We start from the raw sequence: 72,089 nt of genomic DNA, 5'->3' as shown, positions 1-72,089 counted from the left end.
AAAAAAAAAAAAAAAAAATTTGTAACTGTGTGAGGTAACAGAGGTGTTAGCTAACCTTATATGGTAATCGTTTCATAATGTAAACATAAATCAAATCATCATATGGTACACCTTAGACACACCTTATATGTTAATTTTATCTATAAAGCCGGAAAAGGGAAGAAGTAGGTCCATAAAAGTGATGACCACTGTAAAGCACCCCCACCTCCCTGGAATGCAATTGTGATTTCAAACCACCAACAAATGGAAAGGGGTTGCCATTCACAGGTGGGAGAATGTGCACCGAACTGCGAGTCAGAAGTCTGACTCTTTCCGGTGGAGACATCAGCAAAGAAACACCTACATTTCTCCGGTCCCACATTAGCTCAGGTCCCTTGTATGTGACGAGCATTTGGGCGTCAGAGAGCTCTTTTTCCTCTGAGACAGGATTTTTCCAGCTTTAGAATTTGAAGCCTTTATGAATACTTATGGATGGAAAGAAGGCCATCACTTCTAAAAGCTCAACAGTATTTCTTAAGTTTGAAAATAAACGCAGGATGCTGGGGTGGCTCAGTTGGTTAGGCGTCTGACTTCAGCTCAGGTCATAATCTCACGGTTCTTGAGTTCGAGCCCCACATCCTCTGCCCCCCTCTCTCTCTCTGCCCTTCTGCTGCTCACACTCACTCACTGTCAAAAATAAATAAACATGAAAGAAAGAAAGAAAGAAAGAAAGAAAGAAAGAAGAAAGAAAGAGAGAAGAGAGAAGAAAGAGAGAAGAAAGAAAGAAGAAAGAAGAAAGAGAGAAGAAAGGGAGAAGAAAGAAAGAGAAAGAAGAAAGAAGAAAGAGAGAAGAAAGAAAGAAGAAAGAGAGAAGAAAGAAAGAAGAAAGAAAGAAAGAAAGAGAAAAAAGAAGATGCCTGGGTGGCTCAGTTGGTTAAGCATCCAACTTTGGCTCAGGTCATGATCTCTCAGTCCAGGAGTTCAAGCCTCGTGTTGGGCCCTGTGCTGAAAGCCTGGAGCCTGCTTCATATTCTGTCTCTCTCTCTCTCTCTGTCTTCCCCTGCTCATTCTCTCTCTCTCAAAAAATAAACATTAATTTTTTTTTAAATTACTCTGTGCCTCGGTTTCTTCATCTGTAAAATAGGGACAATAATAGCATTTTCCCCACACAAAGTCGTCAAGAGTGAATAAGTTCATATGCAAAGATTCAAAACATTGTCAGATGCATGGTAAGGGTCTGATGATAGATATTAGTCATTTATCATTTTCTTCCCCTCATTCTACCTTCCCCTCCCCCTCCTTCTCTTCCTTCTTCTTTCTTCTTCTTCCTCTTCCTCCTCTTTCTCTTCTCCTTTTCCTTCTCCTCCTTCTTCATTATCATATGTTCCTTCTTAATTACTGAAAGATAAGAGAAAAAGTATTACTAGTCATATTGTTTATCTTTTTCAATAAAAAATAAAATCGCTTTCATTTTCCAGTTGTATAAATAACACGTGTTCATTGTTTTCAAAACTCGAAAAGTGGAGGAAGGAGTAAGGAACAATTTAGGAAAAGAAAAAATTCTGAGACTGACTACCTGAAGATAACCACCATTTATATTTTGATGACAATCTTTTCATCTCTCTCCCTCTGGGTATACACACATGCAAACTTTCAAAGATGGGATTATATTATGCAAGTTGTTTCACCATGGAAACTTCACTTTGTTTTTCATCTTTTTTCCCCCTTAGCTCCCATTCCCAGGTTTTCACCCTCCCACAATTTTCTCTGTGCTCACCTAACCATACACATGTAGGCATTCATATAAATAAGGCTTTTTAAATGTTTGTTCTATAGGTACAGAGTAATCACACGTATATATACATGTACACATCCATACATATAAATATATGATATATGTACTCTATAGCCATCTACTCACATCTTTATTTTTCTGTCTTTATAACAACAAAAACCACTAGCTCTTGGACACATAATATGTGCCAGGCACTCCTCTAGATATTTACATTGCTATACCAACTGACGTAGCTCTGATACATAATGTTTAAAAGCAACATGACCCTCCTTGGAAACTGAATTTCCACGTATTAAATCAATCACCTATTAATGTGTATTCATGGTGTTTTGAATATTTTCCGCTAAACAAAGATACAGCAGGGAATCCTTAAAAATATCCTCGGAGTGGAATTTTTAGAGTGAAGGACATACGTCCTTTTTCATTTTAACTATATTGGTTTACCCCCTGCACTGAAGAGTGACAGAGTGGTCATGTGCCATTGTGTCAGGTGTTCCTGTGACCTTCTGCAGAAATGAATTCCTGAATGCCATCGCATCATGCAAAAGTACAGTGAATGGCCACTCAGAAAAGGAGATGACGCCTTCCAGCCCCAGCAAAGCCCCAGGCCACCGTAGCCAGGGCTCTGCACAGGAGGACCTCACTCATAGCCCTGCATGTCTCCCCTGCCCCTTCCCCCACACACACAACCCAAACTCAACTAGGTCCCACCCTGCAGAGTTCAGAACTCAGGCTCAGGCAGAACGAATTAGTCACACTTGATTCAGTGATGATGATGAAATCCTAAAAAAAAGTCCTGTGAATGTAGATAGAAAGGCTGCAGATTCCGCCCTGAACAATTCAGTGATGTCCAGAGCTTCCAAGATGCATCTTCTAGACAACGCATTCAGTTTCCCCCAGGACTCCAGCAAACGAAAGCAGAGGACATTCATGGCCAGCCAGACACTTTACCCAGGGCAGAGGTAGATGGCTGATTCCAAGGGACTCCTAGCAGATATGAGAGTGTAGGAGTAGCTCACCCTGCTGAGAGAATGGAGAACAAGCTGGCAAGAGCAGAGGAGGAGCCCTTCAACAATGGCTCCTACAAGATCACAGAAAAGAAGAACCTTCCACCTCAGAAGGGACTACTCCAATAGCTATGCACTCCCCAAGGAGGCTGAGTGAGCCACAGAGGTAGGAGCCTGACTGCCCCAGACAGAAACCCCCAAACCTACCTCCTAACCCAAAAGATGAAGACGATGCTTAACCCACTTACCTCCAACATGTCCCAGATACTTGACTAGACGGATCTGCTTTCTGTAGAGTTAAGCAAAACTAAGAAGCTGGTGATTCCACCTTCTTGGAGATGAAGTCTAAATCCCAGGCACCCTCTTGCCCCCAAAGACCAATCATGGCAACTGAGTTCCAACACACTATAGATCAGAACTTGTTGCATGGTGTTCCCGTTGTTTATTGCTGTACTTAAAGCAACAATAACTTAATAGTTTAAAACAGCAACTGCCATTTTGCTCATGAATGTGTGATTTGGACAAGGTGGTGGGGGGTGCAGCTCATCTCTGCTTCATGTAGCACCAGCTGGAGCAGCCCCCTGGGGCTGAGTGTCCACTTTCAAGATGGCTGTCCCACTTGGCTGGCAAGTTAACATTAGCTGTCAGCTGGGAGCTCAGCCGGAGTTGGCATCCTGGGGTTTTGGTATCTTTCCACACAGGCCTCTCTACAGGTCTTGAGCTTCCTTACAAGAAGGCATCTGGGTCTAAGAGTGAGCGTTTGGAGAAGTCTGGGCAGAAGCCAAAGGTTTTCCTATTATCTAGTCTTGGGAGCTCCAGAATATCCCCTCACTGCATTCTTTTGGATAAGCCAATTACTACTGGAATTAGCAGCCACCTCTCAATGTGTAGAGTATCAAAGAACTTACTGCCACCTCAGATCTACCCCTGGTGGTGGTCTGCATCTGGCTCTATAACTCTTCCTAGAGGCAGCTTCCGGTACATGTAAGCTATGTGTCATTGTGCCCTGTCAGTCGAATGCCATGCTCACTCCATTAGGAGAGAGCACTGGGGGATGACAGGAATGTAGACAAAATTTGAAACCCATGTTCACCAATTCATAATCTGAGCTGTGTCTACCCCCGTCCTCATACCCTTACAAGTCCATACAAACATTATGTTCACCTACGTGCCTTTGAGAGGCCTAATGCCTAAAAGGTAAGAGAAACACTCTAACTCAAACTGCATACATCATATCAGAAAGTTGGAAAAACTAGTGGATTCATGCAAAGTTTCATAAAATCCTTGCAGAATTTGTTTTCTAACTTAAATATTGCTACAGTAGAAACAGTCTGGGAATTGTCCTATCCCGCCAACTGCACTTCAGTTTCACTAGCTGAAGGATATAAACTTTCCTCTCGCCCACAGCAGCCACTGTAAATCTGCACAGGATCTGAAATTAGAAAACTTCACGCGCGGGTGCCTGGGAGGCTCAGTCAGTTGAGTGTCCAACTCTTGATTTCGACTCAGGTCATGATCCCAGGGTCATGGGACCGAGCCCCATGTCAGGCTCCATGCTGAGCATGATGCATGCTGAGCATGATGCCTGCTTCAAATTCTCTCTCTCTCCCTCTGCCCCTCTCCTCCACTTGCACAATCTCTCTCTCTCTCTCTCTCTAAACAAACAAACAAACAAACAAACAAAACTTTAAAGTGTTGAGTTTAAGGCACTGATTTTAATGAAATTATTTTGGGACATCGTACATGGATTGTTTCTGTGGAAACTGCAAACCTAGGTTATTAAAATTTAGACATGCCTAGGCATTGAATGAAGTACTCTCTGCCTCCTTCTCTCTGTCTCTGTCTCTCCATCTCTCTGTCTCTCTCTGTCTCTCTGTCTCTCTCTCCCTCACACACACACACATACACACACACACACACACCCCAAAGTCACCATACATATCTTCTTAACTAAAAAGCCCTGAAGTAGGGTAAAGGGGACTGCCTTCAAGTTCTTTGTGGTGGATGGAAGAAAAATCTGGAACAACCATGACATTCCCAGTTGGTTTCCCAACTGGGCCTTTTCTCTGTACTGACTTCCTCCAACAGAGACACACACAGGCCCCACTCAGAGATGGCAATGGCACGCTAAACCATGGAAGAAGCCCTGGCCTCCAAGACATGCCCAAAGAGGATCCTAAGCCTAATAAAAGCAGTCTTAATTTTCAGAAGATAGAACATGGGCCTACAACTCAGAAGCAAAATTATTTATTATTTAAAAAAAATCACTATCTAGGGGCACCTGTGTGGCTCAGTCGGTTGAGCATCTGACTTTGGCTCACGTCATGACCTCACCGCTGGTGAGTTCGAGCCCCGTGTCAGGCTCTGTGCTGACAGCTCAGAGCCTGGAGCCTCCTTTGGATTCTGTGTCTCCCCAAATATCGCTATCTACCCTTGTCTAGAGAGATTGGTAAGATCTAGGCATTAAACAGGTCTTTTTCCAACCCAGAGAATGCTACACATTTTCTGCAACACATTTTGCCTGGCTGTTTCGCTTAACGCTGTTACTGTGGCCTCTCCCTCCAAGATGTGAGAGTCCCTTCCAGTGCAAAGTGACACCCCCACTGCTGCAGGAGCTGCCCCTGTCCTCTCGTCCACCCCATCAGGAAACGCCTCCAAATCCTGTTCCAGCTGCTTCCCTGTGCCCTTATGTCTCTGTAAGTGGCCCCAAGTGGCCCCAAGTGATGGTAGAACAGAATACTTAACTATCTTCCCAGGATTTCAGGTGTTCTAGAAAATATGCTGTTAACCATCATTTTCCCCCTCCTAAATGGTTCAGTTTGAGTTTTTGATGTTTTGGATTTTGCATCTTTGTTTGTTTTGTTTGTTTGTTTGTTTTATTGGCTTTGTGTAACAAAGCCAAAGGAAGGAACATAGATGTATTCCGAGGTTGAATAAAAGTACATGTCACCATAAATGGTATTGTGGTAGGGTCCCCTCCCTAAGGAGAGGAGGAAAAAAAAAAAACCCTCAAGGTAACCTGGCTATGCACATTATCCCTAATGACCTGGAACATGAGACCACTTAATCGGACTGCATGTCTGTGTTACCATATATGGGAGACAAAGAAAGTAGAAAATGTATATATATATATATATATATATATATACACTATGTACATATATATATATACTATGTGTATATATATATATATACACTATGTACATATATATATACTATGTGTGTGTGTATATATATATATATATATAAAACTATGCCACGTGGTGTTCGGGGCTCAGTCTTCGGGTACTAACCCAACTGAGCTGTGCTGGCACGAATAAAGTTGCTCCCTGGAAAGAAAAGACTGTGCCAGAATCCTGCAACAGTCTAACCATTTCTTAAGTTTTACAAAATTACGTGGAACAGTGCATATAACCCCTGCGTCAGTTCATTTTGGCCAATGCTAGGGGAACTTTCCTCAGGCCAGTTTTCCTCGTGTGTCTCATGGCCTGTGCAGGTGACAAAAGGAAGCTGCATTGGGGACCTCCTTCCCCCTCACCCCAAGCCCTCTAACCTGGGCTTAAGCTGCACTGGCTCCTCACCGCGGCCTCACTGCCATGCATCTGGCTCTTTGTCGAGATGATGGGGGCCTAATTGCATATTTCTTTTCCCATCAAAGCAAAATTGTTGGCATTCCACAGAAGCTCTTTGCCGAATAATGCACCATCTGGTCCTCTGTGATAAGGAAATAATTGATTATTTTGAAGAGTCTTAATTCACCCTGCCTGTCGCACCTTAAGAAGAGAGACAGGCCTGAATTGAAGATAGCTGCATTTTCACAGAAATACAGCGGCTGTGCCTTCAGAAAGCCGAAGTTCCCTTCTAATTAATTTATTTTTTAACCAATAGAGTGATAAAGTGATTACTGTGTGCCAGGCACTGTTCTAAGGACTTTACAAATATTAACTCATCTATCCTCAAAACAGCCCTCTACTGCAGAGAAGGAAGGAATGGGGAGTCTAAAGAACTTTCTGGTTCTTGATCTGGATGCTGGTTACCTGAGTGCGGTCAGTTTGTGAACATCTGTCGACTATACACATACAGCGTTTGTGCTTATGCACGTTATTTTTCAAAAGAATAAAACAAAACTGCCCATGTGGTGGATGCTATTATTTTTCACCCCTTTTGCAGACGGGAAGACTGAGGCCTGGAGCTTGCTTATGGTCACGTAGCTGAAAACAGTACACCCAGAACGGGAAGCCAGACGGTCTGATGCCGGACTCCGGGCTCAGCCGTGCCCCATGCTGGCCCTAGCTGCGTGGTGTTCCGGGTGAGGGCTGTGGCTGGGGGAGAGGAATGAGAAGTACCCGTTCTCTTGCACCGTTAGAACAGACAAGAACAGAGCCCTGCAGTGAAGCAAGTCTCTCTCGGTCACCGGCCCACTCATGGTTTACGGCTTGTTCTCTCCAGAAAGAAATTTCAGCCCAGGACCCTGAGAAAACAGCACCCGCTAGTCCAAATGAAGCGGCCGCCACAGCGAGCTCAAAGGATCCAAACGACATACGGAAAAACGGGAGTGTGGGGAGCCAGTCAGTGGGGCGGAGGGGCCTCGGGTGAAGGTGTGATACATGACCGTGAAGCAGGCAATAAATTAGTCAGAAGTGGGCCCCAAGGAGAACAGCGGGAGACATCGGGTGACTGACACGCCCACATGGGAGGTTTCGACTTACCAGATCCTTCCCTCTTCTTTCCCCAAGCTGACTTTTAGTAAAATGAGACAACAGGCAAAAAGACTGAATTGCCTTGGGAAGATTTAGGCAGACACCGACTCTCCCGACTCTCCCCCTTTCCCACCCAGCTCAGGAAAAGTCCCACCACCCACCCAAGGAGGGGAAACGCCAATAAACAAAACATCCAAGGCACATCCTGAGATTACTGAGCTCAGTGTGCTTTCTTCCACCGTCTCTGGTTGGCCCTTCAGATACGGATCACACATGTCCCGCAACTATATCCGTGTTTCGTCTTCACCAACAATAACAGCAGTGACATTGAGGCCCTGCCATAGGCCAGGAATTTAACACATATTAAGAGGGAAAAAAAAGCAAAAGGAAGACAAAAGGCCAGTGTCACCGTAGCCGCGTGCTTAGGAGCTGAAGCACAAGTAGGCAGTAGTCACAGTGCTGCGTGGTGACTTCTGAAAAGGAGGGTTCGGGATGCCATCTGAGCAGAGACGTGCCCGTTAGACAAAGAGGACTCTGAAGCCACAATACACTGGGCCCCCACGTAGGTGCTTACCCTCTTCTGCTGGCCCTGAGGTAAAGGTTCAAGTGCAAACAGTTCTTTGGGAGGTGGTCCCAGGAAGCGAGGAAGAGCAGGGAAGGGGACCAGCACAGGGAGCGTGGGCACGTAGGGCTGAGTCCTGCTGGGGGCCTCTGGGGGAGGCACACATCACACCGGAGGTGTGAGCCATTTTACTCATTGCCACCACTTGTGACCAGCCCTGCCCGTGTGCCAAGCGTGCTTCAGTAGGTGGAGAGCCATGGAGCCCGTGGAGCAAAGGCCCCACAAGCAGCCCTGGTACCCTCAGACGCATCTTCACCCCTAGGCCACCTTAGCAGCATCAGTCCCTGCGTCTTGTTTAATGATCTACACATGGTGTGTCGACGTCTTCTTCTTCCCGTTCCCGGGTGGGTCCAGCCTTCCAGCTGGACACAAGGCCCTGCAAGCCAGCCTGGCGGGAGCTCGCTGGAGTGCTCTGAACCCTACCGTGGGGCACCAGGGCAGTAACAGGTCTGCATTCTTGACTTCCAGAATTTTCTCTGGAGCACAGAGCTGAGGTAGACCAGTCTCTACAAAGTAGATTCAGATCTAGGGACTTCTTCTCAAAGAATATATTCAATTGGAAAAGTAAGAAGTCAGCATTCCCTTCAGCATGCTGACTCAAGGTGACCCTTTTACACATAACACATTCTTCCTGTTTGTTGTGTGTCTTTTCCTGAAGTATATACTCCTCCCAATTCCTTCCCCAACCTTCCTCAGCTTGGAGTTCACCACATACTTCTTCTGCATATTGTTTTCCTCCTCACCATGCTTCACCATAAAGGAGGAGAGAGGGCTCAGGCCATGGGTCAGGCAGCTGCAACCAAGATCTGCCTCAAAAAAAAAAAAAAAAAAAAAAAAAGGAGAGGGGTGCCTGGGTGGCTCAGTCAGTTAATCATCGGACTTCAGCTCAGGTCACGATCTCATGGTTCGTGAGTTTGAGCCAGGCATCGGGCTCTGTGCTGACAGCTCGGAGCCTGGAGCCTGCTTCGGATTCTGTGTCTCCCTCTCTTCTGCTCCTCCCCGACGCATGCTCTGTCTTTCTTTCTCTCTCTCAAAAATAAATGAATATTTTAAAAAATAAAAAAAAAAAAAAAGATCTAGTTAACCTGAAAGTTCAAAGAATAAGAACACCCTCAGCACTAAGATTGAGATTGTCCATCAGCTGGGGAGGAGAGACAAATCATGGTACACCCATGTAATGGAGTACTGGTACACTTTAGCAGAGACGAATGTCAGATGCATATACCGTATGGCAGGGGCCAGACTCTACAAGTTCTATACTGTGCGATTCTATTTATATTGCATTCTGTTTGTAAATAATTTTTTAATGTGTATTTATTTTTGAGGCAGAGAACGCAAGCAGGGGAGGGGCAGAGAGAGGAGGACAGAGGATCCGAAGCAGGCTCTGCACCAACACTGCTGTCAGCCCCACGCCGGACTTGAACCCACGAGCCATGAGATCATGACCTGAGCCGGAGTTGGAAGCCTAACCGACTGAGCCACCCAGGTGCCCCTATATTGCATTCTTGAAGAGGCAGAGCTGTAGGGCCAGGAAGCACATCAATGGTTGCCAGATGCCAGAGGCTAGAGGTAGAGGGAAGTGTTGACTGCAGACAGGACCAGCCTCGGGATCTCAGTGACCTGAGGACTGTGTGCTCAGAAGGGCCCCATGCTTATCCTAAGGCTCTGCTGTTACTCTCTTCAAACCGTAATCACTCTATCTTTGAACTTGTGTTTTGTAAGTGAGATCTGGTGGAGCAGTGGGGTACGCCGGTGAACGATTAGATTTGTATAATATTCCTTTTTTTTTTTAAGTTTATTTATTTATTTGAGAGAGAGAGAGAGAGAGAGAACACGAGCAGGGGAAGGGAAGAGAGAGAGGGAGAGAGAGAATCCCACGCAGGCCCGACTCGGGGCGGGGCGGGGGGGGGGGGGGGGGGGGCTCGAACTCACAAACTTTGAAATCATGGCCTGAGCTGAAACAAAGAGTTGGACGCTTAACCAAGCGAGCCACCCAGGCGTCCCAAAGATTCATGTAATATTCTTACCGCCGCCCCTTCCTGCCCCAATCATGTAGAATGTTCACGATACCTCAAGAGCACAGAACTTCAGATCCACGAAGTTACGGAAGTACAATGAGAATCAAAGCCAAGTACAAGGAAAGCCTGCACAGAACCTGGGAAAGATAACAGGCTGGAGTCAGGGCGTGGGTGGGAAGGCAGCACCCCGCCTCTCATGTCTGACCCACCCCACCCCCCAATCAGTGTGGAGCCCTCCACGCCTCCGTGATCCCTTTGCCTGACCTCCCCTCCCCCACTTGCTCTGATGCAAATAGAAAGGTCAGGAGACCTGAGTCTGAGCTATGCTTTGGCACCTAAAAGAAGCGGTGTGCCTCCCAGATAGGTAAGTGGGCTTCATATCTGCAAAGACAGGCCCTTCTTGTTTTCTGTATATCTTAATCCTCTAATTAGATTGAAATCATTACGGACAGATTAGTTCACCTCTTCATTATTTCTCCAAACCATCTCCTCTCCACCACTGTGGGCCGGATGTGCGACCCGGAGGAGTGCGGAAGAAACATTTTCTACCTTCTCTACCTCTGCCCCCACCGACATTTTTCATATGACTACATTACTGGTGGTGAAGGAACACCTCCCAAATTGCTGCATTCGTGGCACTGAATCCCTACAGAGCAACTGGTATAAACTTTCCGAAAGGCAGTTTGGCAGCATGAATCAAAAGCCTTGGAAAAGTGCAAACCCTCTGGCTCAGTGTCTGTTTTAAAGAATTTATCCTAGAAAACAATCATGAGATTATACGAGTTACATTGAGAAATATAACTATTGGGATGTCAACTAGAGTGAAAAAAAATGGAACTAGCATTAAAAATTTACATAAAAAAAAAACCCCAAAAAAACCTTATACCCATATACTTCTCTGCAGAAGAAAAAAAAAAAAAAAGATTTAAAGGTATTCAGACAAAAATATTCACTGTTAGCTCAGGGTGGGCTAATTTCACTTTTCCTCTTTTCATTTGTCGGTATTCCTCCAATTTTCTATAATAAATTGATATCATTTCTTGTATTATCTATAGATTTCTTTTTTAATCTATAACTTCCGGGGTGCGAATTCCCGTTTGTTGCATCTGATGATTCATTCCCAGGAGTTTATATCCTAACCACGGGATTTCCATCCACTCTGTGGACTCAATCCACAAATATCTGTTGACTACCTACTACTCATGCTAGAGATTCTTCTGGGGTTGGGGGTGGGGAGATTCAAGCTCGAATAAATGCATGAGACACAGCTGCTGCCCTTTACATGCCCTAGTCTGTCAGAAGCCAGGCAGGTAAGCAGCTAAGTGCATACAAGGAGGTGATACATTGTATAAGGGGCCCCTGCTTTCGTCCCAGGTTCTGGGTAGCTTAATCTTTTAGTTCCCGCCATGTTAATAAATTCTAAACACCGACATTTCAGTGTTGTGCACACTTCCCAAAATACTAGTTGTAAAAAACAAACAAAAAACATTTAAGATATTAAGTTTATCACTAAAAGAATAAAAAGAATAGTAACTCTTAATTTAGTAGAATTCAAAAAAAAAAGGAGGGTAAATAAAATTTGATGAAGCAGACTGCAGAAAAAAAGAACAAAAATAAGTTATGGGAAAAAAATAATAAATAGAAAGCACAAATAGTACAGTAGAAATAAGTCCACATATATCAATCATCACGATAAATGTAGACAGATTTAACTGACATAGTAAAAAACAGAGATTCTCAAAATTTACAGATGTCACCTGTATGCTCTCTATAAGACAGAAACAATGACTCCCAAGAAGTTGAAAATAAAAGGATGGAAAATAAGGTGTTAGGACAAAACTAACCAAAAGGAAGCTGATGTAGCAATGTTAACACCAGGCAAAAAGAATATACAGTAAAAATAAAATGGGTAAGGTTAAAAGCTATTTCTTAATAATAAAAAGAACACTCTACCGAGAATATCCAATAACTAAAACTTGCATAGACCTAAGAACGGAACTGTAAAATAGACAAAAATTTTAAATAATTATCAGGATATATTGAAAAACTCACAACCACAACAGAAATGTTTTCAAAAATTTTCCCTATGGAAGTTTTCAAACACACATAAACCTGTTGTCCCCCCCATTGGGATGGATTGTTTTGAAGCAAACCTTAGATAGCATCACATCATTCCATCAGTAAATATTTCAGTATGGGTCTCTAAGAGTTAAATATTTTTTTTAAACATAAGTTTTGGGGCATCTTTTTTATTTATTTATTTTTATTTATGTATTTATTTATTTATTGATATATGATTCTTTTTTTTTTATTATGAAATTTATTGTCAAATTGGTTTCCATGCAATACCCAGTGCTCATCCCAACAGGTGCCCTCCTCAATACCCATCACCCACCCATCTCTCCCTCCCACCCCCCATCAACCCTCAGTTTTTAGGAGTCTCTTATGTTTTGGCTCCCTCCCTCTCTAACCATTTTTTTTCCTTCCACTCCCCCATGGTCTTCTGTTAAGTTTCTCAGGATCCACAAAGGAGTGAAAACATATGGAATCTGTCCTTCTCTGTATGACTTATTTCGCTTAGCATAACACTCTCCAGTTCCATCCATGTTGCTACAAAAGGCCATATTTCATTCTTTCTCATTGGGGTATGTTTTTTAAAACATAAGTATCGGTTAAGCTCGGCTCAGGTCATGATCCCAGGGTTGTGGAATGTAGCCCTGCTTCAGGCAGGCTCTGCAGAGTGTGGAGCCTGCTTGAGATTCTCTCTCTCTCTCTCTGCCCCTCTCCCCAGCTTGCGCTCTCTGTCTCTCCCTAAAATAAATATAAACAAACAAATACATAAATAAATACATCTTCTTAAGTGAAAGAAGCCAGTCTGAAAAGGCTACATGCTATATGATTCCAACTATATGACAACCCAGAAAAGGTAAAGCTATGAAATCAATAAAAAGATCAGCAGTTGGGGGGCAGGGTGGGGTGGAGAAAGATAAACAGGCCGAGCAAAGAAGATTTTTAGGGCTGTGAAAACACTGTGTGTGATATTATAATGGGCAGATGATGGATATATGTCGTACATATATGTCTGAATCCATACAATGTACAACATCAAGAGTAAATCCTAAAATAAACTATGGACTTTGGGTGATTACGATGTCTCAGTGTAGGCTCATCCCTGGTTAAAAAAAAAAAAGTGCCATTATGGGAAGTGATGTTGGTAATGGGGAAGGCTGAGCATGTGTGGGGGCAGAGTGTATATGGGCAATCTCTGTACCTTCCTCTTAATTTTGTACACCTTAAAACTGCCCTAAAAAAATTAAGTCTTTATATTAAAAAAAATCTATGAAAACTATAATCATACCTGTAGTAAGTTCTCTAGATATGTCCACACCCTAATAGGGTTGCACAGCCTACGAGGCTCCCCTAAATATGTCCACAGAAAAAGTCTGTAAGCCCACGTTCTATATCCATGCTGTGCAATAGGGTAGCCAGGAGCCACTGTGGCTTTTGGACCCTTGAAATGTGGCTAGTGTGACTGAGAAACTGGAATTTTAATTTCATTTCATTTAAATTCATTTAAATTTAAAAACTGATACTGGGTTCAGTTATTAGAAACCTCTAATGTTGGGGGCGCCCGGGTGGCTCAGTTGGTTGAGAATCCAACTTCAGCTCAGGTCATGATCTCACGGTTTACAGCTTCTAGCCCTGCATCAGGCTCTGTGCTGACAGCTCAGAGCCTGGAGCCTGCTTCCAATTCTGTGTCTCCTCTCTCTCTCTCTGCCCCTCCCCTGCTCACACTCTGTCTCTCCCTCTCTCTCAAAAATAAATAAACACCCAGGCACCTGGGTGGCTCAGTCAGTTAAGGGTCTGACTTCTGCTCAGGTCACGATCTCACTGTCCATGAGTTCAAACCCTGCATCGGGCTCAGAGCATGTGTGGGATTCTCTCTCTTTGCCCCTCCCCCACTTGCTCTTTCTTTCTTAAAATAAATAAACTTTAAAAAATACAATTTATTTTTTAAAAAAGCCAGACACTAAAAAAAAATTTCAAAGGATAAGTTTCATGTAATGTATCTTTTTACAATAAAAAAAAAGCAAGGAACTTACTTTTACTTTTAAAACCTATTAATAATCCATTCTTTTATTAATTGTATGCTTTCATAGAACAAAACTTGTCACCTGGGGGAAGCCCCACAGAGTTTTAGAAAAGATACTTGGGGCTTGGTCCTGCTTCTTACCAGCTATGTGTCCTCTGGCAAGTTATATATATATATATATATATATATATATATATATATATATATCTGTGCTCAGTTTCCTCATCTATAAAATGGCCATGGCCCTCACAGAGTTATAAGTGAGGACCGACTTACAAGTAAAACACTGCTATACAGGTAAACATTAGTTATTTTTTCAGTCACCTTGGAACTCTGAAAATAAGCTCCTAATCTTATTTTTATTATTTCCATCTTAAGCTTTCTCCCTGCCCCACGTGAAATCTTCAGCCTAATGTTTGTTTGAATTAATAAGCACTCTCAAGAATTCTTTCTATTCTCTTGAATCCTTCCACCAAGCCTCACAACAATGGAAGATTTACCATAGTGGCTGACTGGCTCTAATTTTATACGTCTGCATGAATGCAAATTCTGGATAGTAATTTTGTGTCTGATTTATGTTATTCAAGTGCCTTCGTGCTGACTGAGAGTTAGTACTTCACGGGAGCACCAGAAAACATCTGAAATAACCTATCAATGAACTCAGAGAGCATACAGTTCAGGGTTACTGAGGCTGTTTACACAAAGAATTGTAATTGGTATCAGGAAACCAACTCTCCTTCCACCACCCTTCGCCAAATAGGAGCTACAAAATTCGGATTGTTCCTTGAGCATGGTGGAAATGTTACATTTAATAGCCATGAAAAGGTGAATATTATTGCAATATTAATATAATACCTTGACAGCCTGGGTGGCTAACACGCGTCCTTCAGATTGACCCTCATCCCTGATGGGAATGGGTCTTTAACATAACAGAACGCCAAAGTTATACACCCTTTTGTAAAGGGTCGAGGATCTACTAGGCTGGAATCAGGAGCCACCTGACCATTTCCGCCTTCCTGACACCTGGGTACCACCTGATGGAGCCAGGACCCTGAGAGGAGGGCAGAGGGGTTGGAAAGAATAGAGGAGGGAGACCAGGGGCAGAAGCAAGTGTGAACACCAGCAGAGGCTCACAAATCTGTGGGATCAAAGGCAAACCCAATGGGAAGAAGAAAAAAATGTCTTCTGTCATCCTCAGTGTTCGTGATTGATGACCAACAGGATGGTTGTTTTGTTTCTGATAATGAAATCTATCGGCGCGTCAGGCATTCTAGGCATAAGAATGGGATGGGGCGCCTGGGTGGCTCAGTCGGGATGAGCTTCAGGATCTTGATTTCAGCTCAGGTCATGGTCTTACAGTTCGTGGGATCGAGCCCCACATCGGACTCTGTGTTGACAGCACGGTGTGTTTTCTCTGCCCAGACACTACATTCCTACGTATCTAACCTTTGCAATAAGATATTAGTTATCTATTGCTGCATAACAAATGACCCCAAAACTTAACAGCTCAACGCAGTCAACGTTTATTATCTCATACAGTTTCTGTGGGTCAGGAATCTGAGAATGGCGAGGTCACCATCCTCTGAAGGCTTGACTCAGGTTGGAGGGTCCTCACTCACGTGCCTGGCAAGGTAGCGCTGGCTGCTGCAATGGGTGTTGCCACATGGTGCTGCTTAAGTGTGGGGCTGCTTGAGGGTCCTCACATGACATCTGGCTTCCCCCAGAGCAAGAGATCCAAGAGAGAGCACACTGCCATATGGTCTATAATGCCTCATAAGTCATATTCTATCATTCCCACAACACCCTATTGGTTACACAGGTCAACTCTGTGTTCTGTAGTAGCAAGAGAATATACAAGGGCAGAAATACCAGGAGGGAAGATCATCAGGGAACATTTTGGAGTCTGGGGACCTCAGGAAAGTATGATCATCCCTATTTCACGGTAGAATAAACTGAGGCACAGAAAGGTAAGTCAGTTTTCCCAAAAGCACACAGCTGATGTGTGGCAGAGCCGGGATTTGAACCGTGGTCTCCCCCTGAGTCCCACACCATGCAGAGGTGATGTTGCCTGAACTGTGATTAGGTGAAAAGGTGGGCGGGGTCGCTAGCTGTACTTCAGGACACAATGCACGTTGTTAGTGTTTTATGTCTTATGGCCTAGCCATCCAGCCTCCACTTAAGACATGGAGTCAAGGCAAATTATCTTCTCAATTCCAGACACACAATCTGCACATTTTGGAATCCAACCTGCTGGTAAAATGAGAATCGCCCGTATCATCAAATTCCAGGCAGCCATCAGCAGTGAGTAATAATAATGTATACTTACTGTAGAGCAAGACTCTCACTGATTTACATCCACCAAATTACTAGGGTCACTTATGATGCTGTATTTTGGAAGAATAACCAGGCTTAGCATTCTCTTTCCGTATATCAATAATTTCTCCAGTTTCTTCCAACTCTAAGAATGTTCCTGATTCTTTGATTATAGGAAATTAAACTGTTTTATTAATTGCTGCTTCTTCATTTCCTCTAATATGCAAACCTATTCATTACCAAGAGAATTATTTGAGAAAATTAAAACTGAACGGCGAGGGGCGCCTGGGTGGCTCAATCAGTTAAGAGTCTGACTCTTGGTTTTGGCTCAGGTCATGATCTCATGGTTTTGTGAGTTTGAGCCCAGCATCGGGCTCTGCACTGACACACACATGCTCTCTCTCCCTTAAAATGAAATGAAATGAAATTGAAATGAAATGAAATGAAATAAAGTGAAATGAAATGAAATGAAATGAAAAATGAAATTTAAAAAACTGAATCATGATAGCCAGGGAAAGGCCCCTTTTAGTCATTGAAATTCAAAGCCTTATAAAATGCTCCTTGATTTTGGTGCAAATACTTCATGCAGTGGTTTGCATGCCTCCTGTTGCTTCTGTCAGCCTTTTCCCGTCTCTATTCTGGGTGCAAGAAAAACAAATATTGCTGCCATTCTGTTTATCTAGTTGAACATTTTCTCACACACATGGCAAGGATAATTAGCATTCGTAAGAAGGGTCCCAAGGCAAACAGAATCCTGAAGTATCTTCTGATTTGCCAAAGGAAAAGGAATTATGTGGCAATGTCAAGCATACTTAGTAACTGTTTAATTGGTCCGAATGCACCATTCCGAGCCAGGCAACATAACAGGAACTTTACCACATAACGGGAAAGTTAAGGTTATATTAATAAACAGTAAAACTGAAGGGACTTCCTCTTTCATCCCCAAGCCACTTCCTCGAAGAACAATTTACATGCTGCATTTATGATGCTTTCCATTGTGGGTTGTTTTGTTGTTGTCATTTTTGAGGGGTTTTTTTGTTGTTTTTTACTATATGCATCCTAACATTTGGCCTTCCCAACTGTGACTCCTTTAGTTAGAAAATAAATAAAGGGTAGATTTATAAGGACAACTGCCCACTGGTGTGATGAGTCAGCAGGTGAGAACAGCTGGGTCATCAACCAGTTTGATAAACATGGACATTACAATACACTGTGTGGTGAGTGGGGAAGGTGACCTTGTCCATCAGTCAAAAACATCCATGACGCACTCACCATGTGCCAGTCCCTGCATGCACCCTACATGGATTCCGAAGGTCCGGAAGCCCAGGAGAGCTTGGTGGGGCCTCCTCCACCACCCCCATGCATTCTAGAATGCTTCAAGGCCAATGGTCTTCAACCTTTTTTATTGTAAACTAATGAAAGTTTCAAAAGCTCCGTCTCTCCCTCACCCAAACATTGGTAAGTTTACATTTAAATATTCTCATCATAACTTTTAATGGTCGAAAAACAAGGTAAATTGAAAAAATGGGTATTTAAATAAAAACGTTACCTCCCTTTGTAACCAATAACCAGCTGTTCTTTAATCCATCCAGAGCACCACTGGCTTTTTTGCTCCCCTCTCCCCCGCCCCAGTCTGTCCTTGGATTAAAACACAACAAGCCTTCCTAAAAAGAGTTCACCTGTCTCTACTGAGATACCTCAAAAGAAATATCTAAACACAGGAATAAGTATTTGCTGATTCTTTTGTTTGTTTGTTTGTTTAGAGAGAGAGGGAGAGCACATAAGCAGGGGAGGTGCAGAGGGAGAAGGAGAGAGACAATCTCAAGCAAGCTCCACACCCAGAGCAGAACCTGGACAAAAGGATCAATTTCACAACCATGAGATCATGATCTGAGCCAAAAGCAAGAGGTGGACACTTTACTGACTGAGCCACCCAGGCGCCCCAAAAAGAAAACCTTTTTTTTTTTCAATTTTTTTGATGTTTATTTATATTTGAGAGAGAGACAGAGACAGAGAGAGCACAAGTAGGGGAGGGTTAGAGACAGAAGGAGACAAAATCCAAAGCAGGCTCCAGATTCCAAGCCGTCAGCATAGAGCCCGAAGTGGGGCTCAAACTCACGAGCTGTGAGATCATGACCTGAACTGAAGTCAGATGCCTGACCGACTGAGCCACGGAGGTGACCCAGAAAGAAAAGCTTTCTTAAGCAGGTTATATATTGAAAATTCAGACTACGTCAAATTCCAGAATATCTGTTCACCAAAAGACTATTCAAAGAGCAAAAAGGCAAGCCAGAGAGTGGGAAAAGATATGTGTAAATTTATGTCTGTCAAAGAACTCATATCCAGAATACATAACGAACTTCTACAAATTGATGAGGAAAAGTTGGACAGCCAAACAGAAGAGTGGGCTAAGAATTGAACAGGCACTTCACAAGGAGGGTGCCCAAGATGACCAATGCCAGGCGTTGTACTGGGGGTTTCGCCTATGCAGTTATGGACTAGCATCGATGTGAATACAGTTTCCACTTATATAATATATTCCCAAGCTTTTTCCTGAATGTGAGTCAAGATCAATGTGTCAGAAGCACAAAGTCATGATCTCACAGTTTTGTGAGTTCAAGCCCCACGTCAGGCTCCATGCTGATAGTGCAAAGCCTGCTTGGGATTCTTTCTCTCCCTCTCTCTCTGAGCCTCTCCCACTTGTGCTGTCTCTGTCTCTCTCAAAATAAATAAACTTTTTTTTTTAAAGAAATCTTTTCTTTTCTTTCTTTATTTTGGGTGAGGTGGGGGGGGGAGAAGAAAGGGCAGAGAGGGACAGGGAGAGAGAGAATCCAAAAAAGCTCTGCACTCAGTGTATTGCCTGACACAGGGCTCCATCCCACAAACTGCAAGATCACGACCTGGGCCAAAATCAAGAGTCGGATGCTTAAATGACAGAGCCACCCAGGGACCGCTTAAGAAAGCTCTTCTAATCCCAAAGATACAAAGATATCCTCCTTGTTTTCTTCTAACAACTGTATTGTTTTTCTTTTTTGCATTTCGATCAACAATCTGCCTGAAACCGAGTTCTGTGTAGGTTGAAATGGAATTTCCCGGCACCTGAGTGTGGTGGATATAAACACGTGCTTACTGCTACATACGATCGCTAGTGATAGCACTGGGGTGGGCACAGCCATTTGCTCCTTCCTTAATTTGCCAGGTACTTCAGAGCTAGAACAAGCCATAGAGGAATACTGAGTTTCTGTTTGCCAGTTTCTTAGAGGAAAAACTGAGTACTATGTGGACACAAGAGCCAGAAAAGGAAAACCTCTTTATAGCAGAACTCAGTCTCTCCCCAACTCATTGCCCCACTCTGTGAAATACCTCTTTGAAATTAATAAGAGCATTCCCCGTCGGAAGGTGATATGTGACCACCAGCAACTAGCGCAGCAAAAATGGCCAAGCCTCCACCCTAAGTTGCTTACCTGCCACCAGCCGAAACTCACAGGTGATCTTTTCATCTGGGAGCGCACCTAGTACCATACTCCCTCCTTCCTCACCGCTGCCCTGACATGGGCTGGAAGGATGCATATACCTCATGGCTCTTAAGAAAAACTATACACTTATACATACGACAAAATAAGGGAGTTGATGAAGGAGTAACAGGAGCTCTGGCTTGCGAATCAGGAGACCTCCTTTCTATTCCCACTATCCGGGCAACTCACTCAACTTCTCCGAGCTTTGGTTTTGTTGACTGTGACAGGAGGGGTTGGGATGGATGGTCCCAAAGATCCCTTCAACACTGTAGGATTATGTGAGATTCAAAATGACACTGAAGTCAAGCATGATGAAAAATGTTTCTAACGTTGAAATTAGGCTTTCGGGGACACCCTGAAGTGTTGTGTGTTTTGATGATGACTGTTTCTCAAACCAGCAGTAAGCCTCCAATATACAATTAAAATAATAAAATCAGAGCACCACAAAGGAACTCTGAGTCCAGCTTTTCCTTTTGATGATGAAGAAACACAGACCCAGAGAAGTTATGAGCTAATTTTTGGTTGAATATGAGTCCTTTGACTCTTCATCTGGTGCTCTTAGAACTAACCCATCTGGCTTGATGAAGCTGCATTTTCCAAATGGGTAAACAGGATAATGAAAATGTCACATTTAAAGTTCTCTAACTGTGCTTTGGCATTTAATAAAAGGAAATAATGATGTGAACTATGATGTTTTCTAGATGTTTTTTTCCTTTTGTGCCCACATTATTCCTGGAATGCCAGAGAGCATTTGCTTTGCAGTCCTCTGTAGTACTTCCTAGAAGGAGTCAAGGCAAATGACTTGCTAGAAAGCTTGGGGATCCCTTTCTCCAGACCAGACTTGGAGCCCACCAAAGTGTTGGACACCACTCCCCCAAGGTAGAATGGAAAGATTCACCTTATCATGTTTTACTGACAAATGCTTTGATGGGATGCCAAGATAATGTTAGAGAGCTTTCCTTCAGTTTTTCCTTGATGGGGGACTGTGTGCAGAAATTGACCATGTATGTTTCAGACCACAACCTATGAAACTTGAAATCAACCACAAGAAAAAATTTGGAAAGGTAACAAATACCTGGAGACTAAAGAACATCCTACTAAAGACTGAATGGGCTAACCAAGAAGTTAAAGAGGAAATTAAAAAGTACATGGAAGCCAATAAAAATGATAACACCACAGCCCAAAACCTCTGGGACACAGCAAAGGCGGTCTTAAGAGGAAAGTATACAGCAATCCAGGCCTTCCTAAAGAAGGAAGAAAGGTCTCAGATATACAACCTAACCTTACACCTCAAAGAGCTGGAAAAAGAACAGCAAATAAAACCCAAAACCAGCAGAAGACAGGAAATAATAAAGATTAGAGCAGAAATCAAAGCTATCAAAACCAAAAACACAGAACAGATCAATGAAACCAGAAGCTGGTTCTTTGAAAGAATCAACAAAATTGATAAACCACTAGCCAGTTTGATCAAAAAGAAAAAGGAAAGGATCCAAATAAATAAAATCAAGAATGAAAGAGGAGAGATCACAACAAATACAGCAGAAATAAAAACAATAATAAGAGAATATTATGAGCAATTATACACCAGTAAAATGGGCAATCTGGAAGAAATGGGCAAATTCCTAGAAACATATACACTACCAAAACTGAAACAGGAAGAAATAGAAAATTTGAACAGAACCATAACCAGTAAAGAAATCGAATTAGTAATCAAAAATCTCCCAAAAAAAACACAAGAGTCCAGGGCCATAAGGCTTTCCAGGGGAATTCTACCAGTCAAGGAAGAGTTAACACCTATATTCTTGAAGCTGTTCCAAAAAATAGAAATGGAAGGAAAACTTCCAAACCCTTTCTATGAAGCCAGCATTACCTTGATTCCAAAACCAAAGACTCCACTAAAAAGGAGAACTATAGACCAATTTCCCTGATGAACATGGATGCAAAAATCTTCAACAAGATACTAGCCAACAAGATCCAACAATACATTAAAAAAATTATTCATCACAACCAAGTGGGATTTATACCTGGGATGCAGTACTGGTTCAATATCTGCAAAACAATCAAATTGACTCATCACATCAATAAAAAAAGGGCAAGAATCATATGATCCTCTCAATAGATGCAGAGAAAGCATTTGACAAAATACAGCATCTTTCTTGACAGAAACCCTCAAGAAAGCAGGGATAGAAGGATCATACCTCAAGATCATAAAAGCCATATATGAAAGACCCACTGCTAATATCATCCTCCATGGGGAAAAACTGAGAACTTTCCCCCTAAGGTCAGGAACACGACAGGGATGTCCACTCTCACCACTGTTATTCGACATAGTATTGGAAGGCTTAGCCTCAGCAATCAGATAACACAAAGAAATAAAAGGCATGCAAATTGGCCAGGAGGATGTCAAACTTTCACTCTTCACAGAAGACATGATGGTCTATATGGAAAACCCAAAAGATTCCACCAAAAAACTGCTAGAACTGATTCATGAATTCAGCAACGTTGCAGGATATAAAATCAATGCACAGAAATCGGTTGCATTCCCATACACCAACAATGAAGCAACAGAAAGAGAAATCAAGGAATCGATCCCATTTACAATTGCACCAAAAACCACAAAATACCTAGGAATAAATCTCACCAAAGAGGTGAAGAAAAATCTACACGCTGAAAACTATAGAAAGCTTATGAAAGAAATTGAAGAAGACACAAAAAAATGGAAAAAATATTCCATGCTCCTAGATAGGAAGAACAAATATTGTTAAAATGTTAATACTACCCAAAGCATTCTACATATTCAATGCAATCCCTATCGAAATAACACCAGCATTCTTCACAGAGCTAGAACAAACCATCCTAAAATCTGTATGGAACCAGAAAAGACCCCAAATAACCAAAGCAATCTTGAAAAAGAAAGCCAAAGCTAGAGGCATCACACTCCCGGACTTCAAGCTGTATCACAAAGCTGTAATCATCAAGACAGTATGGTACTGGCACAAAAACAGACACTCAGATCAATGGAACAGAATAGAGAACCCAGAAATGGAACCACAAATGTATGGCCAACTAGTCTTTGACAAAGCAGGAGAGAATATCCAATGGAATAAAGACAGTCTCTTCGGCAAGTGGTACTGGGAGAACGGGACAGCGACATGCAGAAGAATGGACCTGGACCACTTTCTTACACCATACACAAAAATAAACTCAAAATGGATGAAAGACCTAAATGTAAGACAGGAAGCCATCAAAACTGTAGAGGAAAAAGCAGGCAAAAACCTCTTTGATCTTGGCGGCAGCAACTTCTTACTCAGCCCATCTCCAGAGGCAAGGGAAACAAAAGCAAAAATGAACTATTGGGACCTCGTCAAAATGAAAAGCTTCTGCACAGCAAAGGAAACAACCAGCAAAACTAAAAGGCAACCGACAGAATGGGAGAAGATATTTGCAAATGACATATCAGATAAAGGGTTAGTATCCAAAATCTATAAAGAACTTACCAAACTCAACACCCAAAAAACAATCCAGTGAAGAAATGGACAAATGACATGAATAGACACTTCTCCAAAGAAGACATCCAGATGGCCAACCAACACATGAAAAAATGCTCAACATCACTCATCATCAGGGAAATACAAATCAAAACCACAATGAGACCTCACACCTGTCAGAATGGCTAACGTTAACAATTCAGGTAACAACAGATGTTGGCGAGGATGCAGAGAAAAATCTCTTTTGCACTGCTGGTGGGAATGCAAACTGGTGCAGCCACTCTGGAAAACAGTATGGAGGTTCCTCAAAAAAATTAACAATAAAACTACCCTGCAACCCAGCAATTGCACTACTAGGTATTCATCCAAGGGGTACAGGTGTGCTGTTTCGAAGGGGCACATAAACCCCAATGTTTATAGCAGCGCTATCGACAATAGCCAAAGTATGGAAACAGCCCAAATGTCCACTGATGGATGAATGGATAAAGAAGATGTGGTACACACACACACACACACACACACACACACACATATATACATAGAGTGGAGTATTACTCGGCAATCAAAAAGAATGAAATCTTGCCATTTGCAACCACGTGGATGGAACTAGAGGGTATTATGCTAAGTGAAATTAGTCCATCAGAGAAAGACAAATATCATATGACTTCACTCATATGAGGACTTCAGATACAAAACAGAGGAACATAAGGGAAAAGAAGCAAAAATCATATAAAAACAGGGAGGGGGAGAAACATAAGAGACTCTTAAATATGGAGAACAAATAGAGGGTTACTGGAGGGGTTGTGGGAGGGGGGATGGGCTAAATGGGTAAAGGGCATTAAGGAATCTACTCCTGAAATCGTTGTTGCAGTATATGCTAACTAACTTAGATGTAAATTTAAAAATTAAATTAAATTAAAAAAAAAAAAAAAGAAATTGACCATGTATGGCTCTGCATTTGCCAGAGTGAAGACAAGGGGTAATTACATTGCAGGGGACATTGATTTCCACCTAAAACAATCAAGGGAACAAATGTTATCAATTCACTGAGTAAACCCACTGCATTGGTTTCCTATTGCTTCCATAACAAATTATCACAAACTAAGTGGCTTAAAACAACATACACTTATTCTTTCTGGAGGTCAAGAGTCTGAAATGAGTCTCCTAAGGCTGAAATCCAAGTTCGAATCCAAGTTCGTTCTGGAGGCTTCAGTATGGATCCATTTCCTTGTCCTTTCCAGCTTCTGAAGGCTTTGCTGTGGCCTTTGACTCATGGCTTCTTCCTGCACCTTCAAAGGGCATCATCGACCTCTGCTTCCCTCACCCCATCTCCTGTCTCTGACTGTGACCACCTCCCTCTACAGGGACCATTGAGACTACACTGGGGCCCACTTGGGTTATCCAGGATAATCTCCCCATCTCAAGACCTCTAACTTAATGACATCAGCAAAGTCCTTTTGCCTTGTTAAGTCCCACAGTCACGGGTTCCAAGGATCAGGATGTGGACATCTCTGGGAAGGGAGGGTATTATTCAGCCTCCCACACCCACGATATAGGCTTTATGTTTGGAAGAGAGGAAATACACCACAGAAAGCCACTACGATTACTCACATACTTTGGAAAGTTACTCCCTTCTCTCTTGGTTTCCATTTACCCATCTATACTGGGAGGTGGCCTAAAAGCTGCTTCTAGTTCCAACACTCTATGATTCTAGACCCATGCTGTCCGCCACAACAGCCACAAACTGCATGTGGCTACCGAGCCCTTGAAATGCAGTGAGGGCCACATATGGAAATGATGGTATTTTGGATATATTGCATTAAATAAGGGATATTATGAAAATTAACTCCATTGTTTCTTTTATATTTTAATACGCTACTAGAAAATTTTAAGCTACATGCATGGCACACCTTATATTTATTTATTTTTTCTTTTTTTAATGCTTATTTATTTTTGAGAGAGAGACAGAGTGCAAGCGGGGGAGGGGCAGAGAGAGAGGGAGACACAGAATCCGAAGCAGACTCCAGGCTCTGAGCTGTCAGCACAGAGCCCGATGCGGGGCTCAAACTCATGAACCGTGAGATCATGACCTGAGACGAAGTCAGGTGCTTAACCGACTGGGCCACCCAGGCCCCCCACCTTATATTTTTACTGAACTGTTGCTGACCATGTGACCCAACCTTTACAATAGGAACCTGAACTGTAATATCCTGAGAAATGACATTTAGCCCAAAGATGGCAAACGCATGGTATGGTTGACACCACTTCCCTTCCTGCTTCTGTGACAACACTCACCAGCCTTATTCTTTCCGCTGTATCAGATTTGGCCTCAGGATCCTCCTCAACACAGTGCTGTAGGTGGTCACTAGCAATTGATCAGAGTTGGCACCTGTATCATCACAGACTCATTTTTGGTGCAGCTAACAGAAAGCCCAACCCAAGGAAAAATGTCATCTCATGTTATAAGAATTCAGGTAGATCTGGCTTCAAGCACGCATAGATCAGGGCTTCCCTCCTTCTCTCAGTTCTGCCTTGTTCCAAATCAACTACATTCTCAAGTTTCACCTGGGGGTCACTGGCTACTCCAGACTCTCATCATCATGACACCAAATCCCTTCGAAGAGAGAGTCTGCTTCCCCCAAGGCTCAAACAAAAGCCCTGGGTTGGACCCTGTCGCCCCTGCTTGACCTGATTTGGGTCACATGCTCTTCTTGAACTGGTCACTGGGGCCAGGGGAATGGAATTTACCAATTACGTTAGCCTCTGGATTTGGAAGTGGAGTGAACTTTCCAGAAGACACGTGGCCTGAGAGTGAGAGAAGGGAGCCCCAAACAAAAGTTTGCAGGAGCTGTTACCACAGAAAAGGGTAGTGGATGACCGTGCTGAAATCCCACTGCTGCTTCCAGACTCAGACTCCTGTTATTCATGAGATGGACTGCAATGCTGTTTGACAAGTCTGGCTATTAAAAAGGTATTCTTTACCTTAAAGAATGTGTGGGATATATATATAGACAATGGGATATTACACTCAGCCATAAAAATGAATGAAATCTTGCCATTTGCAACAACATGAATGGAGCTAGAGGGTGCTATGCTAAGCAAAATCAGTCAGAGAAAGACAAATACCATATGATTTCACTTTTAGGTGGAATTTAAGAAACAAAACAGATGAATAAAGTGGGGAAAAAGAGAGACAAACCAAGAAACAGACTCTTAACTATAGAGAACAAACAGGTGGTTATCAGAGAGGAGGTGGCTGGGTGAAACAGGTGAAGGGGATAAAGAGCACACTTACCATGATGAGCACTGAGCAATGTGTAGAATTGTTGAACCGCCATATTGTACCCCTGAAACTAACATAACACTGTATGTTAACTATACTGGAATTTAAAAACTTACTAAAATAATTTTTATGATAAGTTTTCTTTATCTTGAACCAAAAGTCACATCTCCATAACAATGACACTTTCATTCCTGTCTACACATGGCACAATGTGGAATATGTTTACATCCCTTGGATTTTCACTCATTAATACATTCCACAAGTACTTACTGATTGTCTACTCCGCAAAGCTTAGGGATCCAGCAGTGAACAATGGTAGCCAGTACTTGAAGAGGTTATATTCCAGGGGCAAGAGACAGAAAAGAAACAAGCCAAGACGTAACTATGCAAGAAATGACAACCATTGGCCATGTACCCTACTTGGATGTTCCCAATATTGTGTGGTCTTGGTATAACAGCCTTTCCAGTGCCAGCCTCCCTCTGCCTCTTCCTGGGTCCCCAGTGGAGAAGGGGTCCAGCATGTGACTTGCTTTCTTGCTCCAGGACTTGGGTCAGGGAAATATTTGGAGATACTGGCAGCCTTTGTACCATACCTTCCCTATGTTCTGAACAGGGTGCACCCCCCCTTCATTCCTGCCCTGTTATATAAGTCCAAATCCCCTTGCCATCAATACCAATTTGTTGGTTGAAACCAAGTTCCCTGACTGGTACAATGAAAATTATTTCTTACCCAAATCGCCACATCTTTAGATTGTGATAGGTTAACCTCTTCAGCCTTTCCTTGAATCAGTTGATATCCTGATCACTCTCCATGTTGACCTCTGACTATTGTAATGGGCTATAACTCATAAATAGTTCCCAAGGGTACCTGGGGGGCTCATTCAGTTAAGTGTCCAACTCTTGATTTTGGCTCAGGTCATGCTCACATGGTTCATGGGATCAAGCCCTGCGTCAGGCTCTGTGCTGATAGTGCAGAGGCTGCTTGGGATTCTCTCTCTGCCTCTCTCACTCTCTCTCTCTCTCGCTCTCTCAAAATAAATAAATAAACATTATAAAATGCTTTTATAAATAGGCTCCATACTTTCCCTCTTTCAGTGGGGATATGGGAACGGTTGGACACAGAATTCTAGATACATTTTGACTTCTTTATTATTTGTTCTAGAACATCTTATAAAATAGATCATTTGAATTATGCAAGAAATAAGTATGTTTTTCTATTTTAATACTTTAAAAATTGAATATTTTAATCAGATTGCACCCAGAGATTTTGTTATATGCCTATAAGAGCACACAGAAGTGAGGGAGAAACCTTTTTGAGGACAGCAACAATTTTCAAAATTTCCCTTGTATTTTTCTGAAAGGGAATTACTATTTAAATAATTGGTTTGGCTTTACTTGTCTCCTAAAACATGTTTCATATGGTTTGAAGAAGTTTAGGCATAAAAAATAATTATTGGCTCACAGTCCTGGGAGTCGAGCAGTTCAGGCCTCTGAGGGACAAAGACTCAGAGAAGTCTCCTTGGCAGTGACACTGTGTCTCTTGAATCCATCTGCCTGGGACATTGCCCCCAGCCCAGCATGTCCCCTGGTCTTTCTTGATTAAAGCCAAGTCATCCTGCCATTCCTGGCTTCTCCGGAGCCTTTCTCTGTCACCCCAGACTAGCTTCAAAACCCCGTGTTACAGCTCTCAACACCGTGTTTTTCCACCGCTGGTGATTTTTTTAACATCTGTCCTTCAACACCGTGAGAGTAGGGACAGCATTGTTCACGGCCAAATAAATCTCCAACACCTAGCTAAATACCTGGCACATAGCTCTCAAAACCTCATGCGCTGAATTGAATTAGTAGAGAAGAGTAGAAAGAGGAAGAAAATCCACAGGATACAAGAGAAATCCAGTCTGATTACAGTCAAGGAGGCAGAACTGGAATGCCCCAGGCTTCCATTGTGAGCACAGCCCGGTTCTGAGAGCAGCTTGCTTCTCCTTCAGGCCCTTGGGGCTCACATCCCCTCCCCTCCTTCCTCACCAGGACCAGCTCTCTGCTGGGCTTTCAGGGAGTCCCTGGAGTCTGTCCCCTGACAGACGAGTTACCAGGCTGAGTCCAGCCAAGCTCATTCACTAACCAGGTGTGTGAACTTAGGGAGGCCACTTGGCCTCTGCGGGCTTCATTTTATTTACCTGTCAAAGAAGCGAATTGCACAAAAGGATCTCGAATGTTCTTTCCATCTCAAAAGCCCAGGAATCCAATTTGGATAGGGTTTGTGGCAGGATTTTCCATTAAACCTGAATCTGGGTAATGGAAATAAAAACCAAGCCCTGCAACTCTCAAAAGGGAACATTATCGTTTCTTCAACTACCTTGTAAATTATGATGGCAGAGGGGTTGTACCTTGCCCTTTTGAGTCTGAATAAACGCTGATTATATTGGTATGTTTCTCTGTTTCTCCCTTTTTTCTGATTAGTTATCTAAAATGCAGGTTAGGCCATGCATATGTAATAAGTATTTGTGCTTTTGGGAATGAAGCTGTAATGATTTGCAAATGTCTTCATTACGAGTTTATAACATGTCCTAGCATCTTACGCCATGAAATTACTTCCTCAAAAAGCTCTGCCCACGTGTTTACTAAGTGCGCTCATGGAGAACAATCACACAGAATTTTCTCTGCCACAGAATTCCAAAGGTGATTTAAGAAAGTCCCCCAGAAAAAAAAAAAAAAAAAGATGGTCAAATTACTGTATCAGAAAAACAATCCGGTGAAATTGCTCATGGGTCAAAAAGATACATTGTGTTACAAAACTTAGAAACATTGCAAGAGGGATTTTAGAACCCATTATAAACTTCTAATCACTTTCGAGTGTCAATACTCTGTTCCAGCTGAGGTTTGGGAAATTAATGCAACCGTGTGGGTCACCAGTGTTCCTGATCCCATGCATTGAAAACAAGAAATTGGACCCAAACCCCAAATGACAGACTATAAAAAATACCCTGTAGGAAAAATCACATCAGGACTCAAACATTTTACAAACACCCACCAGTATTTTTTAAAAAATTTTACAGAAGTATAATAACATAGATACAAAAAAAAAAAAAAAAAACCAAAACACTACACAAGGGTAAGTGTGCAGCTTGATACATTTTTTACAAAATGAACACATCAGTGTCATGAGCACTCAGAGCAAGAAACAGAACATTAATAGTTCCCCCAAAGCCCTCCTTGTGCCTCTTTGCAGACACTTCTCCCTCCAAGGGGACTTCTGAATGAGGTGGCCGAGTAAGGGACCTGAAAAAGCACATCTAAGCTAAGAACAAGATGAGTGGGGTTTAAATAGGACAGAGCAGGAGGTGGGGACAGTATCCTGGGGAGGTGGAACATGGAGTGCACAGCCTGACTTTTCACAACGTACATTACTTCTGCCTGTGTTTTTATATGAATGGAATCATACAGTATGTATTCTTGCGTGTCTGGCCTCTTTCAGTCAACATTTTGTCTGTAGCTGTAAATCCTTCGCTCTCGTTACTGTATCCCAGTGTGTGAATATACCTCAGTTTGTTTATCCATTCTGCGGTGGTGGGTATTTGGGTCCTTTTTAGTTTGGGATTCTTACAAAGACAGCTGTCCCACCAGTGTTTTTATCAAAGGATGAGATGTGACATCCATGGGTCATTTACCCAGTGGTTCTGAAGGTAAGAGAATGAGCAGTATGAAACCAATGAATTAGAACAGTGGTTCTCAAGCACTGATATGCACCAGCCTCTCCTAGGGCAGGGGGCTGGGGGGGAAGGGGGCTTCCTACAGCGCAGATGGCTGGGTACCGCCTCCCCCCCCCCCCCCCCCCCCCCCCACCCCCCCCCCCCCCCCCCACCCCCCGCCCAGAGTGTCTGATTCAATAGGTCTGTGATGGGGCCTGAGAATTTGTGTTGCTAACACATTTCTGGGTGAGGCTGAAGCCTGCTGGTCCAGTGACCACACTTTGAGAACCACTGAACTCGAGATATTCACGAAGACTCTGTGGGACCAGCTATTATGGAAAACACTGGATAAAGGACACGGGCAGTCGGCCATTATCCCTAATGCTCAGACTCATTTTTAAAATCCCTCCAACTTTATACAGCTCTGACACAGAAAACCATACCAGCCCTCATGGGGGAAGATCTTTCAGGTTGCAAGAAACAGAGACTCACTCAGGTTCCCTCAGGTGATTCCAGTTTTACAAGGAGAAACGGGCAGTAAAGGAGCCCAGGAAATCTAGAAGCCACTCAGCCAGGCTTGACAAAGTTAGTGAGGACATGAACCACCTGGGGATCTTGTAAAAACACAGATCCTGAGTCAGGAGGTCAAGGGTGGGGCCCAAGGCATTCTTAACGAGCTCCCAGATGGTGCTGATGCCGCTGGTCCACAGAGGGACAAGACCGTGGAATGAGCATCCTTCATCCTTGTGGCAAGCACTGTGATCGCGGGTGATTGGTGGACAGCTCTGAGGCCCCTACAGTCAAGGGGTCTTCCAAACTCAAGATTCAACACCTTGTTTCTGCATTTCTCTGCTGCTTCACCCCTACCTGCCCAGCATTGACCTTCTTGCCCTCTGCTTCCCACTAACACATCATCTGCTTTCTCGTGTGGCTTCTCTTGCTTCACACTTGTGCTCAAAGCCTTCTGTCCACTTCTGTGCCTCTCGACAATCGGCTGATACTGTTTCTATATCTCACATTCAAGTTCCCAAGAGAGAAAATCTGATTGGGTCACAACGGTGTCTTTCCTGTATAGGGTGCTCATGTTGGACAAAGTCGTTGCACTTCAAAAGCCAAATCATACCGACCTGTCGTTCAGAGGTGCCGATCATTAGCCTCATTAGCAGAAGCTGGAGAAACATGGGCATGGGGTACAAAGAATGATGACCTTGTTGCTGGTTCCAGCCTTGGCTACACAGAATTACCTACTGGAGGCAGGGGGCAATATCCAGGCCAATGCTAACACCACGAAAATTCTACTGATCTAGAGGGGGGCCCAGCATTAGCATTGTCTATGAGCTCCTCTGGTATTCCCAGATACCAGCCAATGTTGAGAGTTGCCGAGTGTATTATGTTCCTAAGGCTGCTGTAACACAGTAACACAAACTGGTTTAAAACAACAAACACATTCTCTCCTAGTTCTGGAGGCTAGAAGTCTGAAATCAAGGTGCTGACAAGGCCGTGCTCCCAATGAAGCATCTGGCGGAGGATCCTTCCTTGCCTCTTCCAGCTTCTGGTGGTCCCAGATGTTCCCTGGCTCCGGTCCCTGCCTCTATTTTCACATGGCTGTCTACTCCGTGTGTGAGGGTGTCTGAATTTCCCTTTCTTTTAAGAACTCCTGTTATATTGGATCAGGCCCCGCCCATCTTAACTTTATTACATCTGTAAGGAATCTATTTCCAAATAAGGTTACATCCATAGGAATCAGGAGCTGGGACTTCAACATACATTGGTGGGGACAAAATCAACCCGTAACACTGACCTATATATAGCAACTTTTCAGAAGGGGTTTACAGGTTAGGTAGGCATGCTAAGAGTGATCTGAAGGGGTAGTGATTGTCACCTTGTATGACCTGTCCTTCCCACATTTCCTCCTACCCACCCAAAAGTAAAAAGCCATCTTGGAAACGAGTAGTCTCAATTTGCCCACTCAATTTTAAGAAAACCACTCATTCTGTCCACCTCAACCTCAGCACTCAAGAAAACAGAACCCATATCCTTGGTCTCTACATTTGGAAGGTGGTTACCCTCCCCCGCCCCTAATTTATTCTCAAACCTATTTACAAAATTGCAAGGGGAGAATTTTGCTATCATGCAATTAGCATCATATATTTTGTAAGAAAATCACAACTCTTTAAAATACCAAAGGAGACCAAGCCAAAGCAAAATTTTTATGACCAGAAAAATCTGGTGTGGTGTTTTTTGTTTTTGTTTTTTTTGTGTGTGTGGCCAGAAAAATCTGGCAGGTTTGTCGGGCTTATTCCATAAATGATGGGGTTTTAAAATGTTGTGGATATTATGGGTTCTTCCCATTAATATAAAGATATAAATGTGGAGAGTTCTTCATATGGCACTGACTTTTTTCCATATTGGTATTTAAGACATTTGCAAATTTATGAAAAGTGTGAGAATGTTCCAACATTCCCCAAGGACTACATGAATAATACTTCAAAAGTAAACACAATTACTACCTCCCACTCTTAAGAGTCCTCAGTTATATAAGCAGTGGCCCAGAACTGATTCCAAAAGCCAAAGAGGGATTTGGTTTAGAGTTGGCCAGCCCACAGGACTACCCAGTTGCCACGGGAATCACATTTTCAGCACAAAGCAAGTTTTAGTTGTGGCCAAATACACACTCAAAATGTTTAATGGTCACTAAGCGACTTGGTCCTGTGTATACTGCTGTTGCCTTTCGGGAGACCTTGGAACTTGGTGGTTATCCGAGCACACCCTGCAGCCAGCCAGACCCGGACGCCTGCCCCGGCGTAGCTGCATCTGGCCCTGTGTGCTCGAGCATGTCATCTACCTCTCTCAGCCTTGGTGTCCTAGCTGAGAAATGAGAATCACACTGCCTCCCTCATGGTACTGCTTTGAACATGAACTGAACCAACAAATTAAAGAGCATAGCACACAAAAATGAACCACTGGGACCTCATCAAGATGAAAAGCTTCTGCACTACAAAGGAAACAATCAACAAAACTAAAAGGCAACCGACAGAATGGGAGAAGATATTTGCAAATGACATATATCCAAAAGGTATAAAGAACTTGCCAAACTCAACACCCAAAAAAACAAATAATCCAGTGAAGAAATGGGCAAAAGACATGAATAGACACTTCTCCAAAGAAGACATCCAGATGGCTAACAGACACATGAAAAAATGCTCAACATCACTCATCATCAGGGAAATACAAATCAAAACCACAATGAGGTACCACCTCATACCTGTCAGAGTGGCTAAAATTAACTCAGGCAACAGATGCTGGTGAGGATGTGGAGAAAGGGAACCCTCTTGCACTGTTGGTGGGAATGCAAACTGTTGCAGCCGCTCTGGAAAACAGGGTGGAGGTTCCTCAAAAAATTAAAAATAGAACTACCCTACGACCCAGCAATAGCACTACTAGGAATTTATCCAAAGGATACAGGAGTGCTGATGCACCCTGATGCACAGGGGCACTTGCACCCCGATGTTTATAGCAGTGCTTTCAACAATAGCCAAATCATGGAAAGAGCCTAAATGTCCATCAATTGATGAGTGAATAAAGAAGATGTGGTTTGTATATACAATGGAATACTACTTGGCAATGAGAAAGAATGAAATCATGCCATTTGCAGCAACGTGGGTGGAACTGGAAGGTATTACGTTAAGTGAAATAAATCTGGCAGAGAAAGACAGATATTATATGTTTTCACTCAGATGTGGATCTTGAGAAACTTTACAGAAGACAATGGGGGAAGGGAAGGGGAAAAAATAGTTACAAACATAGAGGGAGGGAGACAAACCATAAGAGACTCTTACATACAGAGAACAAACTGAGGGTTGATGGGGGAGGTGGGGGAGAGGGGAAAATGGGTGATGGGCAGTGAGGAGGGCACCTGTTGGATGAGCACTGGGTGTTGTATGTAAGCGATGAGCCACGGGAATCTACCCCCCAAACCAAGAGCACACTATATACACTGTATGTTAGCCAACTTGACAATAAATTATATTTTTAAATAAATAAATACATACATGCATACATACATAAATACATACATAAATAGCTTAGCACAGGGGTGCCCAGGTAGCTCAGTCAGTTAAGCATCCAACTTCAGCTCAGGTCATGATCTTGCGGTTCGTGGGTTTGAGCCCCGCATCGGGCTCTGTGCTGACAGCTCAGAGCCCGGAGCCTGCTTCGGATTCTGTATGTCTCTCTCTCTGCCCCTCTCCAGCTCTCTCTCTCTCTCTCTCGAAAATAAATAAACATTTAAAAATATATAAAATAAAGAGCTTAGCACAGTGGCTGTCACACAATAGAGACTCAGTAAATACTAGCTATTAGTGGCTCATTATTTCTGAGATCCCAGTCACCATTTGCTCATGGCATTTATATCTGCATACGTGCAGTGTGTTCTCCAAGAGGAATGCCCCAGTTTCCCCATCCTATCCCAACCCGGACCAGGGTTCTATTTTCCTTCTCTGTCGTGACCTTGCAACATTTTTCATGTATCGCAATCAATCAACCAACATGTCATGAATTACCTGTCCTGCATTGAACTAGGACCTCGAGAAACACAAAGTAACAGAAGACACCTGGCGTCAGGGGGGTTATTATTTTGTGTGATCGGAGACCTGGGTATATCCAGTTGGGGACCAAAATATGTTTCATGGGCTCCTGGGTGACTCCATCTGTCGTTTAAGCATCCAACTTTGGCTCAGGTCGTGATCTCATGGTTTGTGAGATCAAGCCCTACATGGGGCTCACTGCTATCAGTGCACAGCCGGCTTCAGATCCTCTGTCCCCCCTCTCTCTCTGCTCCTCCCCCTCCCCTCAAAAATAAACTTCAAAAGAAGTTTCATGGAAGAGGATTTATTTCAGTTGAGCCTTGGAGGAAAGGGGGTGTGGGTTTGGCAGGAAGTGCATTCCAGACAGAGGGAACAGCATGAGAAAAAGCCCAGGTCACAGAAAGCAGAAAACAACATAAACTGAAAGAAAGTAGAAGGAAGATAATAAAAGCCAGAAAAAAGTGGTGCAAAAGTATTACCGAAGAGAAAATGGCTGAGAATCTCTCAGCATTGAAGGCATGAGTCAACAGATTAAAATATTCTGATGAGCACTCAATAAAATCAGTCTAGCTTCTGGTTGTCTTCTTTCATTTGAAATTCGTACACACACACTTTAAAACCAGAGGATAGGGGCGCCTGGGTGGCTCAGTCGGTTAAGCGTCCAACTTCAGCTCAGGTCACGATCTCACGGTCCGTGAGTTCGAGCCCCGCGTCGGGCTCTGGGCTGATGGCTCAGAGCCTGGAGGCTGCTTCCGATTCTGTGTCTCCCTCTCTCTCTGTCCCTCCCCCATTCATGCTCTGTCTCTCTCTGTCTCAAAAATAAATAAACGTTAAAAAAAAATTTTTTTTTTAAATAAAAATAAATAAAAAAAATAAAACCAGAGGATGCCTTGGCGGTGAATGTCTCGGCTCGTGTGTCTGTGAAGGACGAAGAATGAGCTGGCTGTGACAATTACCGCGTACAGCTATTGAACACTGACACTTTGAAGGCACTTGCAGCCCCAAGCCACTCCCAGGGCTTGGTGCAAATAAACATGAAAAAGGGTAAAGATAAAACCCAGAGTGGAAAAGAGCAGGTTAGCTCCCAAGGACCGAGAATCAGATTGACTCGGGTTTGTCCTCAGCACCTCGGCCGCAGAAGTCACCGCAGTGATAAAGGTCCTCAGAGGACTGAAGGGAAATAATGGAAACAAATTGAAGCGTTGTACAAATGGCTCGATTCTGGAGCACTTGGTCGTTTGCCAATTCTTGATGATTTCCTTGTCTTGTCAGAGAAAGAAATCAATAGCATACTATTATTTGTATTTTTAAAACCACATCCAAGGGTTACAGTAGGATATGAAGAACACTCTGGAACTGAATCCAGCCAAAGAGCGGATATGAATCCAGTCACGTCTCCCTCCCAGGTGGAAACACTCGACTCTCCAGCCTCTGAATGTGGCGCTCTTGTTGACTTTGCGTCCAACAAAGTGCTGAGTGTGGTCTTCTGGGAGAACCCTCCATAATTTCTGTCTCTTTGCAATCCACATACACGGATTCGTTTGAGAGAGCGGCCAGATACTGGCTACCATTGCCAGGCTGTGTTGTGAGTTAGGAGTCTCTAATTTTAGAAAGACTAAGAAAAGAAACTGGAGGAACATGATGGCACAACTCTTCTATCCTTGAACTTTGATAACAGCACAGAAAATGACATCTCACGGATACAAAACAATTATTTTCACTTCTTTAAAAGATCCATATGCTTCAGTTGTATTATTTTCAGATTGCATTGAATCGTTTCTTCTTAATTTACCTATTATCAGTGATCAGTGATCCTTTAGAGTAATGACATCCAATGAATCATTCACAAGTGACAAAAATGAAAAAACACCTGTCTTCGAGATAAAGCCTAAACTCCCAATGTACCAGGAGGGGAGACTGCCTGTGGTCTGTCCCTTGGCTGCCTCTTCAGGATTATCTGCTTCCTGCCCTACCCTCCAGCCTTGCCAGGTGGCCTATGATTTCCAGAATGCTGCCCCCTATCTCCACACCCTATGGCCATCAGCGTGGATTGTCCTTCCCTCTCCTACCCATTTCCTTCCCTCCCCTAGGCTACCAAATTATTATCCAAAACCAGTGCAGAGTCACCTCTCCTACCTAGTTTGGCTAACAGGCAACACCTGATGATTTTCTTTTCGGAGACATCAATAGCATACTATTATTTGTGTCTTAAAACCACATAGAATACAATAGAATATGAAGAACATTCTAGAACTAAACTCAGAACTGGGTTCTGTCAGCTCTGGGCTGCTGGGTTGGGCAGTGGACATAAGTGGGCAGCAGCAGCCCAGCTTTGGAAAGTCCCTATGAGACCCTAGAATGTGTGCAGGGGTATAATAGACCTCTGGGGGTTCACAGGCACGAGCGGGTCTGCCCTTGGAAGGAACCATAGGAGAGAGAAGATTTTTAATCCTAAATTTCAGGTCTTTCTTGCTTAGAAACAATTTTTAAAAGCAATGCATGCCTGGTCCACATGGGGTTCTTGAGCCTGGAGTCTACCCAAAGTAGAACCAGCCAGTGTCACAGAACGATATCTGCTTCCTGTTTCCCAGCTGAGTCTAAGATGAGTGGTTTGGGAAAGAAGGGGTTGACAAGTGATAGTGACAGTTCCCATGTTCCCTGTGGCTTCCTGGGGGAAGGCACCCGGCACCAAAGAGGAGTGACACCAAGACATTCCCCAAAAGGGCAGTTGAAGGAAGAGCTGGGTACCTTCTGTGGCAAAACTGATTTCAAAGCCAAAGTGAGCTCTCAGACCTGGTGGTCTGCACACAGCAGAAAAGTCCCGCCTTTAAGCAGAAAGACGTCCCTGGGAAGGAAGGGGGCAAGTTTACTGGGCTCTTCCTACCCCAACCTCCTGGGAGGCTTATGTCCCGAGACTCCTTGTCGAGTAGTATGAGATCATCTCTGTGAGTTTTGTTCTTGTTCTTGTTCTTGTTTTTGTTTTTTCCTAAATGCAAGTTCAGAAAACCCAGACCATGATAGAGGATCAAAGTTCACCATTTCAGTTCTAGGGTAAATATCCAAAACATTTTCTCCAATTTTTTTTTTCTTGAAACTTTAAACCTACAAGAATTTGAAAGAATAGAACAAGTAACCATCCACATACCCTTTGCCCAGAATCACTGATTGTTATTTTGTCATACTTGCTTGTTTTTTACTGAAACTGACTGAAAGTGAATTGCAGACATCATGACAGTCAAGCAGAGATCTTTAACTATGTGTCTTCTAAGAGCGTGTGCTCTCCCACACCGTCACAATACCATAGCTCGCCTTAGAAAGCTAATGTCAATTTAATACTATAGAATACACAGTCCATATGCAAATTTTCCCAGATCTTCCCCCCAAATATCCTTATGGCTCCTTTTTCAACCCAGGATTCCTTCTGGGATCACCTACTGCATTTGCTTTTCATGTCTCTTGAGTCTTCTTTCTTCTAGAACAGTTCTGCTGCGATTTGTCTTCTACACTGTGGACATTTGTGAACTGTCCAAACCTGTTATTTTGCACAATGCGCCTCAGCTGTACTTTTGTGGCTTTTTTTCCACGTAACAAGATTCAGCTTAGGCATCTGGGGCAGGAATACCCAGTGCATCAGTGCATCACATCGTGTCACATGGTGGGGGGTGTTAGGTTTGACCCCTTGGCTAAAGGGATCGCCCTCTAGATAACTCTGTTGTAAAGCTACATTTCCTCCTGTGTAAATAACAGGTAATCTGAGGGCTGGTACTTCAAGGCTGAAGTCTGGAAGGAGGAGAGTATGACTCAAGGTGGAGCGAAAACAATGATCCCGTCACGGCTCTGTGAAGGAAGAAAATTAATGCAAAGAACTTTGGGGAGGAAGATTAGAGCTCCCTTTCTGTACACTTCCCTTTCTCTCTCTCTCTCTCTCTCTCTCTCTCTCTCTCTCTCTCTTTCTCTCTCTCTCTGCCTTCCTTCCCCCTCTTTCCCTCCAAGGATCCTTGGAAATGCTGGGAAGAGGAATAATGGAAAACCCCTGGTTTATGGGATGAGGGTTTGAGCCATTCTGCTTTCAAGTTAAAGGACAAGTTCACCCAGAATGCTGGAAGAATTGGTGACCTGGTGGCACTGAGCGGGCAGGCACCCTGGTGGATTATTGGCAGTAATGAACCTGATTTGCTCACGGCCTCCTGTATCCAGGCCCTTTGGCAGTGCCCTCTCATGCAGGCTCTGACCTTTGCCATGTGACTTGCTTTGACCAATGGGACAACGGCAAACAATGCAAGCAGAGAATGGAAAAGTGCCTGCTCACACCCTGGGACCTGCCCTCTTGCTGCTCTTGGAGCCTTGAGACTACTGTGTGAGTGAGGCCAGGCTAGCCTGCTGGAGGGTGTGAGACCACATGGTCCAGTCACTCCTGTGACCCCTGCTTTAGCTGGAAAACCAGCAGATGTATGAATGAAGCCATCCAAGGCCACCCAGCCCACATCCCACTCACCAACCGACCTCAGATATATCAACCAGCCCAGATGAGATCAGTCAAGTCTGGCCCACATCAGCAGAACTGCCCAGCTGACCCAGAGACTCATGAGAAGTAATGAATATTCTTCTTTTGGGCCACTAGATTTGGGGAGAGTTTGTTATGCAGCAAAAACTAGATGATACACTTGGGAACAACTCTCTAATTCACAAACTGTTTCAAGAGATAAACTGTTACTTATTTTTAAAAATTCAGATCCCTTTTCCCAGATTATAACCTTTTTCAAAACAAAATTAACACTGAATCCTTATCAGGATTCTCAAAAACAAGACAAAACAAAACAAAACAAAAAAACAAACCTCATATGGTTCCAGCAAAGTCTAAATCCAATTGAATTCAAAATCCATATCTGGTGAATTTCCAAACACATACTTATTTTGGTACAAATAGACATACATATGCATTTGAAGAATACATTGGAACATTCTAAATGTTCTTTAGTTGGGTTGTTAACAGAAGCACACTGTTCAGTAGAAACTCCAAGCCTCAATGAAAGCCAATGAATCCAACCTCAAGGAGTAAATCTGTTGAAAAATGTTTAAAGTAGTAAGAAAATCCCATAGATTGCTCAGGCTTTGCTACATATTAGAATCATCTGGAGAAGCTTTTAAAAAATCCCAGTACTCAGGCCTTACTCCAGACCAGCTAAGTCAGAATCCCTGGGAATAAGCCCCAGTATCTTTATTATTATTTTTTTTACAGATCCTCAGGTTATTCCAGTGTACAGCCAAGCCTGAGAAACACAGTCACCAATGTGCCTGCTTATTAAGTGTATCAACAGATGTAAGTCATTCACAGTCTCGGTAATTGAGACGCGAGAATACAGCCCATGAGCTACTCACCAATACACATTCCCCAACACCCTTTACAAAAGCATCAGAAGGCATGTTCATTCATCTCCAATTTCTACTCCTGCCAATTTAATATTCAGGGAGGGCAATGCAAAATGAGTGATCTGATGACCAAATTTCACAATTATCCAATAAAGCTTAATTAAATTTCTTCCTTTCTAGAGTGTCTTCTGAACTCTGGTCAATTACCAAAACACCCCAGAAGGTGTCCAACTATTTGATTAGAGGATTAAGTAATGTAATAATGTTCTCAACAGCCTGCTCCAGTCTGAGGATTCCCTATTCTGTCCCTGCCTGCCTGCCTGGCAGAAAACACTTTTAAATCTATTTTAAAAATTATTCTTGGCTTGCCCTTCTGAGTTCCTTGGCCTCTACATCCTAACAATTTTATGGCTCAACCACAGGACTCCTAAACCGTGTGCACTAAAAGTCATTGCATCTACGTTGTGAATTTCCCATTGGGTCTTTTGTTGCTCAGCGGTTTTGTCCACGTTTTACAACCTGGCCTCCTCCAAGTCCTCTGAAGCTTTTTTTAGCCAACGGTCTCTAAAATGAGCCAAACTGTTGTACCCCCTAAACCTTTAAAACCTTCCAAGACACCACCGAAGAGTTGGTTGCCTAAGTCATGTCATGCCTATAGCATAAGACATGTTGTATAATCCAATATTTTCTGGACAAGAAGAAAATACAGCAGGATGATGGGGTTAGAAAACCTTGAGAGACTTCACAAACTCTGGACAGGGCTAATTCAACCAACTATGTCCCAGCTGGTAATCTGACCATCAGCATCTCCTGCCATGATTGACCCACCTAGCCCAGAGTCGGTATTGAAATACTTTGAATTGAATCAAGTCAGGGTCACTCTTGGCATAAAATAGGCAGTAGAATCTGAAGCAGAACACCTAAGAACAGTCCCAAGTCTTAAAAATATTCTAAGGTCAATCATAAATATGTTGATCTCTGTCTACAAGACAAGAAAATGCTTTGTCACTTCACAAAGGCTAACAGAATGACATTTTGAAATGTGCGCTTAGCTGTATCGGGTCCAAAGGGATGGTGAGGAGCTGGGAATGAGCCATCAGTGGCAGTTGGGGTCAAATGAAATTTGGTAATTCCATGTCACCAGAAGGACAAGGAAGTGAAAAGCCTGAGAGAAGGATGGCCCATCAGGAGACCCTGCTGTGTAGAGAGAAAAGGGGACCAGGGGACTCCGGACACTACCTATAGTTTCCTCAGACAGGAGAGAGGAGAGAGTGGGGAGAAAAAACAGATACAGAAGAGACCAGCGGCTTTCCTGAAATACAGATGGGGTTTTATGGCTACTTTGGGAACAAGGTTGACAATTACTAACAGATTTCACAAAACCATGAGCCAGTTTATAGAGGTGGGTTCAAACAGAGTTCAAAAAGGAAAAATCTGATTGCTTTCTCTGAGCCAGGTCTCCTGGCTCCATAGGGGCTGGAGAGGGACTCCAGACCCCATTCATCCTCACTCTCCCTCCGGATAGACACAATCCCTTTCCAGCCCAGGTGCTTCTAAGTTTCTAGAATGAAAACCTCCTTAAGGAGAACTTATATTCTTTCCTTTAATCTGTTTTCAGTGGTAATTCTCAAAATTATCTTATATTTCACTCAGTTATTTGATGGAACAAATTGAGCCTAGGTGATCTCTATTTTCTTAGCTCTATGTATTAACACATTCATCAACTTCAATTTAATCATGTCCTCCATACTTACAAAAGTTACAGTTTTTTCACAGAATATGCCAGCACAAAGTACCTCCAGCTCCACTGTAACATGATCTGCCTGAAAGAAGTAGGATGGAAAGTGCTAGAGCTGTTTTTGTGCCTGGGGTGGGGGTAGAGGAAGGAGGGCTCTCTCTCCACCCACATGTGATTATGCCTGCCTTCATCCCAGCCACAGCTGATCAGACCAAAAGCGGACAAGGATTCCCATGTACTATTGTCTGGGTTGTGCACTGTGCAAGGAACGGGGTGGTTGGGTGCAAATGAAGCCTGATTGTGTGCCCTGGATCAGGGCTACATCTGCCTGGAAAAATGATGCCTTTCCCAAATAACACAAATGTACCCCGTGGGCTAGTGGCCAGCTGGGCAGATGCCTGACCCAAGCTGGGCCACCTAAATTCTCTGTCTCTCCTAGGCATGTGGGATTCCTGGGCTTTAAAACTGAGAAGTCAGACGGAGCAGGGTCTGGGACAGAGAGAGAGAAGAACAGAGCAAACACACAGAGAGGAGAGAATGCAGAAAACCAAGCAAAACCCTCAGAGCACGGAGACACAAGCCACTGTGATGCCTCTCCAGCTGCGATTCTGGCCCCTGAGAGCTCTGAGCAGGCGTCCCTTACTCAGCATCTGCAATCCAGGTAATCGAGAAGCAAGAAGCATATGATGTACTCTCTCCTCCAGATTCCCCTCCTTGACAGGGGCTGGTTCAAGTGCATTTCTGGTGGTTGCAACCAGTGATGCTTGACTAAGGCAAAGGCCTGGTGAAAACCCATGCCTTGGGTGCTTGAGATGGATCATCTGAGTCCTATGCTCAGTCAGAATGACTTTCCCTAATGTTTCTACTGATGGGGCCCCCTGACGTAAGGAAGGTTCACCAATGTCTTTAGCTTTCTCCTAGGGCAGACTTTTCACTGACTGGTTAACCATTTGACCACGTGGTTCTTAACCAATTGTTTGGCTATTAGAAAACATTTGTGCCAAACTATCTGATTGGTTTCATTCATTCCCCAGTTAGCTTTTCAAAAACCTTGAAAATACCAAAAAGAATATTGTCATTTATGTCATACCAAATATCTGGATAACTTTTTGCTTTGGTTTTGTATGCATATTCGTTGTCAGACAAGTAACCCGTGTCTTCTGTGCATCAATTTAAAAATAAAGACAGGGGCACCTGGGTGGCTCAGCCAGTTAAGCATCCGACTTCGGCTCAGGTCATGATCTCTCGGTTTATGAGTTCAAGCCCCGAGTCGGGCTCTGTGCTGACAGCTCAGAGCCTGGAGCCTGCTTCTGATTCTGTGTCTCCCTCTCTCTCTGCCCCTCCCCCATTTGCACTCTGTCTTTCTCTCTCAAAAATTAAAAAATAAACATTAAAATTTTTTTTTAAAAAAAATAAAGACAAAGTAAAAATTTATTCATAAGTTTACCACCTAGAAACAATCACCGCGAGCGTGTTGCAATTTCTGTTTCAGAGATTTTTTTTTCACATGTATGAGGCATTTGGATCATAACCAGCTTTCTGTTACAAAGCACTGCCTTGTTGGAGGGTGAGCCCGGACTGATGTGACATTTTCATTAGTAATAGTTTTTAAAGTAAAGCTGAAAGAGCTTAGGGGGGAAATCGTAACTGGACTCACCTATCTGAGCAGCCATCAGGCATGGTGAAGGGACTGCTTTGGCATTTGGGGTAGATGCAAAGATGATGGACTTTAGTCCAAATCACAGAAACGGAAAGTAGAAAAAAGGCGATTGCCAAGGGCTGGGGGGAGGGAGGAGGAATTGGTATTTAATAGGTAGAGAGTTTCAGTTTTACAAGATGGAAAAGTCGGAGAGATCTGTTGCACAAGGTAAACATACTTAACATCACTGAACTGTATGCTCAAAACTGGTTAAAATGGTAAACTTAATATGTTTTTCGCTACAAAAAAAAGATGCACACATTAAAAATGATAGACTATTATTTACTAGGTCTTAAGCTTTTGTCTAAACCAGCCCAAACGCAAAATGACCTCCGCGCTGCCCGCAAAGAAAAAGTGACAAATAATACTTGTCTCACCAAGAACTTTCTACTTTCAGAAAAAGTAGCAACAATCATGAATTCAAGGCATAACAGAGAAGCTAGACTCTAGCTCTGGGATACTCAAAGCCACCAGCCCGGCCTCAGGAAGGTCACAGGCCTGGGCCAGCCTCGGAAGGTGCGGGGAAGTGACCGGGAAGATGGTTGACTTCAGAACTCCCTGCAAATCAATATGGAGTGGCGGAGATTGAATTAGCCGGGCTTGAATGTTACAGGAAGGTTGCAGTCTGAACTCTATACCTCTGCGGAGTACAAAGCGAAGGGCATCCTATGGGGTTGGATGCACCAAGGGGAAAGCCATAAATATCAAGGAGGGTCTTTGCTATTAAAAAAAAAAAAATAAAAAAAAAAAAAAAAGGCAGGAGCAGAGGCGGGGGTGGATAGGGAACGAGGAGAGAGCGTGGGCACCTCCGGGCCTTCAGACACAGACAATGTCAGCAGTGGGCTCACGCCTTCTCTTACGTTCCAAGGTAAGTATAAACATGAGCATTTACAATATCACATGTCAGCTGTCTCTTGTCTGGTTTTTCCCCTCTTTCTCTCACCCCAACCTCATCTCCAGTTGCCTCCCGGGGTGTGGGGGATCTCAGTTGGGAGGCTAGGTGTCCCCAAATACAGACTTGTGTGTCTGTGGGGGGACTCTTAGCTTCTACGCCCACTTTTGCCTTGGGGAAGCCCTGTGGCCTCTGCTGGTCCTACCCACACCCTAATCCTCACCATTTCATTTTTTTTTTTTTTTGAATGTTTTTATTTAGAGTTGAGAGACCGAGAGAGAGAATGCACATGCGAAGCAGGGGAAGGGCAGAGAGAGAGGGAGAGACAAGATCCAAACCAGGCTCTGTGCTGATGGCAGAGATCTCACGAACCGTGAGATCATGACCTGTGCCGAAATCAAGAGTCGGATGCCTAAACGACTGAGCCGCCCAGGTGCCCCTCCTCTCACTATTTCTTATCAAGAGCCCCTTGTGGGGCTGGGACAGCACTGAGTGGAGGAGAGAGTGCAGCTATCCTAAGATGGGGCTGAAAGCAGGCATGCAGTTCCTCCTAGCACAGCCCCCACCCCCGTCTCCCACCTACCATTCCCTCAAAGTCAGGAGTACTGTTCCATGCCCTTGGATGCCTTTGTTCAGAGCCATCTTTTATCTCTTCTGCTGAGAATGTCTGGGATCGAGCAGAAAGATTTGGGAGCTATAGTCTTCTTTATTCTCGGCCTATGCCAAAGTGATAGCAACGTGAAAAATGTGCCACCAGCTGGACCGCGTGGACTCCTGAGCCTGCGAGCCCGCCCTGCCCCCCCCCCACACACACCTCGTAGCTCTCATCCCTATGGAAGCATCTCTGAACTTAAATGCCAATTGCTTTCTATTTAAAAAGAGACCCCCGTGCATGATTCAAACCACTCATGGCGTAGTTTCTCAAAATCTACTTCCCATTCCCTGAACAAGCTGTACCTTCATATAAACTGATACCTCTCCCCTTTCCCAGCTCTGCCCCAGCTCAGCTGTGCTCCCAGCTGCACGTAAAGCCTTACAATGGCTGGCAAAGTGTGTTACGGAGAGCTGTACTCAAAAATGCGTGTTGATTTGTCCCTGGTCTTCACTTTCTGTTCCTGGCTTCTGTGTGGTTTTTTAAGTGGCATTTCCAACTAGTGGAGGTTCAAAACCATCCACGCTGGAATAAACAGAGGGGAAAAGCTCAAAATTGATTTTTTTTTATTTAAGAAAAAAAAAGGTATTCGCACAATCTTAGCTGATACAAGAGATTACAAGCAAGAAAGCAAAATGCAGTGGGGCCTGGGTGGCTCAGTTGGTTAAGTGTCCGACTTTTTTTTTTTTTTTAGCAAGAGCAGGGGAGGGGCAGACAGAGGATCTAAAGTGGGCCCTGTACTGACAGCAGAGAGCCTGATGTGGTGCTTGAACTCCCGAACTGTGAGCTCGTGACCTGAGCTGAAGTCAGACGCTTAACCAAGCAAGCCACCCAGGTGCCCCTAAGCATCCAACTCTTGATTTCAGATCATGATCTCATGGTTTGTGAGTTAGAGGCCCACGTTGGGCTCTGTGCTGACAGTGAGGAGCCTGCTTGAGATTCTCTCTCTCTCTCTCTCTCTCTCTCTCTCTGTCCCTCTCCCACTCGCAATCTCTATCTCAAAATAAATATATAAATAATAATTTAAAAAAAGAAAGCAAAATGCCATTCTGCTGAGAAGATGCTCGGCTGTTTTGCATCAGATTTCATTAAGGTCCACTTCCTATAGCCAATGATTTCCATCATTTTTTTTTTTTATGGGAACCCTGGTAAAGAATAAATACTTGAAAAAAAAAAACCACAGGAAAATCCTATTGTTATGTGGAATGAAAATCTACCAGCATGGGGTCTCGTCATGTATATTTTGAGAAAGGTCATGACACACACTCCAATTTGAGAGCTGCCTTCAAGGTCAGCCCAGCGTCGGTTGGGATGCTCATAGTCCCTGGAGTCAAGCATGGGTCTGGGGATCTCGTTCATTCTTCTCTGCCTTGCCCAGTTCTTGCTTCCATGCCGTGCTCCCCCTGAGGCAGGCAGGGTTGTCCAGAGCAAGAGTATGTGTGACGAATCCTGACTTCCACCTGTCTCCCTTGCACCATGGAAACCACAGTTCTCAAGTTGGTGCCATGGAAAGAGTCTGGAATTTGGAGGGGCGCCTGGGTGGCTCAGTCGGTTGAGCCTCCGACTTCGGCTCACGTCATGATCTCACGGTTCATGAGTTCGAGCCCCGTGTTGGGCTCTGTGCTGACAGCTCGGAGCCTGGAGCCTGCTTCGGATTCGGCGTCTCCCTCTCTCTCTGCCTCCCCCCCCAACTCATGCTCTCTCTCTCTCTCTCTCTCTCTCAAAAATAAATAAACATTAAAAAAAAAAAAGAGTCTGGAATTTGGAGCCTGGTTTGAATCAGAACTCCATCACCTACTAGCTGTGTGACCTCTGGAACTTAATCTCTCTGTGTCTATTCTCTCCTGCATGAAAAGACCTGAATCTGATAGGGTTCCTTGATAGCAAGTGACAGTATCCAAGTCTGGGTGGGTAAATTAAGCCAAAAAGGGTAATTATTGAGGCGATGGGCTAGCTCAGAGAATCAGAGCAGCCGCTGAAGGGGCAAGGCGGGCAGTCCTGGGATCCAGTGGAGCGAAAGTGGTGGATTGTGTTGTTTGGCCCCATTTCTTCACTCCTCGCTGCATACGTGCCCTTTGCCATTTAACTTCACCGGGCCCTCCCAAAGTAGGTAGGGTGACCAGCTCAGATCTGTGACTCTGGACTCAGCCATGTGACTTGCTTCAGCCAATGGGATGTCAGCCGATTAAACACACACACACACACACACACACACACACACACACACACCCCGCCCCCCACAAGGAGAGGCTTGAAATGGTTTCATCGGTTGGGACTTGCTTCTTCCTTACTTCTGCCATCACCATGACAAGGACACACTCAGAAGAACCTGCTGGAGGATGAGAGACAACAACTGGGCCCACCAATAATTACAAACATGCAATACAACATGTTTGCAGTACAAACATGCAATGCAACGCCCATGTGGCAAACGTTCTGAGTGTTACACCCACACCCCGTCAGTATTTCAGTACATGCTTTCCAACTGACAGCAATGGCCTCTCTTCGCTGGAGGCCTCTCTGACTGCAAGATTCTGCTCTGCCCATCAGCCCTGCGGACTGAACGGACTAGGGAATCAACACCCCCTCTGGAACAGTTCTCAGCGGACAGCTGCGAGCTCCCTCACCCCCCCTGCTGGTAGAACTCTGGGGTGCGTGTTCCACGCTGGATCCCAGCGCTGTCCCCAGCGGAATTAAGTTCCATTTGCCCACAGCAGTAACTTGCGTGGCTTCACACCCTTTTGTTGGCTGCTGTCCCTTCCCTGAGCCACTCTTCTACTCCCCTAACATCAATTCTTGGGATCACCTCCCCAGAAAAGTCTGCCCTCAAATCATTATCTCAGGATCTGCTTTTAGAGGAACCCAAACTCAGCTAGACTACTTTCACCTTGGGGCATGAACCAAGGTCACATTCTTCTTAATATCCAAGTTAAATAACTCAGAGACTTAAGTCACCCATAATGAAAATGGCTCTCCCCCCTCCCCTGACTCCTCCTATAGTGAGCCCAACCATCCCCAGAGTAGGTGTGGTTGGCATTTGAATGTATATAATGAACTCCAGTTAATAGGGATCACTTCTAAGGAGCTAGATTGTGGAGAGGGGACAGAGAAGGCATTTACCTTTTGACTTTCTACATTATGTGAATTTGTTCCACATGTTTGCACCCAAACCCTGCCTTGGGTGACATACCTGAGGAAGGAATTTGTGTCCTTTTCTGAGCTCGGGGAGAGACAGCATGCAAGCACCTGAGCCTTTACTTGGAGGGAGAAGCCAAGGAAAAACAAAAATCAACCTCCAAGTATCTCCTTATAAAGCTAAACTGTTTCCAAACCCAACCCAATCTGGCTCTTGGTTTGAAAGCCTTCAGTCTTTCTCATAAGGTACACTGTAGTCCTCTTTTTTTAATGTTTATTTAGTTTTGAGAGAGAGAGAGAAAGTGGGAAAGAGATAGAGAGACAGGGAGACAGAGGATGTCAAGCAGGCTCCACACTGACAGCAGAGAGCCTGACGTGGGGCTCAAACCACAGTCCTCAAGATTATGACCTGAGCCGAAGTTGGAGGCTTAATCAACTGAACCACACAGGTGCCCTGTAGCCCTCTTATTCTACTGTCCTTGCAGAGAACAATGGCATTCCCACCAAGGGGACAACATTAACCAAACTTTCTTCTATTGAGTCCGTTGATGACCTGTTTCTTGCAAGCACTTTGCTCACTCAACTCACCCTTTCCCTAACACTGCCTCCTCCTGAGGGCTCTGAAATATTTCTGAAACAGTTCTAAAAGCAATCACAAATTTCTAAAAAAATCTAGCTTCCATGTAAATTACCATGTTTTTGTGTCTTTCTCCATAGGTAGGGAGTGTGCTGGTGGGCACAGAGCCTGGTGCCTTATCTCCCTCCCAACTATCGTCTTCCTGGCACTTCCCTGGAAGCAGATGGAAACCAGAGAGAGAAAAATACACTAGCTGGGACAGGTGAGTCAACCAGTATGTCTTCCGGAGCCACTCCTTCCAGAATGCTGTGAAAACCGGGTAGATTGAATGAAAGGTAGAAGCCCCTCGAACCATTAATTATGTCCCACCTTTCCCAACAATAACTCATAGACCTTAATTACACTTATTTAATTTAAAAGTTTACCTGGGGCGCCTGAGTGGCTCAGTTGGTGAAGTGTCCAACTCTTGGTTTGGGCTCAGGTCATGATCTCGTGGTTCATGGGTTTGAGCCCCACATCGGGCTCTGTGCTGACAGTGCAGAGCGTGCTTGGGATTCTCTCCCTCTCCCTCTGTCTCTGTCTCTGCTCCTCCCCCACTTGTGTTTTTTTATCTTTCTCTTTCTCTCCCTCAAAATAAATAAATAAACTGTAAAAAATTATAGGGGTGCCTGGGTGGCTCAGTCGGTTAAGCGTCCGACTTCAGCTCAGGTCATGATCTCACACTCCGTGAGTTCGAGCCCCACGTTGGGCTATGTGCTAACAGCTCAGAGCCTGGAGCCTGCTTCAGATTCTGTGTCTCCCCCTTTCTCTGCCCCTCCCCTGCTCATGCTCTCTCTCTCTCTGTCTCAAAAGTAAATAAAAACATTAAAAAAAATTTTTTAATTATAAAAGTTTACCTAAAAATGTGTCTACCGTTGATCACAAGGGCACCTTCATAAGTGGATTATTAATGACTAGATGAGAGACACACAGAGACACAGAAAAATAAACTGAGGTAACTTTCTTGGGGACAGTGTCCCTCCCTATCATACTTTGGATGACTAAGAGGGCACCCTGCATTCAGAACTGAGGTCAAGTGTGAGAGACCAACATTGCTGAGAAATCCTGCTTTTGATTATTGCCTTCTTATGACTTCAACAGATATTTGCTTATTTTTTTTTAATTGTTTTTAATGTTTATTTAGTTTTGAGAAAGAGACAGAGTGTGAGCAGGGAAGAGGTAGAGAGAGAGGGGGAGACACAGAATCCGAAGCAGGCTCCAGGCTCTGAGCTGTCAGCACAGAGCCTGACACGGGGCTTGAACTCACAAACTGCAAGATCATGACCTGAGCTGAAGTCAGTCACTCAACCGACTGAGCCACCCAGGCGCCCGAAGGGATATTTGCTTCTTGATTCAGGTACAGCCCGAGGCACTCACTTCTACCAAAGACTGCTTACCTGGAAAGTGCAAAATGGTGAGACCCTTCACGGGCTTCAATGTAACAATATCTACCCAAATTACAAATGCTTCTATGCTTTCACCAGTACCACTTTTAGGAATTTATTATCCAATTTATTATCATTTGCACATATACAAAAAGATGTCACATACAAAATTATTTGCCAAAGCACCGCTAATTTTATATTATAGCATTCTTGTATAGCACAATATCAGCCAAAAATTGGGAAATAATCCACTTTGCAATTTAACAGGTATAGTTAGAAAATATTAAACCAGTGTGTCTAGAAACAGGGGGAAAATGGAGGGGGACGGGGTGAGAGGGATGCTTCTCACACATTTTGTATATGTTTTGATTTTTTAATCATATGAATTTGTATTGCTTCAAGAAAATTATATGATTATGTGGTATTTCATAAAAGACATTTTTTATCACATATTAAGCAAGTGTAGAGAGTTCAGGTTGTTTCCAGTTCCTTGTTATACTAAACAATGTTGCGATCAACATCTTTGTAGTGAAATCTTTAACTGCTCCATTTATTATTTACACAGGAAAAACTAATAAAAATATAATTTCTGCATTAAAGAATGTTAAAATTTCAAGGCTTCTTATACGTATTAACAAATCAAGCTCCTGAAAATCCGTACCCATTTTTTAAAATAGACTTTATTCTCTTGAGCAGATTTAGGTTCGCAGCAAAACTTAGCCAAAGGTACAGAGATTTCGCATATAATCCCTGCTCCCACACACGCAGAGCCTCCCCCATTACCAACATCCCACACGAGGGTGGTACATTTGTTGTAACCGATGGACCTACACTGACACGTTATTATCACCCAAAAGTCCGTAGCTTACATTAGAGTTCACTCCGCTGTTGTATATTCCATGGGTTTGAACAAATGTCGATTGTCCCGTCTCCGCCATCATAGTATCATATAGAGTAGTGTCACTGCCCTAAAAATCCCCCATGCCCCAACTGTTTGTCCTTCTCTTGCCTAACCTCTGACAACCACTGACCCTTTTACTGTCTCCATAGTTTTGCCTTCTCCAGGATGTCGTGTAGTTGGAATCACACGGTATGTAGCCTTTTCAGATTGGTTTCTTCCGCTTAGTAATATGCACTTACAGTTCTTCTGTGTCTTCTCACGGCTTAATAGAGAGCTCATTTGGTTTTGGCACTGAAAATTCTGTTATCTGGATGTACTCCAGTTTAGTGATCCATTCAGCTACTGAAGGACATCAAGGTTGCTTCCAAATTTTGGTGATTGTGAATAAAACTGCTACACATGCCCGTGTGCAGGTTTTTGTGGAGACATAAGTTTTAAAATACCAAGGAATGTGATTGCTGTATCTTATGGTAAGGATGTGTTTGGCTTTGTAAAACAAAACAAAACAAAAACAAAACAAAGAAAAAAAAACCAACCAGCAAACCTCCAAAGTGGCCGTACCATTTTGCATTTCTACCACAAATAGATCAGAATTCCTGTTGTTCCACATCCTCACCAGCATTTGGTGTTGTCAGTGTTCCAGCCATTGGCTATTCTAGTAAATATGTAGTGGTATCTCACTGGTATTTTAATTTGCATTTCCCTGATGATATATGATATGGAGCATCTTTTCATGTGCTTATTTGTCTGCTATATCTCTTGTCATGAGGTGTCAGTGAAGGTCTTTGGCCAATTTTTTAATTGGTTTGTTTGTTTTCTTACTGATGAGTTTTAGGAGTTCTTTGTGTATTTGGGGGTAAAAGTCCTTCATCAGATATGTCTTTTACCCATATTATCTCCCAGTCTGTGGTTTGTCTTTTCATTTCTCTTGACAGTGTCTCTTGCAGAGCAGACATTTATAATTTTAATGAAGTCCAGCTTATTAATTCTTTCTTTTATGGATCTTGCCTTTGTTGTTGTATCTAAAAAGCCATCACGAAATCCAAGGTCATCTAGATTTTCTCCTATGTTATCTTCTAGGCATTTTATAGTTTTTCATTGTACAGTTGAGTCTGTGATCCCTTTTGAGTTAATTTGTGTGACAGCTACAAGGTCTGTGTCTAGATTGATTTTTTCACATGGGGATGTCTAATTGTTCCAGCACCATTTGTTGAAAAGACTGTCTTTTCTCCACTGTACTGCCTTCCCTCCTTTGTCAAAAATCAAAAGACTATATTTATGTGGATCTATTTCTGGGCTCTCTGCTCCCTTCCACTGATCCATTTGTCTATTCTTTCACCGATACCACACTGTCTTGATTACTGTAGCTTTATAGTAAGTCTTGAAGTCAGGTAGTGTTGGTCCTCCAATTGTGTTATTCTCCAATATTGTGTGAGCTATTCTGAATCTTCATACAAATTTTTGTTTTGTTTTGTTAATTTTTATTTTTTTTTTTTAGAGAGAGAGAGCGTGCATACAAGTGGGGAAGGGGCCAAAGGGAGAGAGTGAGAGAGAGAATCTTTTTTTTTTTAATGTTTATTTATTTTTAAGAGAGAAAGAGTGCGAGCTGGAGAGGGGCAGAGAGAGAGAGGGAGACAGAATCTGAAGCAGGCTCCAGGCTTAGCACTGTTGGCACACAGTCCGACACGGGGCTCGATCCCATGAAAGGTGAGATCATGACCTGAGCTGAAATCAAGAGTCATATCCTTAACTGACTGAGCCACCCAGGTGCCCTGATATCAACAAACATTCTAAAGTTTACATGAAAGGGCACCTGGGTGGCTCAGTCAGTCATGATCTCACCTTTCATGGGATGGAGCCCTGAGTCAGGTGCTGTGCTGACAATGCTGAGCCTGCTTGGGATTCTCTCTCTCCCTCTTTCTTTCCTCTATCCTACTCGTGCTCTCTCTCTCTCTCTCAAAATAAATAAAAAACTTAAAAAAAGAAAAAATGTTGATATCTACAAAATAACTTGCTGGATTTTGATTGTTTTTTTTTTTTTTAATCTGTAGATCAAATTGGGGAAAACTGACATCTTGACCATATTGAATCTTCCTATCCGTGGACAAGGTAATATCTCTCCATTTATTTAGATTTCTGTCATATAGATCTTGTACATATTTTGTTAGGATTTATACCTAAGTATTTTCCTTTGGGGGCTGCTAGTGTAAATAGTATTGTATTTTCAATTTCAAGTGCCACTTGTTCATTGCTGATATATAGGAAAGCATTTGCCTTTTTTGTATTAACCTTGTATCTTGAAACTTTGCTATAATCACTTATTAGTTCTGGAAAGTTTTTGTTTGTTTGTTTGTTTGTTTGTTTGTTTGTTTTTTGTCAATTCCTTCTGATTTTCTACAAAGACATCATGCCATCTGCAACATAGACCATTTTACTTCTTCCTTCCCAATCCGTATAAGGAATCTTCCCAATCTGCATAAAGAAAACCTAGGAACAGAGTGGTCATGGAAATTGCCTACAATCAGAACCTGGAGGAAGCAAGGTGCAGGGCTCCAGAAACATGGCTCCAGACAGACTGGTGGAGGCCCAAGTGGGATAATCTCTGAAACGCCAAGGAATCTGGCAGTGATGGGTATCGCAAGGCTTTGATGAGGACTTCAGGGTAGGAGATTTGAGCAGGGCAATCTGCCCGGGATTCCCAGCTTCCTCCCCGAGAGCCTCCATCTCCATCACCACCCACCCACCACTATGCACCTCCAAGTCTCCCCGGCACCAGCCCCCTCGGGCACGATGGAATGTACCCCAGCGTCCTCCTAAATGAGCCGCCGTGTAGCGGGAGCGGACGCTGGTGGGGGCTCCTGCCAAAGACCGAACAGCCGGCTCCTGCATGGGCGACCCCAGAGAGGCCCCTCGGCGGGGCACTAAGGGCTCGGATTCCGCACCACCTAACCCCTGCTACTGAAGTCTCATTCACACTTCGGTGCGAAGACGCAGAAGCCTCTTGGAGCGGACCAACCCGGCGGACTGGGGATCCTTGCCAACGCAGCCATAACTCCGCGCGCCCGGCGCCCTTGGCACACCAGGTGCAGGAGCCGAAGGCCCACCGGGTGCCTCGGCGCGGGGGCAGGCTGGGGACCCCGGGGCGGAGTCGAGCGCGGGGCGGGGCGGGGCGCACGGGCAGGGTCCGAGGCGCCTTGCCGAGCTGCAGGGGCGGAGCGCCAACTCCAGCGGGAAGACAGAGACCGCGACGCGCGGGGGAAGCGCGCTGGAGCGAGGAAGAAAGGACACCCCGGAACGCAGCGCCACTGCACGAGGAAGTCGCGGTCCCCCAGTACTGAACCCGGCGCCCAGGGCAGCGGAGCGCGCCGGGAGGAGGCGCCCAGGCAGGTAGGTGCTGAGCTCTGCTCGGTCCGGGGGCTCCCTTGGTGCGGTGGGGGCGTCATCCGGGCTGGGGCGCCGACGCCCACTTCTTTCTCCGAATCCACTCGGGCTGGGGGCGCCGACGCCCACTCCTTTCTCCGGGGGATTCGGGTTGCTTTGCCTCCCGTGCTTCTCGGGAGGCTCCCGGGCTGACTCCAAGTGGAGGAGTTCGTGCCGGGAGAGTCCACCACCCGCCAGGACCGGGCAGGGGACCCGGCGACGGGAAGCCGGGACTGGGGCGCGCGGGCGGCTGGGCTGGCGGGCGAGCGCCAAACTGCAGGGGAGGGCTTGGGCAGGGGGCACCTCGTTGAAAGGGAAGCTGAAGAGGGAAGCATCTCCCGGGTAATTCCCACTCACCGGGTCCAGCCCCTAACCCCGGTTTTCTTCTGGCCCGGAGGCCTCGCACGCTTCGCCTTTGGAGCCCGAATCTCCGACTCGATTCCCGCCCTTGCTGGGCGGCGCCTCCGGGACCGCGCGGCCGCGCCGGGGCGGGTAAGGGAGGGAGGGGAGAGGGCGCCCGAAGCGGGTTGGTCTGGGGCAGGGGGGTGCGTCCCCGGAAAAATGGGGCCGAGACCTGCGCCACCCGGGCTCACGTCCCCTCCTCGCGGAGCGTGGCAGCCGAGAGGACGCGACTCCCGCTTCTCCGTCTCGGGTCGGGCACTGTCTGCGGGGACCCGGGCTTCGCGGGAGAAGGCGAGGCGACCCGGACGGAGGACGCTCCCGGCTGCGGACGCCGTTGGCACTTGAACGTCGTCTGGCGGAGGAGGTTTTCGCCTCGGGTACGCAGCAGTCGCACGCGCTGCAGGTTCGAGCGGCCCTGCCACCCTGCGACGGCCGTCCCTGCTGCTTCAGTTCCTGTCCCTCTCTCTCCCCCTCCTCTGACGGGGCCGGGCCAAACCCGCTCTCCAGTTTGGTCCATTCTTGCTATCAGCATCCCGCGGCGCCCACACTTGGAGTCGTTTCCAGTTGTGTTAAGCCTGGAGAGGCAGGACACAGCTTGATGGCTGGGGTCTTCTTTCTGCTGGTGTTGGGATCTCGAGTTTCTTGTTTTTGTTTTGTTTTGTTTTTTTTCCCAAGGCCCTCCGATGCGTTGAACCCGGTGGTGCCCCATCTCCTAAGGGCTCAGTACTTCCGAGACTTTATTTTCCTTTGCTGTGGGGATCTTGAGGCACTGAAAACATAAAGGACTCGGGACAGTTTCAGCTCTCAGGCCCTCCTGGATCCTCCCTGATATCCCCTTCCCCTTACTCCTGCCCCCCCTTGGGGGCCGTTTTCAGTTAAGCCGGGTCTTGGAGCAGCCACCACCACTTTCAGAGGACAGGGACCTTGGTGACAAGATGTGGTGCTTCCCAGTCAGGGTTGATTCTGGGGGAGAACTGGGGGGGGGGGGAGCTGTCCAAGGAGACAGGGAGCTGATCACAAAAGTGGGAGCAGGGAGGGGAAGCAGACAAAGCGTTTCTTGTTAGATCTGGTTCCCAAAGCACAGAGGAGCAGCAGCAGAATTCTCTCCCACCCACAGCCCCCTTCACCAGCAGAATCCTGGGCGGATCCTCATTCCTGCATCCCACAGACTCCTGTCCAGCCTCCACTGTCCAGGCCCGGTCTAGGCAGCGGGGATTTGGTTTATAGGAAGATCAGTGCTCAGACAGCATAAATCACTGGCCCAGGATGACTCAGCCTGTTCATGTGAAAATGGATTTGGTGATGTCCATGTCCAAGGTTTGGCCAGGACATAGGGGCCAGTGCCCTGCTTTGGAGGAAAGACCTTGCCGTGTGTCCCGATCCTCCGGCTTCATTGTCCTTGACCAAAAGGTGACACGGCATGGTAGCTGCTGTGGAAGCCTGGGCCAACCGCCTGGAACAAGCTTGTTAAACTTTTTGAAGACCTTGTGGGAGTTGATGGTGGGAAGGAGAGAGTGACTGGGCAGTCAGACTGGTCCCGGCTCCTGAGAAAAAGACAGACATGCAGGCTCTTCATGGGTGTCTCTGGAGAATCTAGTTCATCCTATGCCCAGTACCTCCTGAAAGCCAATGGGGGATTTCCCAGTTTCCAGACCTCATGTCCTCTCTCCCCCAAAGTCTGGGTAATTCTGTCTCAGGGTAGTCACTGGGTCTGGTTGGCTTCCACTTGGGGAGCTCTGGGAGAATATTACCAGGTATTTTCCTGCATGTTGCCCACTGACTGTGTCTCCTTCCAGGGTCCAGGATGGTGTGGTGACTCTCCTCAAGGATGTGGGCGGGGTGCTAGGCTCGGCGACTCACGACAGCAGAAGGTCTGGATCCCCAGCTCAGAATTCTCACCACTCCACCTGCAGTCTCCACCATGGCAGCCCAGAATGGAAACACTACTTTCGCACCCAACTTCAGCCCGGCTCAAGACCATACCTCCTCCCTCCCGTTCAACTTCAGTTATGGTGATTACGACCTCCCTCTGGACGAGGACGAGGACATGACCAAGACTCGGACCTTCTTTGCCGCCAAGATCGTCATCGGTGTGGCACTGGCGGGCATCATGCTGGTTTGCGGCGTCGGCAACTTTGTCTTTATTGCTGCCCTCGCCCGCTGTAAGAAGCTGCGCAACCTGACCAACCTGCTCATCGCTAACCTGGCCGTCTCTGACTTCCTGGTGGCCGTCATCTGCTGCCCCTTCGAGATGGACTACTACGTGGTGCGCCAGCTCTCCTGGGAGCACGGCCACGCGCTCTGCGCCTCTGTCAACTACCTGCGTACAGTCTCACTCTACGTCTCCACCAACGCCCTGCTGGCCATCGCTATCGACAGGTGAGGGTGCCGGTCCAGGGTAAAGATGGGGGCTGGGCCAGGTGGCCCCTTTCCTCACTTCAGCCCCGACAGGTTGGCGCCGCTGCCGATTCGGAGGCTGGCTCATCTACTCGAGGCAAGAGGAGACCTGATTTCCTCACTTGGGGCTCACGATCCCCCCCAGACGTGGGCGAGAGGGAGGCTCCTGAGCACCCCCAGCTCTGGGCCGTGCCTGCAGATACCACGTCTGCCACAGAGTGGGTGCAGGCATGTCACGTGAGCGCGAGCAGCCACAAACACGACCGAACGCAAAAGCAGAAAGTTTAGGCCACGTGAGACTTCACCAGGGCACCTTCCGGTCAGGGTCACGCGTACCAAGTTTGTCCTGTAGCCAGTACCCAAGTCAAGACGTGGAACATTTATTTGCATCACCTAGAAAACTCCCTTGTCCCCCTTACCAGTCAGTTCGCACCCCACACAACCACGGCTCTGATCTCACTCATCGTCGTTTAATTTTGTCTGTTCTTTAACTTCATAAAAACAGAATCATAGGGTAATGTACCCTTGTTTCTGGTGCCTTTGTTGTAGAGCTGATTTTAATTTTTTTTTTTAAGTTTATTTATTTTTGAGACAGAGAGAGACAGAGCATGAACGGGGGAGGGTCAGAGAGAGAGGGAGACACAGAATCGGAAGCAGGCTCCAGGCTCCGAGCCATCAGCCCAGAGCCCGACGCGGGGCTCGAACTCACGGACTGCAAGATCGTGACCTGAGCTGAAGTCGGACGCTCAACCAACTGAGCCACCCAGGTGCCCCAGAGCTGATTTTAAAATAAGATAATCGCCTATTTGTAGAAAAGAGGGAAGGACATCCTTGCCTTTGTTTCCTTACGTACATCCATGGGCTCATTTGCATACATTTGCATGAGATGTTCTGGAAGTCCTTGCTCTGTTATAAATTTATAAAATCTACAAAATTTCTAGTAGCAGCTTGTGACAAATCTTACACGTGTTTTATTTACGCAAACAGCTATAGAGCTATAAGCCAGTATCAGGTCACCGGTGGCTCTGTTTGAGGGGGGCAGCTGGTAAAACATCCTCTTGGTCCACGGTGTGCTGAAACTCATTTTTAAATATTTTTTTATTATTTTCTTAAATGTTATTTAAAAAAATTTTTTAATGTTCATTTTTTTTTTTTTTTGAGAGAGAGAGAGAGAGAGAGAGAGAGAGGGTGCGAGCAAGGGAGGGGCAGAAAGAGAGGGAGATACAGAATCCGAAGCAGGTTCCAGGCTCTGAGCTGTCAGCACAGAGCCCGACACGGCCTCGAACCCACAAACCGCGAGATCATGACCTGAGCTGAAATCAGACGCTTAACTGACTGAGCCACCCAGAGGCCCCTAAATTCATTTTGATGATGTGTTTTTTAAACATCTTTTTTCCCTTCTGTCTCCTTTGAACTCTTCAGTTTTTTCCTTGCTCTCAGTGCTATTTAGGTTTGTCGTCCCTTTTAATGAGGCAGTTCATTATTTTTCATAATGAAATACACGTAGAGGTCTAAGAGGCATCTTCTTTTTAAAACATAATTCCTGCAGGATAAACAACTCTGTTATTACAGCTCTCCAACCCTAAAACCAGTGTTTGTAAGATGTAACTGTCCAGCAACTGCACAAAATCCCCGAGGGCAAATGATACAAAGTCAGATTCCTAGCCCCCACCCCCCAGCCCTACTAAATGAGAATCCCTTGGGCTAGGTCCCAGGAATCTGCATTTTTATCCAATTCCCTGAGTGATTCTGATGCTCACTCAGGTGAGAGTTATCCCTGTCCTCATCCCCTTTGACCTGTGGAAACCTTTGTCTTTATAACGTTGGGGGTTTGGGCGACGTAGGAGTCTCTTAGGAAGCAGCCATCCAGTCATAATACAAAGAGTGGTTCCTTTTTCACCCTGAACCAGCTCTGCCGTCAGCTTCCCAGCTCCATCCACAGCTCTGCCATTCTGCCCATCACCCAGGCAGCAAATGTTACCATCATTCTTTTTTTTTTTTTTTTTTTTTAGGTTTTTATTTGAATTCCAGTTAGTTAACATACAGCGTAATATTAGTTTCAGGTCTACAGTATAGTGACTCAATACTTCCTCACAGCGCCAGTGCTCATCGTGACAAGTGCACCCCTTAATCCCCATCACCTGTTCCGCCCATCCACCCCCCCACCTCCCCAGTTTGTTCTCCATTGTTAAGAGTGTATTTCTCTGTTTCTCTCTCTCTTTTCCCACTTTGCTCATTTGTTTTGTTTCTTAAATGCCACATATGAGTGAAATCATATGGTATTTGTCCTCTTGACTTATTTTGCTTAGCATTACGCTCTCTAGCTCCATCCACGCCATTGCAAATGGCAAGATTTCATTTTTTTTTTTTAATGTTTACTTATTTTGAGAGCGAGAAAGAGAGAGAGAGCCGGGGAGGGGTAGAGAGCGAGGGAGAGAGAGACACTGCCAAGCAGGCTCTGCGCTGTCAGTGTAGAGCCCCATGCGGGGCCCCATCTCACAAACTGTGACATCATGACCTCAGCTGAAATCAAGAATCTGACACTTAACCCACTAAGCCAACAGGCACCCAAGATTGCATTCTTTTTGATAGTTAAGTAATGTTCCATTATATATATATGTATATATATATAATCACGTATGTATATATATGATATAATCACATATATATGTATATATATAATATAATCACATATATATATCTGTATATCACATCTTCTTTATCCATTCATCAATAAATGGACACTTGGGCTGTTTCCATAACTTGGTTATTTATTATAAATAATCCTGTAATAAACATAGGGGTGGGTACATATATCCCTTTGAGTTAATGTTTTTGTATGCTTTGGATTTGCTGGATCATAGGGCAGTTCTATTTTTAACTTTCTGAGGAGCCTCCATACTGTTTTCCACAGTGGCTGCACCAGTTTGCATTCCCACCAATAGTGCAGGAGGTTTCCTTTTTTTCTCCACATCCTCGCCAATCCCTGTTGTTTCTTGTATTTTTTATTTTAGCCATTCTGACAGGCGTGAGGTGCTATCTCATTGTGGTTTTGATTTGTATTTCCCTGATGATGAGTGATGTTGAGCATCTCTTCATGTGTCTGTTGACCATCTGGATGTCTTCTTTGGAGAAGTACCTGGTCATGTCTTCTGCCCATTTTTAAGTTGGATTATTTGCTTTGGGAGTGTTGAGTTGTAGAAGTTCTTTATATATTTTGGATACTAGCCCTTTATTGCATATGTCATTTGCAAATATCTTTTCCCGTTGTGTAGGCTGCCTTTTAGTTTTGTTGTTGTTGTTGTTCTTTTTAGAGAGGGAGTATGAGCAGGGGAGAGGGGCAGAGGAACAGAGAGAGAGAGAGAGAATGAGAATCTTAAGCAGGCTCCATGCTCAGTGAGGAGCCCGACTCAGGGCTCAGTCCCATGACCCTGGGATCATGACCTGAGCTGAAATCAAGAGTCAGACACTCAACCGCTCAACTGACTGAGCGACACAGGCACCCTGCCTTTTAGTTTGGTTGATTGTTTCCTTGACTGTGCAGAAGCTTTTTATTTTGACGCAGTCTCAATAGTTTATTTTTTGCTTTTGTTTCCCTTGCCTCAGGAGACATATCTAGAAAAAAAAGTTGCTACAGAGGATGTCAGAGAAATCACTGCCTGTGCTCTCTTCTAGGATTTTTATAATTTCAGGTCTCACATGTAGGTCTTTAATCCATTTTGAATTCACTTTTGTGTGTGATACAAGAAAGTCGTCCAGTTTCTTTCTTTCCCACGCTGTCTTCCACTGGAATGCAGGAAGCAGAGCCTGAAATGCCAAGGTGAGGGTTGCTAGGGAAATGGTGGTTCAGTAGCCAAGAGGACTCTGGAAACAGAACTAACTCAGGATTTCATCTCTCTCTCTCTTTCTCTCTCTCTCTCCCCTTCCCTCTCAACCCCCCTCCAATATAGTTCCAGCAAGAAAAGTATCTTGATAACCAATGCCAGAGAGAATTTCTACATTCCTGCTTCTTCTGTCGTGGACTCTTAAATTCTAATATTTTCGAATCCAGTAACAACTTCCTCATTACAAAAGAGATTCCAAAATTCAGAGTTGTCATCAAATAAATCAGAAAGGAGGGGCTCCTGGGTGGCACAGTCGGTTAAGCTCTGACTTTGGCTCAGGTCATGATCTCGCGGTCCGTGAGTTCAAGCCCCACATCAGGCTCTGTGCTGGCAGCTCGGAGCCTAGAGCCTGCTTCAGATTCTGCGTCTCCTCTCTCTGCCCCTCCCCTGCTCGTACTCTCTCTCTCTCTCCCTCAAAATCAAATAAACATTAAAAAACAAGAAGAATAAAAAAAAAAAGAAAGAAAGAAAGGCAAAAACACTGGCCTAGGAGTGACTCAGAACATCTGGGTTCCAAGCTGGATAAATCCATTATGCTCCTGGGACTTAGTTTCTTCATCTGTGAAACAGAAATAATAACTTGACTGACAACCTCTCCAGCTTTTTGTCAGGTTCTGAGAAGGTAAACCGACATAAAGCATGTTGGAAGCTATAGTATTTTGTTAAAACTGATCTTTCTCCATGACTTGTCCATTGGCAAGAGGGACAGCCACAAGGTCTTTGTTACCATCTGTCTGCGTGGATGCGTGTTTCCTGAGATCAGCACCCTCCTAGGGTCTCTATGAGCTGAAATAACATCTCTCCCAAGTCCTCTGCACGTAAATCTCACCCTTCTTCTGGCAGTGGCATTCAGAAATGGCAGTAGATAGCCCTTCTGATATTTCCACATAGAACAGGCATGTGTTACCAAGGAGTAAGGTGCACAGGGAAGCCTGTGTCTCTCTCACTGGCCTGTGTCAGGGTTTGTAGGTTTACTTCATTGACTATGAAGTGGCCCCTGTGCTCACAGAGAAAAGCCCTACTGTCCAGTATCAGTGTCATCACTTTGGGAGTGAGAGTTTGGCCGTCCATCTTTCTTATCGTTTTGCCTTATTTTTCAATTGGTTTTGAACCTGAGTGCTGTTTATTAGGCTGTTATATTGGAAAACCTGAAACTCCCTGTGCTGCTTTGACATCCTCGAGCCCCACAGGGCCCCCAGGGTCCCTAGCCATGAGGCCCTCTGTCCTCGCCAGGTATAGCCCTCTACCCAGCAGGAAAGGCTCTTGACCTGCTAGTCTTGTCTCGGCTGGACCAGCTGCACCCTCAGTCCTCAACCTGATGCGTGTCACCTCCCTATCAGGTGGCAAAATTATTCAAACAAGCCGATCACATCCTCTCATGGGAGCCCAGGGTCACTTAATCCTCTTGTCGCTACAAAGCCTGCTGCCCACCACCCCTGCTGGCTCATTCTGTTCCTGTGTGCCACTCCTATGTGGCCCCACATGCTTGGCAGTGTCCCTCTCTCTGGGCGGTGAGTGTAGGTGACTAGTTAACTGCTCTAGGGCTCATCCGTCCACTGCCGGGTGTTGTGTGTTCACTCACCTCGTTCTCCGTAGGGCAGGGGAATCCTGCCTTCATCAGCGGGTGAATAGGACGTGGTCAGAATCTCACAAGCTCCATGAAGCGTTCCCGGACTACATCGCTAACATAATGACCATGTCTTCCTTCAAGTCGCTCTTGACCTGTCACTTGGTTATTCTAGTTTCTGTGTGGAAGAAAAGCTCCCGGAGGTCAAGGACTGTGTCTTCTACTCTGTCTCCGTTTACACAGGTTGGGCCCACAGCAGGACCAGCAACCTGCTGTGGATTTACCAGGTTGTAGCAGATGCTACTGATATGCTCCTCTCAGACCCCTTTGCTCCTGTCACGTCTGCGCCCCTGTCCACTCCCACCTGTCAACACCCGCGTTTCTTTGTCCGAAGGCCTCCTCTGGCTCCCCCAACAATGACTTAGGAGAGTTGGTGTATAAATACCCCTGCTCCCTCCCACTCCTGGGGGAACTACACCTGCTCCAAGAGTTCCTCGGCAAGAACGAGCACCAGTGAAACCTTGCTCAATAGTGCAGCCTGTAGTGACCCCCCGAAGGGCTCCAACCTCTCCCAGGCAGGGTCGCTCACTGGAACGAGCAGGATAAAGCTCTAACGTTGTGTGCCGCTTTGTGGTGTCGAGGCAACTTCACACACCTCATCTGAGCTTGAGACAACCCAGGAGGTGGGTGTAAAAGCTCTGTATCAGGAGCCGGGATCCTGGTCCCTGCACCGAGTGAGGTTGGGCAAGTCATTTACTTCTCACGTTAGACTCCTTAAATTCCACCCTAAACCCACCCCTACGCTCCTGCTCTGTAATGCAGGATGGTCCCTGGTGGGGAGGGGAGAGGAAAGCCCTAGTGCACTGCCCTGAAAAGGCCCCTACCTCTCTCTGAGCTCCAGAGCCCTTTTTTCACCTCAAAACCATGAGGTATTTGGAATAAAGAGTTTTGAAAGTATTAAGTTCTTGGGCAGAATGGCAAGACTGAAAGCCAAGGTGGTGTCAGTGGGACTAATAATAATAACAAGAACACCACATATATTTATTGAACACCTACTACAATGCAAAGCATTTGACAAACATTATCATGTTTAATATTTACAGCAGCCCCACAAGGTAGGTTGTCATTTTATCCCATTTGCATTTGAGGAAATAAATCTCAGAAGGGCTGAGTGATTCCCCCCAGACCCCAAAGCCACTAAGGGGGAAGAGCTGGGATTTATTCCACCTGTTTGCCCAAAGCCTGTGCTGTTTCCACTAAACCACTGCACTACTCCAAATAATGTTGCTAAAATAAGATGAAGTCTGGTGAAGCTGGATAATTACATGGGAACTCACTGTGCCATCCTGTTTTTGTGCCTGTTTGGGCTTAGATCGAGACTAATGTTTCCAAGCACATATCATTATTACTGATGGCTTTCCTCCCCCGCCAGATATCTCGCCATCGTCCACCCCTTGAAACCACGGATGAATTATCAAACGGCCTCCTTCCTGATTGCTTTGGTCTGGGTGGTGTCCATTCTCATTGCCATCCCATCGGCCTACTTCACAACAGAGACGGTCCTGTTCATCGTCAAAAGCCAGGAGAAGATCTTCTGCGGCCAGATCTGGCCGGTGGACCAGCAGCTCTACTACAAGTCCTACTTCCTGTTCATCTTCGGCGTGGAGTTCGTGGGCCCCGTGCTCACCATGACCCTGTGCTACGCCAGGGTGTCCCGCGAGCTGTGGTTCAAGGCCGTCCCGGGCTTCCAGACAGAGCAGATCCGGAAGCGGCTGCGCTGCCGCAGGAAGACGGTGCTGGTGCTCATGTGCGTCCTCACGGCCTACGTGCTGTGCTGGGCACCCTTCTACGGCTTCAGCATCGTGCGTGACTTCTTCCCCGCCGTGTTCGTCAAGGAGAAGCACTACCTCACTGCCTTCTACATGGTCGAGTGCATCGCCATGAGCAACAGCATGATCAACACCGTGTGCTTCGTGACGGTCAAGAACAACACCATGAAGTACTTCAAGAAGATGCTGCTGCTCCACTGGCGGCCCTCCCATCACGGGAGCAAGTCCAGCGCCGACCTGGAGCTCAAAACCAGCGGCATGCCGGCCACCGAAGAGGTGGACTGTATCAGGCTCAAGTGACCGCCTGGTGCTCTGAGGTGGAAAACCCGAAAGCCAGCACTCCGAGCACAGTCCACCAGTAACCAAGTTCACACAGGCTGCCTGGGAAAAGGGCAACTGTGTTCCCACCTCGCTGCCCTCAAGGAGCAGATGCTTCTCAGTCATGGTGGGCGGTGAGACTCAACGCAGCTGACGTGGACTGGACAGCTCCTGTGTGCCGGCCACACCAATGAGATTGGACAAGGCGACAGGAGCTGGCATTTACCAGTTACTGTGTGCAAAAATTAAATAAGAAAAAATGTCAGAAGCTATTGGTGTCACCAAGCGATGGCCAGTCAGAAGCCTCACATGGTTATTGGCACTCACTCTCCATCTACCTACCCTCATTCTCTATCTCATCAGTTTGCAGGAAAGGCAAAAGGCTATAGAATAAGCCACTTAGACGTGATGGAAATGTAAGGATAAGTTCGTCAGAGTGTGGGGTTTACAGCCTTTTAGGAAGAAGGTTCATGCCATCATGTTGAACTTTCCCACTCAGCTCCCATTACCTCCCTAAGGATATTCTTCAGGATTCTGGCTGTGAGAAAAGAATTTTTCTCATAACCAGGCCATTGGTTAGCTACAGTGGTATGATTTCAAAGTAAAGGACCAAAAAAACTCTCTTTTCCACTGATGCTTGAAAGCTCATCATTCTTTTGGGTGAAGACATACAGTCTTGAAATGAGGACCACATCCTGTCCTTGATACATTAGTGTAAAGGATTCAGAGGCTGTAATGTCAGGGAGGAAGGGGACAGAGAAAGGGGTGGAGCTTGCCACTGGCAATGAGCATAATCTATGTTGCTCTTTTACTAAGGTGTGGATCACTTTTCTAGGACAAATCGTCTTTTGAGAACAAAGTGATCTCTACTTGGAACGGAAAGGCCTGGGTTCATGTCTTTAAGATTCATGTGACCTGGATGCTTACTCTCTCGGTTTCTTGGTTTTGCTTCAATGAAATAAGGGTGATGAAAATACCTGTACTGTCTACTTTACAGGAGTATTGGGGGAGCCCGCTGACGCCATAGTTTGTGAAAGTGCTTTGTACTATACTAGTGACAAGAATGGCTAAGTGATATTCAACAGTTTGGATAAGAGAATCCCCATTCACTGTGACTTAATGTGAAGAAACACTCCCGCTTTTTCATTCTTGTTCTTTGGACCAGGGACCCCTGAACTCTTCACAGTGCAGCCCATCTACACTGGGGTAAAAAAAAAAAAAAAAAAAAAGGAACGCCTGTCCTGGGTTGTAATGAAGAAGATTTAACTTCAGAACTTCAATGACTGCCCGCCGCCCCCCACCTCTTCAGAAGCGTTGACGGTCTTCCCTGCATGTTGTCAAGGAGCTTGCCCCAGGGCTGCATAATGTTTGCATTAGTATACATTGGTGATGATTGTGTATATATGTCCTCAATTCTTCCTTGTTCATTTTGAAGCAGAGACTACAAATGGTACCCGGTTTGGGACTGACCCATCCACATTTGGACAACTCCGACTTTTCTGTAGAGAAAGGGTTAATGAGTTGTCTGCTTGTTTGTCTTTGAAGTAAGTGTTGGTTTGCCCAACAGTGAAGTTTCAACCGTTTTCTTCCATCACCACCCAGAAGACTCACCTTCAGCCCAATCACTGTACCCTCAGAAAATGCAGACTCACTTTAACATTAGCTTAAGCCAAATGGTTTGTAAGTTCTAAGTTTACAAAATATACACAATGTGATTTAAAGCAAGCAGCTAAGTATTTGGGGTTATCTGCATTTTTACAAATAGAATAATAACTATGCTTTTATTTATTACCCCCATCCAGACCCTTCTCCTAATTAGATTCTTTAAGAGTAGACTGTGCACCAGTTGTGTGTGTCAAAAGAATTCAGCCCTTTTTTCCTTTTTACCTGAAATGAACCATCCTCTTTTCATTGAAATTTAACCGAAATAACTTTGTAAATATCGGTGTGTTTGTGATTTTTTCCAGGGAATGAGTGTTATGTTATCCAATTAAATAATTAATATATGGAATCTTAACCACAATGTTCAAGTGTTTCCCCATATATATATATATATTTAGATATAAACAAAGTAATAGCCACCTAAACAGTTCAATCATGAAACTGAGAAGAAATTTGTTCAAGGCATATTTAGAACAGTGGCAGCTCAAACCAGCATCCAGCTTCATGTAGGTTACATCCCTCAAGCTTACAGCCCAGGAGTGTTTTCATGCATGCAGAAACGATTTTGTGCCCGTGTTACCCCTTTGTTTAAAAGTCATCTTGTTTGTGTAATGAAAACCGCTGTTTGCATGGAGACTGTCCATTCATCTAACTGGTGTTAAGGTAATAAAAAATTAATTGCACTTGTGTTCACCCTTTTCTTCTCAAGACTAATGAGGGGCGCCTGGGTGGCTCAGTCGGTTAAGCATCCGACTCTTGATTTCAGCTCAGGTTAAGAGCTCAGGGTCGTCAGATCAAGCCCCGAGCCTGCTTAAAGATTCTCTCTCTCCCTCTGCCCCTCTCCACCACTCATGCTCTCTCTCTCTAAAATAAAAAAAGACTAATGATAAGCTTAAGATACTTTTAATGCACTTAGATATGTAAATGTCTATATATACTATTGTGTATTGAAATTTTAATCTCATTTGACAAAACAGATCCATTTCCTTGGCCAGAACAAGAGAAAATATGGCTTTGTGATGAAGCTATTATTAGAGATTTTTCTTTCAGCATCCAATATCTAAATAAGTTGATTCTCAAACTGAAGAAATCAAAAGATGGCTTCAAGCGCTCAGGCATAAAAACCAAGTCCAGACTTATGAGGGAGAATGTGACATGTGGGAGGTGATTAGAAAACTTTAAGAGTTCTGTTTCTAGGGGGAAATGATGGGTTTGAAACATATCTCCTCAATTTAACCATTCTCTCTCCCTTAGGCTCAGAAACACACACACACACACACACACACACACACACATCTATCGGGCACTAGAGCAAGAAATGGCCTTTCAAGAGCATATGATTCAACTTACTCCTTTCTTAGGTGAGGAGATCTGAACGCCAGATGAAAAAATGATTTACTTAAGGATGCACAGCTAACACTTGGAGCCAAAACATTGCCCCAAGGTCTAACTCTGATCCAGTGAACTGCCCTGAGCCACTGTATTCTGGAGAAGAATCTTCCAAAAAAGATAACCTCCTCTAGGAATGCTTCAAGGGCCATTTAAACTGGTTTCTGACCTACTGGGAGAAGTTGCACAAAAGACACCTTCCCTCCCTCTGACAAGCAAAGAGTGCATCCCATCCATGTGACTTCATAATCCAGACTCCAAGATTCCAGAGAAACCAAAGAGCATCATGCCAGGGCCCCTCTAGTGCTCCTATGTTTCTTTCTCCCATGAGAAACATGCCCTCACTGGGGGAGGTCTGAACACATTGACCTAAATGTACATGGAGCTATTTGGAAGTGATACTAGAGCATATGGGAAAGCAGATTGTGAGGAGAGGTGACATTGACCCAAAGGACAGCAGGTAGTGGGAAAGGGGGTTTGTTCATATTCAAAGACAAAGCGAGTCTGGGGCCACCCAAGACACAGTATGCAATCCTCAACCAAGTCACTATCAGCTGACCCCAAGCAGTGGTCATTCTTCATGCTTCCCAAGAACCAAATGCCTTCTGGTCACCAGGTCAGCCTCCCTCCTGAGGCATACCAACCAGGCGCACATTGTCCCCTGGGGTTTTTTGCCCAGCTTACTCCTGTGTTCAGAGAGCTCCAAATAAGGGACAGTTTTTCCAAGAGATTAAACCTGTGTGAGAAAAAAAAATGTGTCTGGCACTTTCTTCAGATATAACCAACTCGTGGGAGGCAAGGGATTTATTGGAACTTAGAATGAAGAAGTAATCGCTGGACAGGGAAACAAGCAGGAAGGAGGTTTGCCTCCCAGAAGCAGGAAGGTCAGCCCTTGGAACAGAAGGCCATGTAGGCACAAGGTCCTTGCATCCTTTTGCTGACTCTTATAGTGAATTTCCGCAGATGAGTGTCACAGGCTGAAATGAAAGAGGTAATTCCTGGAAGCTTGGTTAAGTGTTGTTTAATGTTATTTAATGGTAATCCCAGCTCTGGCTCCAACACAATCTTTTGACTGAACCTGGCTTCAGGGATGGTCCACTGTGTGTGAAAAAAGGGCCTTCCACCCACTCATCCAGTCTCTATGATGCTGCAGAGGAAGAGAGCTGATGGAGGTGCAAGCCTGGGTCCCAAGGTGACTCTTGAGATGATATACAAAATGGAGACACTGTAAACACAAAAGTGGAAGGAATTCAGAAGACAGTTTCCTTCCACCCATGGGATCAGACAAGGTTCGGGGTGGTGGGGTAGTCAGGCAGAGCCCTGGACGATGGTGGGGAGAAGGCATCCCAGGCAAAGGGGACAGAATGACCAAAGATGTAGAAGAGGGGAAATGAGACGGAATACACATGGAATGATGAATTGTTTGATTTGCACAAAGCACGCAGATTGTCTAAAGGGAGAACAGACTCAGGCAGCAGGCTGAAGAGCAGGATGAAGAAAGCGGCCAGGAAGGGGCCAGGATGGACTGAAAGAGCCTAGGAGGCACAATCATACAGAATCAGGTTCAGACAGTAATTCCTGCTTAACCATGTACATTGGGAAGATACCTTACCCCTTAGCTGGGCCTTAGTTCCTCGTGTATTAAATGGGAGTAGTGATAGTACATACATCGTAGGATTATACGTGGTATAACTATATATCTTAGAAAAATGCCGGGGCGCCTGGGTGGCTCAGTCGGTTAAGCGTCTGACTTCGGCTCAGGTTGTGATCTCGCGGTCCGTGAGTTCAAGCCCCGCGTCAGGCTCTGTGCTGACTGCTCAGAGCCTGGAGCCTGTTTCGGATTCTGTGTCTCCCTCTCTCTCTGACCCTCCCCCATTCATGCTCTGTCTCTCTCTGTCTCAAAAATAAATAAACGTTAAAAAATTTAAAAAAAAAGAAAAGAAAAGAAGAATGCCTAGTACATCATAAGCAGTCAAAAAATATTATCTTATGTTTATAATGACTAATTATAGAAAAAGAATTTCTTCTAGAGGAATCCAAAACATTGTGTCATGTATAATGGATATAATGTTTGGGGATTATCAAATCAGAGTCTTTTTATTTTCTGTGATTTCAAGTCTGTAGTTATCTTGGACTCCCACCCATACCAGGCCAGCTCAAATCACAGGAGCTTTTCCATAATGTTGAGAATGCCCTTTCCACCATTAAGCCTGAGCCAGGAAGTTTAATGACTCTCAGGAAGGAGACTATGATGTAGGGGAAGTCTTTCCCATAGAGGAAGAAAAAAACAAGGACCACTCCTTCCAGTCCCTATGATGTTGGGAAAGAAAGAAAAAAGAGTTAATTGAACACAGAGGTATTTGTCCTTGCTTTTTCCTTTATGGGCTAAATCTAGGTGGTGGCGGTAGGGATGCACTAGAACCATCTAAGTTATGGGAATGCCTAAGATCAAGAAGCAGGGACACACCAATGAAATGCTTCCCCAAGTTCACTCTTCCTCAAGCTCCTCTAAGAGGAGTCATGCATGTCACCCAGGGAGATTGTGGACCAGCAGCGGAAGGGGCCACCGTCTTGGTTCCCAGGTTCTGTGACACAATCTTGACATGTGGAAGCGTGCTTAAACCTCTCTGTCATCTCACTTCACCATTTAAAGATGGCTAAATCTCCCCACCCTTGCCCCATCTGGAAGTCCTTGATGTAGGAGTGAGATCAGTGGGCAAAGTGAAATGTGAGTTGTTACTGGGGCTCCCTTGTGAATAGCTGTTGGGAAAACAAGGCACCTAACCTCACCCAGGAGTAGTTCAAAAAATAAGTTCTTTCTCCTTGGAGAAAGAGAAGAGAGAGGGAGGGAGGGAGGGAAAAACCAGAAGAGAGAACGCATAGTCCCATGCCTTTCCAGCCTGATTCAATAGCCACGCACTAGAAAATGTGAGGGATGAAGAGGTGCTTACGAAACATGCAGATGGGGAGAAGATTTGGAAGGAAGAGCTCATCCTTGGCTGTTCTGTGGGACCTGGAATGTCAAAAGCCTTGAACTGCCTTCTGGAGCCCCAAGGGCATTCTCATAGAGGGAGAGAAACACCAGAGAAAGTACTGCCAAGGAGAGAGGGACGGACCCTGGGTGAGGCAAATCCTTTGGGTAGACAATGGAATTTCTAAAAAAGTGAGTGGGAGTCCCAAGATGAGAATAAGAGAGGAGTTGGTGCTCCCTTTCAAAGTAAGAACAAGATGAAAAATGTCTGTTTTCCACTGATTATTGCGGAACTTATTTTTTTAATTTTTTAAAATGTTTATTCATTTATGAGAGAGAGAAAACAGAGCATGAGCAGGGGAGGGGCAGAGAGAGAGGGAGACAGAGAATCCGAAGCAGGCTTCAGGCTCTGAGCAGTCAGCACAGGCCCTGATGTGGGGCTCGAACTCACTGACCGTGAGATCATGACCTGAGCCGAAGTCGGACACTCAACCGACTGAGCCACCCAGGGGACCCATTGCAGAACTTATTTTTAAAGCCTATTTAAGTAAGCAAAATATAAATACAAGAAGCAAATAAAATTAAAATGAAATATTAGAGTAATTTTGGACAAGAGTTTTTAAATAATAATACTATAAAATTACATGTCATTAAATTTTGAATGTAACAAATTGTAAAATAATGCCTTGAAAAAATGTAAATGTGAAGTCAAAGAATAAATGGAAGATGTAATTTGACTACTACCCAATAGAAATAGTAGTAATAAAAAATATA

At 44.7% G+C, this 72,089-nt stretch overlaps 1 protein-coding gene across 1 annotated transcript; it reads left to right on the top strand.

Moving 5' to 3' along the window:
- Positions 1-57,100: 57,100 nt before the first annotated feature.
- PROKR2 (prokineticin receptor 2) lies at positions 57,101-67,768 on the top strand. Its single transcript, XM_049651104.1, has 2 exons — positions 57,101-57,677; positions 64,579-67,768. The coding sequence occupies exons 1-2, from the start codon at positions 57,220-57,222 to the stop codon at positions 65,273-65,275; spliced, it is 1,155 nt and encodes a 384-aa protein (XP_049507061.1). The 5' UTR covers positions 57,101-57,219; the 3' UTR covers positions 65,276-67,768.
- Positions 67,769-72,089: the final 4,321 nt, after the last annotated feature.

The sequence above is a fragment of the Panthera uncia genome, assembly GCF_023721935.1.
Source record: "Panthera uncia isolate 11264 chromosome A3 unlocalized genomic scaffold, Puncia_PCG_1.0 HiC_scaffold_11, whole genome shotgun sequence".
NCBI classification, from domain to species: domain Eukaryota; kingdom Metazoa; phylum Chordata; class Mammalia; order Carnivora; family Felidae; genus Panthera; species Panthera uncia.
Note: the sequence above shows the minus strand (reverse complement) of the source record. Positions and strands in the feature narration are given on the sequence as shown.

Excerpts from the sequence above, each read along its gene's own strand:
- PROKR2 (XM_049651104.1), top strand. The coding sequence starts at position 57,220 with ATGGCAGCCCAGAATGGAAACACTACTTTCGCACCCAACTTCAGCCCG. Across the intron at positions 57,678-64,578 it reads CTGGCCATCGCTATCGACAG|ATATCTCGCCATCGTCCACC; the intron begins GTGAGGGTGCCG and ends CTCCCCCGCCAG.